The sequence below is a fragment of the Gordionus sp. m RMFG-2023 genome, chromosome 5 (assembly GCF_954871325.1).
Source record: "Gordionus sp. m RMFG-2023 chromosome 5, tfGorSpeb1-WG-v2, whole genome shotgun sequence".
In the NCBI taxonomy this organism is placed as follows: domain Eukaryota; kingdom Metazoa; phylum Nematomorpha; class Gordioida; order Chordodea; family Parachordodidae; genus Gordionus; species Gordionus sp. m RMFG-2023.
Window position 1 is genome coordinate 22,703,462 of NC_088779.1, and position 72,089 is coordinate 22,775,550.

Sequence of the window (72,089 nt, forward strand, 5' to 3'; positions counted from 1 at the left end):
AACTTTAAAAGATGTGATAAAACGTTAATTTTTTTTTTTTTATTGGAATAAACTTTTTATTAAGAACTTTATAATATTTAATACATTGAACGTTAAAAGTTAAATATATATATGTAATTTAAAAAAAAATAAATATATATTAAAAATGTCATGTAAACTATTTATATAAAATCTATATAAAAAACTGTATGATAAAAAAATAAATAATTAGTATAGTAAATTGTATGTTGGGTGGGAGGAGGTCAAGAAAGAGAGCCATGGATGGCAATGCAGTTAGATCTGCATATATCAATAGATATGCGCTGTCTGAGATAGAAGCCTTTCTGAGGGTCACCAGTGATGGCGCGGATTTTTTTACCGAGGGTTTTGAAGAAGGTTAGGGCATGATTGTCAAAAGACCCGGTTGTGTCGGATACGATTGGTATGAGATTGCAATTTGTTAGGGAAGTGTATTTATTAATTTTCGAGTTTTCAGCTCGCATGAATGAGTTCTTATTAAAGGAGGGAGCAAATCGGTCGATGCAGGTATAGTCCCATGCTAATGGAATTCCATTACTCCATGGTATTAATGTCAGCCCATCTGGACGTATATTATTCTCGGTTGAGAGGCCACAGGGTTCGAGGGTTGCTGGAATTTGAGCTGAGCGTAGAGCACGGAGAATGGTGCCGTTAACTGCACTGTGTCGAGAATGTCTACCTTTAGAGAATTGACAATGAAGAGGATGATGTCCAAAACAATCAACGCGTTGAAAACATAATGTAAATGTGGAGTTGGATAGTATATTACAACCAAGACGGAGACCTATTGCTATGCGTAATTCTTCGTTTGTTAAGAGAAGTCCTAAGTTTGAGCTGGGCAAAGCTTCTAACCATTCATAGCCCGATAGGGAAGGCAAAAGTTGTGGAACTTGCAGTTGTGGGAGAGATAGATGATCAACTGTTAAGGATTCTTCAACTGTAATGGGAGATAATAAATGTGAAAGGATTGATGGGGATCCCTTAGAAGCAGCACTCGATATTAGATATTCAATGGAGTGGCATATTAAGGGAAGATCCCAGTCAAGTTGCTTTGTGATGTGGGGATTGGAGCGGAGAAGGAATTCTCTTTCCAGATTGCTAGGTCGTGGGGAAAGTGGGGGTCTGTGGGTTTATTGTTAAGTGATAGCATAATTAAGCGGGAGCTTGATTCTGAGGCTAAAAAGGCAGCAAGGCTGAGTGACGCTGGTGATCTTAAGCCAAGACCCCCAAATTTCGAGGGTAAGGAAGCCTGCATCCAAGAATTAGGGCTGAATTTTATATTAAGGATGCCTTCTAAAGAGTCTTTGATTGTTGATTCTATTTGGGTGAGAATTTTCGGGTATAAGAAAAGTGGGGCAGAGCGGAAGGCGTGTTGGATTTTTGGGATAAAGTTTTTGAGAAGGAAGAAAGCTTGATGGGAGGGAAGGACTTGAAGGATTTTATGTAAAAGGTGGAAATTACGGAGAAATTTTGTTTTGAAATATTCGATTGCTTTATTGCCGCCTATTGGAGATCCAAGATGTGTGAACCCGGATAAATTAATGGGTGTGAAGTTATGAGGAACGATAAAGGTTTCATCTGGTGAATAAAATTCGCATTTGTTATTATTGAGAGACAACCCTGTAATATTGGTTGTATTATTTATTATAGGCGCTATTTTTAGAAGTTCATCATATGGACCAGCAAGGGTTCCATCATCCAAATACCAAACATTGAAGGTCAAATTTGTTTCACGATTTATCGATTCAATATTCGGCTGGATACCTAAGCAAAAAAAGGCGGGTCCAAGGTTTTTAGATTTATAAAAAAAGGTAAATCTTGATAATTTGATGATGTACTTATGTTATGCTTAATTATCATTTTTATTATGTTAACTTATGTTTTACTTATGTTAAGTTTAACGATGATTATTCTAATTTTTATGTTTTTGTTTTATTCATAATTTTGAAGTATATTATTAAGTTTTATTTTTGTATAAATTGGATGAATATGCAAATGTTCATAAAAAGATTTTAATATATAATGTTTGCTTTTTATATCAAAAATTATTATATTTTTTTTCTTAAAAATAAAGTGCAATTTTAATTAATTAATTATTTAATTTTTGATTAATTATTTAAATATTGTTTAAATTTAAACTAATTCTTTCAGTTAGTACCACGACTTTGAAAAAATCTCATCTCGTTGGCATAAATTTTGTATATTTTTATAGATTCTCCCAAATATGAAAATTATCATATTATTTAAAATAAAATTAGACATTTATAGATTGCAGAGATTAGGGCATATAATAGGGCTTGCTAAGCTCTCGGAAAATAGGTGTATCCAGTTTTACCGACAAAGAGCCATAGATAGCGTCTACATGACAGGATTTTCACTGGATGCAAAACCCCTTCAAAAACCTTTGCCTACCCCCCTAAAAAAATCGCCGCATGTCTCTTTATCATTATTTTTACCTATTTATTTATTATTACTCTTTTCAAAGAATTTATAAAGGATAACTTAAATTAATTTATCTCTACTACCAACTATCGATATTTTGTGAATATAAGGAATTATTTTTTAGATAATAAATTCAATTAAAATCTCCATTATTTATAATGAGTTAATTATTATGGCATTATGAGCTTGCTGAAATATTAAACCTTTTAAATTATATTTAAAAGGATAGTTTATTTGGAAAACATTGTGTATGAATGTTTGCAATATGTAGATTTGGTCGATGAATTGTATTATAATAATACTATAATAAAATTATTAATTTTTACAGCAATAAATTTTGTCTTATTTCATCTCAAAATTTAATAGATAACCCCCCCCCCCCCCCAAAAAAAAAATTATCCTACCTCCATTAGCAGCTTACCCCCTACCCCCTAAAAAAAATAGGATGCAAACTGTTCTTACCCCTCCCGTTCATGTAGACGCTGGCCATAGATGAGAAATTTGTGAAATGAAAAATAAAATAATATTTTCTTTTAAATAAAGTTAACCAATATTAATAAAATCTCAATATGAAATTGAGATAAAATTAAAATAATATTAAAATATTTAATAAAAATATATATTAAAATGATTATAATATTTGAACCTCTTAAAAATATATCCTGATTTCTACATTTAAACCTTTATAAATATATCACGATTTTTACATATGATCTTTTATAAATATATCGTGATTTCTAAATAAAATCTTTTATAAAATATATCCAGAATCTTACTAACTTATTTCATTTCATTTTATTTTATAATCAAATTTATATTATTTTATAATATTATATAAACTTTATAATTTTGACATGTTTGTAATATAATGTAAAATTAATCTTTTTTTTATATCTTATATAAAATTATATAGTTTTCATCTTGGCCTGCCACTATGTCTTTTTATCAAATTTAAAAGAACTAATTGCAAAGCTTAACCTAATAAGTAAAGCCTAACTCTCGTCTAGAAATCGAATACATAATCGCTCTAATCCAAACGGCTGAAATACCATTGCAGGTTAGCCTAATATAATGTTCAAATGTAAATATGCAACTATGATTTTGCTAGTAGCATTGATACTCTTATAATTTAGTTTTTAGTACCAGTATATCTAAATTTCTCATATAGATTTATGACGTCTTTTTAAAATACAATACCAAAATAAGATAATGGTGAGATTAAAAAAGTTACAATAAATTAGTTTTTATCCTCTGGTACTAAATTTGGTCTATTGTTTTTATATTATATCAAATTTTTTATATTTGGAATAGAGAGAAAGGTCTAGCGTCGATCTCATGAGAGTTATAATAGCTTTAAGAAGCACCTGATTTTCCAATTTTTTATATAATTTATATAAAAAATATTATGTAAATGATTGATTAAAAAATAAACAAATGATAAAGAAATTAATTTAATTTAGTTGTATCATGTCTATTGACAAGTTATTCTCACGTAACTTCTGACTTGCCAATCTTTTATTTTTAGTAAAACTCGTAGATTCTTATGGACTTGAAGTGAGTTTTTAAATATTTTTATTTGTCTAATATGCTAATAGTGATAAGTTGCTAGAGAATGCCAGGCAAAAATCCTTATTAAAAGCATTAGAAACTCCAGAGGAAAAAAGGGCTAGACGTTTAGCAAAGAAATTAGAAAAGGACAAGAAGAAGAAGGAAAAGTTGGGATGGGATGATGAACATTTATCATATACAAATGTAGATAATCCTTTTGGAGATTCTAATTTGCATAGACCATTTATATGGCGAAAAAAATTTCAAAAAGAAGGTCAGAATTTATTTATAATTATATATATATTTATATATCCTCAAAAATTATAGGCATTGACAATGTTCCAGAATCAAAACTTTTAGAAATAAATAGTAGAAAATTGGAGGAGAATAAATTGGAACTTGAAAAGGTTAAAAAAAGGAGATGGCTCTATGAAAAAGAAAAGGAATCTAGAGACTATGAAGTAGAATTGATACAGAGAGAAAAAGAAGCAGCTCAATTTAAAGAATGGGAAAAACAAGAAGACAAATTTCACTTAGAACAAGCTTTATTAAGGTATAAATATGAAATATAATACCCATTACTTGATTTATGTTAAAATGTTTATAATTTACCAGTTCTTTTTATCACTACAAATTTTTTGAAATTTTTTTTAAAACAAAGTTTTTATATATTTAAAGATCAGAAATACGTATATCTGATAATAGAGCTAAACCTATTGATCTATTAGCTAAATATATCAGCAATACTAGTGAAGATTTAAATTTGGAAATGCATGAACCATATACCTATTTAAATGGTTTGAACTTGTCAGATTTAGAGGACCTTTTAGAAGATATAAAAGTAAATTTAATGTTTTATCTATATCTAAATCTATATAAAGGTGTATATTGAATTAGAACAAGGTCAGAATGTAGATTATTGGAAAGATATAACTGTTATTGTAGAAGATGAATTGGATAAATTAAAACAAATTGTAGCTGCTGAAAAAGATGGTTAGTTCCTATATTAATTTGCTTATATATATAATTTTCAGTGGCATAGCAAGAATATCATATTAAAAAAGAAAAATTTTTTTAAAATTTCTATACCAGACATCATTTTATCCAGTATTAGGGTTAAATTAGCAATTATATTTATCTCAATGATAACCTATTACAGCTTACTTTTGAGAATTAATAAATATTACAATAGATAATCATTAAAATCCCAGTTCTGCATTAGACCAATATTTCAAGTCCAACCAAAGAAAAATAGTTTGACCAATCAGCCTATTTTATTCTTCAAAGATCCAAATATTATCTACTCTGATTTTTCTAATATTGAACTCTTTATATATGTATGATATTTTAATGAAAGTGGAAAAATCCTAAGCACTTAAAGAAAAAATATAAAATTCTGGTGTTATTCTATAAAATAATATTTACAAAAATAATTTAAAATTTGGAAAGGTCCAATCTAAATTAAAATTTAAAATCAAGATTCAATCTGACTGAGTGAGAGAATATTTCTCCAACTAATTCAATTTTGCCAGACTATTCTTTTTTTGCATATTAACAAGAAAAGCAACACATTATTATTAAAGTTATGTTTACAGAACTAGTTTTGGGTTATAAATAGTGCTTTTAAACCATTTTTTTGACAGTTTTCTTGCAACAGAAATAAATCATAAGCTTTTGCCATCCTTGTTTAAAAATTTATGAAAAATATAAAACCACATTGAATTGATAGGACTTTTACACATGCCTTTTTCTAATTAGAATTAGTTTTTGCATATTATTTTTTTGTTATAATATTATATATATTTTAATATATTATCCTATATTTATAAGCAATCAATTTCAGATTGTATATTTTTTATAGGCATATATATATGTGCAGTTCAGGGGCGGACTGGCGACGCTACGGCCTCGTGGGCATTTTTTTTATAGCGGCCTCATTTTTATGGGGGCTTCGCCCCCATACTCCTAATTTTGTTTTGCCTGGCCTTTGGCCGGGGTCCCTTAAATGGCTTCTGAATTATATGATTTTTATAACTTCTTATTTTTGAAAATAGTTACAAACGATGTACATTTAAAAAAAAAAGAATAATGACATGATACTCATATATATTTTATTTCATAAAATTGCACATCTAAGATCATATTTATTGCACATATATTTTATATTAGATATAAAACAATAATGCACTAAAATTAAATCATACATCACATGTTAATTATAAAATAATACATAATACTCAATATATAAAATCAATTAATTTCACATAAAAAATTATTGCAATTATACAATATTGCACAGAAAATAAAATTGCTACCGCCGATCATATTGTAAATAGATATAAATAAGATTTAAATAAAAGAATTAATATAAATTTTTAAGTTAATAAATCTCTCATTAACTTTGAACCTTTGCACAAATAAACAAGAATATCTTTTAGTTCAATCTGCGCTAAAAGTTCCCGTTCAACTGACATCATTAAAAATGCTTCTAATTTTTCTTGTCCTATATTTGGTCTCAGCCCATTTTTTATAATTTTTAATTTACTAAATGTTCTCTCACAATTGACTTGCGTAAATGATAAAGTTAAAATGTATTCATATGCTAAAAATAAATTAGTGTAAGCACTTGTATGCATATTGTATCTTTTAATAATTTCGTACACACATATTAAACACTTGTTACATCTATTATCACATTTTGAGTTAATATCATTTTGTAATATTCCATCTTCTTCATATGAATCCTCACTTGCACATACGATATCATTGTCCGTTTCATTTAATTCTTCCACTAAATCTTTGAATACACTGGCAAATGAACACAATTCGTTACGTAATTTAACACTCGATATATTTGCCAATTGTGCCAGTTTTTCTAAGGCCTTTTCAGAAATACCTTTACTATTTATACCCTCAAAATGCATTGGATGCAAATATTGCACATTCAAAATAAGCTCTTTATTTGCAGAAAACCGTTCCGACAAGCTGTTTATAATTTGATCAATTATAGGACGAAATACTTCGACCCTATGAAAGTCAATCGATTCTTGAGGACGTTCATCTTGGCCTTCGTCACTATATATTCTCTTCACTCGTCCTATTCGATTTTTTGACAGAGCAGTTTGTACCCAGATACTCTCTGGGAGCTTTAAATATGAAAGTGTTCCATTTAAATTAGAAGCCATTTTTGTTGTTTTATTTTCAATTGAAGTAATAGTTATAGATGGCACAGAAAACTTGGCATCTTCTATCATTTCCACGCTGATAAAATATCTAAATTCTTAGTTTGAAGATATAATGACAATGGCCTCATTATTTCAAAAATTTCTAAATATATTATAGAAGTATTTATAGTCTTAAATTTACATAAATTATCAATCAAAGACTGTGCTTCTGGTGAGGGTTTTGCCTCAAATGACTTATTATCAATTATAAATTGTAAGACACTTATCGTTATTGGAAGTAGGCTCTCTTTGCCATATATCCATCTAAGGGATTTTTCATGTGGCCACCACCTTGTCTCTCCTATTTTTTGAAGTCTTCTCAACTTATTTTGGTCAGATGAGTTATTCTGTTTCACCCAAGCATCCATCCTTTTATATGATTCCCCAAAAAAAGTTGCTAGTCTGTTCAACAATCCAAATAAATTTTTGCCTTCAACATTATGGCATGAAACACATATACATAGATTTAATATGTGATTATAACACCAAATATACAAACTACTTGGAGCCTCTTGTCTAATAAGAGCTAGCAACCCAACTAATTCACCCCGCATATTTGCCGCACCATCAAATAATTCTCCAATTATATTTCTCATTTGAATTCCATGTTTTAAAAATCATTCACTCAAGATATCAAAAAATCCTTTTCCAGAAGAGTTTGTAACTTTTGTAAGTGAAAAAGCCTTTCTGTTATTTTGCCATTATATATATACCGTAGGCAAATAGTTGCTTGATCATAAACACTAATGTCTTGAGTACTATCCATTTGCAAACTAAAACGTTTGTTACCAATCTCCTTTTTTATTAAATTCCTGATCTGATCAAGAACAACATCTATAACTTTGTTAACAGTTGTTTTCGACAACAAGGTTATGAGAGAACCTCTTCCCTTTGATTTTTCAGAGAGTTTAAACTTTTCTTTTCTACGTTTGCTCTTTAAAATAGCCTTCTCTAAATGATCTCTTAATATTTGATCATTTTTTGATATAATACGAATCATTTCCAGGAAATTCCCATGATTCAAATTTTCATTTACAAAGTGGCTAAGTGTTTCAGTAACATTTGATCCTCTATAGGGTAAGTTTTGTTTGCCTAAAAACTTTATTATTTCAAATATTTGTTTTATTATGTGGACATTGCTATAAATTTGTCGATTTTTTTTATTTAATATTTTAATACTAATTGAATTATCAAATGACTTATTTTTTGATGATCTGAGGTAGGCCTCGACAGCACTAATATGTACTTTTGTTTCATGTATTTTAATTACTGAATGCATATGACGAAAATTTGTTGAGCCTGTTGTAAAAGTGTTTTCACATACTGCAAATGCCAGGCAGATTGAGCAGTACACAGCTTTGGCTTTATTGCACATTAGTTCTATTGTAATCCATTTTCTAGGTATTTTTTCATTCATTACCATTAGATAATATAATTTATCATATTTACTATTTATTGGTTGTATAGGATGTTGCATTAAGAATGCAAGTTTTTGTGGTATAGTAGCTGTTAATTGCAGCTTTAAATTTTCATGTTTATGCATATCCAATTCTGATAATCCACTTTGTGAAATATCTAAAGGCAGTATTGATGTAGTTGCTTCTGACAAGTGTGAGGATAATAAAGATGGAATTGCTGTAATTGTAGATAATGTATTTTCAGGGTGTGTGAATGATTTATCTGCTGTAATGGTTGGTAATATAGTTATAGGTGGGCGTGGCAATGATTGAACTGATGCAATAATAAAAGAAGATGTTGCAGATAATGTAGTTGTTTCAGGTAGATGTGAATGGGAGGTTTTCCTTGTTTCACAATAATAAAATCACGATTTTTCACAATAATTCAAAACAAATCTTTATTGATTAAAAATCTACCACCAGATCCACGTAATCAGGACAACACAATTTTACATACATTTCAAAAAATAGCTAAATAAATATTAAATTAGATTTGTTTGCAAATGATTAGTAAATTGTTGCAATCCAAATATTAGGTGAGATTTTAACAATCTGTGTTCGTTGAGTTAAGCTTAGTTAGTAATAATATAATAAAATAACAATAAATTAATATTATAAGAAACTTTAGAAAATCAAATTGATCAAAAATTTATTTATTAAAATTATTATTATACCTGGGTTTTATTTGATTTCCTTTCTTTAATTAAGAACAATACAATAACAAAAGTTTGCTATATTATTTCTACAATAAATTAATGTATAAAAATATAATATAATAAATTAATTAAAACTTAATTTACCCTCTACTCGTAGTCAAGCTCAAAAGGAAGCGATTCACTTCATTCGAAAAAAACAGCACGCGATAATGATGTATAGCGTCAAGCGATGTTATTAATATTTTATGCATTCAAATATAGTAAATTACATGATAATTCTCAAGGAATGCGATATTAAAAATAAATAAATGATAAGAGAAAATATTATGGACATAATAATATTATTTTTTTTCTAATCGGCCTCTTTTTTTATATTTTCCTCCGATCGGCCTCAAAATCGACATTTTCTCGCGGCCTCGTGGGCAAAATGCCCACCGGGTCTTATGGCCAGTCCGCCCCTGGTGCATTTATTATCTTGCGTGGTAGGAACAATTTTAGTTAAAGTTGTCGAATGAGACTTGAATGTTAACTTTTAATTTATGAGTAAATTGTTTTATGTTGTTATAGATGTTCCAGCATATGACTAATCTAATGGGACTCATCCAATATGTGTTGAACTTGGTTATGGTACAGTCGTGATTTAAGATCATTAATATTTTAACTCTACCCTAAAAATAAAATTTTATAAATTGACATTTTAAATATTCTTTAGTTATTACACTTATAACACAAATGTATTTTGTAATTTCAGCATCTTGTTTCCTCTTCTAAAGTGTTATCACCAGAAACATCCTATTTCAATTCTATATATTTTTTTATAATCATGTTCATTATCATATTTGTAATTTCTTTATTTTCAGCATCATTAAAGTCTTTTAAAACTTTACTATAATATTATGAAATCAAATTTTAGACCCCTTATTACCTGGGGCCTGTAGTAGTAGAGGTTAAAATTTCATATTTGGGAGGTAAATATTTTTAAACTTGAACACTTCTTTTTAAAATATTTGGTCTGTACAAGATTTTTATTGTTAATTTTTTGGGGCCAACTCAAAATTCTTAAAAAATTTTTATGAATAGTTTTGAAAATTGTTTTTAAAGAGACATTGTAAAATATTGACCTTAATAAAATTGGTTAATCTATTATATGATTTTCCAACTGACTAATTCAACTTGGCCTGGACTTTTAATTTTTAAATATTTAGGCTAGACTTGGATTTTGTACCATTTTTTTGGCTAGGTTCTGGGTCTATACGTCTCTAATTTTTATAAAAGAAAATAAATTCCTAAATTTACCAAAATTAATTTAAAAATTTTTTTTTTTAATTTTGCTAGTTATAAATTATTTAATGTCTGTCTCGTTTATTTACAGAATATTATTCTCACAGGAGAGAAGGAATTAACAAATGTGTTAGAGATGATGTACTCAAGATATTTAAAGGGAAAACGTATACTCAACTAGAGTTGTTGGCAAACCAAATTACTGAAAAAATTCAGGTATTTCTATAAATTTTTTTTGATGTCTTTGATTGCCAAATTAGAATAATTAAAACTAACTAAGGAAAATGCATCGTTTTTTTAATAATAATTATAATGTGGAAAGAAATTTTTTTTTACCATCACTTCATTTTATTAAACACCAGACTCAAGAAAACATTGATATAGGATATTGGGAATCTTTACTGAAACAGCTAAAAGCTTACATGGCAAAAGCTAGGTTGAGAGAAAAACACCAAGATTTACTCCGACAAAAATTGTATCAGTTTAAAAAGGAGCAGGGTGTTCTTACCACTCAAGAAAATAACTTGTTCCCTATCCCGTTGGAAGAATTGGCGCAATCTAAAATGGAAGGAGATGTAATCAATGATGAAAATAGCCAAATACATCTCGATACAAGTTCTAATATATTGGTGGAAACAGAGACATTAGGTGAGCGAATTGGAGATGAAAAGGAACAAAATGAAGAGAGGTATATATATATATATATATATAGATTTTTATTTGCTAAAAAAGTCTTTAGATCAAATATAGTTTTATGTCTGGGGAGGGGGTTTAAAAACAGGGGTAAAAAAGGAAGCTAGTGATCGAAGACGTTTGGTCAGCCTAGAAATAATATATATATTTTTTGAAAATTTTTCAGGCTGATTGATGATGTATTGTTTTTTTTAATGGAAGTTTTGGCTCGGAGTTTAGAAATTTGGGATGAGTGGAGCAGGTCGTAAATTGGATTCCCGTAGGGACCACTTTTTTTCTGTTACCACCAACCTTTTTGACTGAGTGAAAATTAGTATTAAAAAGGTCATTGGATATGAGGTTGAGGTACATTGGTCGTTGTTTAGTCAATTGCTATCTAATGACCAATCGTCTTTGATCACCAACCTTAAAAGGTAAAAAGAAATTAGGGATAAATGTAAGTACACAAGGAAAATGAGTAAAGGACAGATTAATAAATAAAAAAAATGTTGAAATTTCTTTAAAAAAATAATTTAGTGAGGAGAATGAAATTGAAGCAAGTTATTTGGCTTACGAAGAGGGCAGATATAGTCCAGAACTTATACCCGAAAAATATATAGAAAAGGGGGTCGTTATTTCCCAGCAAGACGAAGAAATCAAGAGGATAGAATATTCCAGAAAGTGTTATCAACATACGGGATCCTCCAAGGTTAATTTAAGACAAAAAATATAATATAGAAGTTGGGTAATTGCTCTATTTTTAGCAAAATTATATGAAAATATAGCTCAATTTTGAAAAAGCATAAATAAATTAACCCCTATCACAATGCTTGAACTTTTGGCACGCGCCTAAAAATTAAACAGAATTAACTAATTTTCAGCCATCACTCTATAGTAGAGAAGTCTTGATTATTTAAAATATGTTTGGAATTATTATAATAGTTAAAATATAAAGAGTTTATTTATATTGAGTAAAGCGGTGATTACGAACTGATACTTATTTGATTCAATGTGACTTGTAAATTTAGTTTATGGAATTATTTATATTTTTTAGTCCATTTGCTTAAAAATTGCTTCAAAATTTATCCCTTGCTAGATTTTTGATTGCATATGGGTTATTCCATGTCAAATTCACCAAAAAACGAGATTTTCGAACGACCATCCCTAAAAAAAATGAAACTTGGCATGATAGTTATTTATGCTAACTTTGGAGTGCTCAGATCCAAAGATAGAATCAAAATCGAAAATCACGCAATGCATGTTTTCACTGAAAATTTGCTTTTTAAAAAAATAATTTACCCTCGATTGCGCATCATATAAATATATGACATAATTTATAAAAATACATTCACCTTTAACTAGTCTTACTATAACTTAAATAAAATAAAATTCCAAAAAGCGCTCAAAATATTTTCAATTTGTGTGTTTTAAGCACAAAAAATGCGTGTAAAAAGTATAATATTCAAACTTATTATAAAAGAAAGTTGTATAAAATTTTATTACTTGATAAATGATATAATATTATAATTTTATATTAATTTTCATGAAATGATTTAAATCAATCTTTTTTTAGAAGTGAAATATAAAGAAACGCAACATTTGGTGCGAATCATTTGAGTATTCAATTTACATCCAGGTTTTTTGCACCGCGCCTTTATACTATACTTTGGCCAATTAGCTTTGCGGAATAAGACATCTCTGCCCCTTGCTACATTTTTCTTTATATTTGGCACCAATCGACTCTCGTTTTTGTGCAAGGGTTGAAATTTTTATTGCATTTGCAGAAATGGTAGTGAAAAATTGTTTGGTTGTTCATTTTGAGACCACAGACCAAGGTCATACAGAAATCGAGTTATGTGCAACCCATTGAACCCGGGGTTATATGAACTCGGGCGAGTTCAGACTTCTTTCAGAAAATCGATTTCGATTAAGTTCCTTTTATCAAAACTTTCGCTAAATAGAGTTTTAAATTCCTGAACCCTAATTCGACGTGCAGAGTACCCCTACTATTAAAATTAATTTAATAATGACATTTGATCTTCTAATGGGAATTTTAGAGGTACATAATCTTGCCTACAATAACCAAGAATTTAGAAGCATCATATCAAGTATATGAAATACTATACGGTGACACCAATCGCTGCTGGACATGGAATTTTAATTTTCCGCCGTTCCTTTCTTAACCACTCACAATCTTCGACAGGATAACTACCTATGTACGTACTTAGGATTATTATAGACTTATTTAATGCCATTTAGTGATATATAATTTTATACTATTTACTGTTGCCCTCTTCTCAATAAAAGATCCACGCCTCATCTTTTTGAATTCTTTTTCTATTGGAAACTGATGTGTATTTGATTAGCTCTCACTCTTGCAATACACTATATTCACTATTGGGCAAGTACGACTTGAAGTTCTATCCCACAGAGCCAATTAGTGATCTGCATCGGGCCTAATTTTTCAAGCCCGGCCCGGCCCGAAATTTTTTTTAGAGTTTTGCCGCCCAGGCTCGAACCCAAAATTTTTTTTAGAGTTTTGCCGCCCAGGCTCGAACCCAAAATTTTTTTAAAAAAAATTTACCGACCCAGCCCGGCCCGAATTTATTTAAATATAGATATTAATCTTTATAATTACTCAAAATAAAAGACATATGTTATATGTCGTTTATATATCGTTTAGTTTCAATAAATCAAATATTTTTATTTTACATAAAAAATTCAATATAAAATTTATAAATTTAGATATATTTAAAAAAAATTTCCAAAGTCTTGAATTACTAAATTTCCGATAGCTCCAATATCAGGAAATCCTTGAACCTTTTATATTTTACCTAGGTATATAATTATATACTGTTCTTCATCGCTGCATAAAAAGAATGCCCTTTATCTCCATTTTTTTACGGGTTGTATGGCTTTTGCAAGTGGCTTTATAGGGAATTACTTGTTTGTAGACAAATAGCTTGTCTTTCATTAGAATTCCTTTCAAAAAAAAATCGGAAATCTTGAGATGCTTTATTTTATATAAAGGGTCAATTTCTGTTGATTCTGGTGTAGGTGTAGAGTTATCATTAAAATGGAATGAGACTTTTATTTGATTCAATCTTTTTTGACACATAACATTAGCTACTGATGATTGCCTTATATATACTGATCAATAAGTCAAGATCTTGGGAGTTTTATGATAGACATGTAAAAAAGAATTCCGATATTTTTATATTTATCCAGCTCATTTATATTCATATTTAGAGGAGAATTATAAGTTAGATTAATTATATTATAATATCAATAATTTTATCCAGAAATTTAATGTAATAAGAAAGGGTTCATGATCTTTTCTGTGTTATGTTGTTTTCCATTTAGGAATTGTTGTAAGCTAATTGGTTGAAGATAATTTCCATATGATTTTTCTATGATATTTCAGAGTCATATTTGATTGCTCATCATTATCAGAGTCATATAAGGATACATATAAAAACTGACAAAATGCCTATGGAATCAACATCTGTTTGTCTTGAAGCAAGAATTTCCTCATCTGATAAATCACTAAGATTAGAATTAGAATTATTCTCAGGAATACAGTTCCGATTCTGAAAAGGGAATATCGAAAAAGCGCAAAAGTATACATTTATTTAATAAAACGATAAGAGGCAATTGCCAAAAGTCGCACTACCTTTCAGAAGAATAAAAATTACAAAAAAATGAGATTTTAGTTTTTATTCAATATCTAAAATATAAAACACATTAATATAAACATAAAATATAAATATACAATTTCATATATAATATTAATTGAATATTATTTATGATCAAATATAATTATGTTTATTTATATATATATCAAAATTAGCAATATTATGGTAAATATATTTTATTATTGATAAATTCATTTTTTCTTAATATTGAATTATATTTTATTATTACTGTCACAATGAAAGATTTTGTTTGTGAGAACAAAACCTAAATATAAAAAGAAATATATACTAAAATTATAGTTGAATCATTTATTAAATAATAATCAATATAATTAAATACAAAGTGAAAAACATAATCAAAATAAAAGAAAATTAAAATTAATTAAAAGAAAAGAAAAGAAAAGAAAAAAATAAAAAAGTAAATTTAAGTTAAAAATAATAATCTTATGATCATCCTTTTTCGCATCATAATTTCTCCATTATATATCCTTTTTCTTTAATCAACATTTGCATAGTCTCAATTTGTATCGAGATTTAATTTTTTTTTCTTGAGTAGATTTGAATATCTTTCGGCTTCGTAATTTTGTTTAAAAGTAATTTGCCTGTCTGTTGTTTTTCTTAATCTAGTAAATTTGAATATTACCACAATTACAACAATTACCTTCCAAATACACTACTTCAAAAAGTAAAATTAGGAAAATCGAATTCATGGCTTATAATATAAAATTAATCTCATTGCTTTTTACTATTCCATAGTAAGAGTAGTTATTGATATAGTCTCATATTCACATGTAAGCATATGAACAATATGTGATATACTCATAAATCCCCGAGGTAACATTTTAATTTGGGTTCTCCTTTACATATATCTACTCTTTACAAATAAACATAAAAGATTGGAAAATCATAGATTACGTTATAAATCGTATGTAATTTCGTAAAGAAGAGAAGAGATTTTTAATCTCATGGTAGGAGTCGTCATTAATATTGTATCATATTCACAAATGAGCATTTAATTTATAATGTAATATGCGCATAAATCTCTGAGGTAACATTTTAATTTGGATTCTCCTATATGGGTAGTTATTAATAAAAATACTTTTATAAATTAAACAAACGATTGAGAAATTTTAGAATAATTTATAAATCATGTTATTTAATATAAAAAAGAATCCTAATTAAAGTGTTACCTCCGGGATTTAAGCGAATATTACATTATTATTTATATGAATATTTGTGAATATGAGCAATAAAAATCACTATTCCTACTATGGAATTAAAAATAAGACGTTTATCACCGTTATTCATATTTTTTATATTTCTACTAGTAATAGAAATAGTTCTGATGAAATGGTTCGGTTGCACTTATTTTATTTTTATTTTAATCTTTACAAACAAATATATTTATTGTTTTTTTTTACTTGAAATTCTTCTTTTTTTTTAAAAAACACACTCCAATTTTTTCTTTTTTAATAACTAAATTTCTCCAAAACAACAAAAAAAAAATTAACAACCAATTTTCTTCCAAAAACCAACAACGAAAAAATTTTCCAAAACCCGATAACTAACTTTTTATTATTTTTTTTTCTTTATATTCACTACACAAAATTTAAAAAAATAATAATAAATAACAATAATAATAATAATATGCCATCAAAATCTAATAATAATCTATTCGCGAAATAATATAATATCGAAATTAAAAGAATAATAATAACAATAATAATAATAATATTCCGTCAAAGTCTAATAATAATCTATTCGCGAAATAATATAATATCTAAATTGAATGAATAATAATAACAATCATATATTAAATTATACTAATCCTATTTTAAAATAACCAACTATAATAACTCCTTCTCAATGACCAGCCCCACATCACACCTCTCCCTCTACATGAAACCAGAGTCGCCGTCATCCTCATCCTCCGACAGGATGAACTCCAACAGGTGCTCCAGCTCCCAGTCCTCCATGGTCATTCCATTTCTTTCTCCTACTCCGATCTCTCCCAGCCGCATGAGCTCCTCCCACGCCATGGCTTCATCGGGATCTTGTACGGTTTCCACCACCGCTCCCCTCATCTGCTCCAGCGCCAGTTGTTCCTGTTCTCCGTTAACCTCCCGCCCCTTTGCACTCTCCTCTTCTCCGACGTCAGATCTTCGGTCGCGCGTCGTTTGCACACTTGCCACCCGTTGCTCCTCCATCCTCGACTCCACCTGCTCCTCCAAACTCCCATACGGTTCTTCCCTTTGACCCGCTGTATTTTCCCCCGCGAGTTCAGATCTCCTCATCTGTACTCTTCTCGACGTCCGTGTTCTTCTCGATCTCCTTCCGCTACGCGCACACTGAGCTCGTAGAAGCCCTGGCTCTCCGCAATTGTAGCACCGTCTCAGATCCATCCACCGAACATTCCTTATGTCGTTCCCCGATCTCGTTCTTTGCCCCCTCCATGCCTTCTGCTCCCTCCACGGGAATCGCATTCTTTCATTTCTCCAGTGTTGTCGTTCCCTCCACTGAACAAATCCCTGTAATCCCGCGCATCTGGGAATTATAATTAGATGTACTTCGTAATCCTCAAATATCCAACTCCGTCTCATGCTACAATTGCGGAGGGCCAGGGTACCTACGAGCTCAGTCTGCGCGTAGCGGAAGGAGATTGAGAAGAACACGGACGTCGAGAAGAGTACGGATGAGGAGATCCGAACTCGCGGGGGAAAATACAGCGGGTCAAAGGGAAGAACCGTATGGGAGTTTGGAGGAGCAGGTGGAGTCGAGGATGGAGGAGCAACGGGTGGCAAGTGTGCAAACGACGCGCGACCGAAGATCTGACGTCGGTGAAGAGGAGAGTGCAAAGGGGCGGGAGGTTAACGGAGAACAGGAACAACTGGCGCTGGAGCAGATGAGGGGAGCGGTGGTGGAAACCGTACAAGATCCCGATGAAGCCATGGCGTGGGAGGAGCTCATGCGGCTGGGAGAGATCGGAGTAGGAGAAAGAAATATAATTGAATACAAATTGTTGCTATATTTAATATCAAGAGCATTGATTAGTAAAATTTGTTAAATTATTAACTGTAATATATTCTCTAACTGTCAAATATGTCTGTAAAAGTGGAATTTTACCTAGTATTTTATAACTAATTCTATATAATAGAGTAATTCAACTATATGTCTACTTACTTTTTATAAATAAATTTCTTATAATTGTTTGGAATAAATTATTACCATAGTAATTGTTTAATTCCCCCCCCCCCCCCCCTTATGAAAATCCTGGCTACGCCTATGGAGTGGGGTCACATAAAAACCCCAGGTTAAAAACTTAGCACTCTTCCATAGAATCTTGGATAAACTATCAGAATGTTTGCCATCCACGTTACAAAGTTCAGTCGGCTCGAAGGTTAGGAATTCCAGCATAGGCACGAGAGTGTCAAATAAATAAAAAGAATTTACAAATTATTTTAATGCTGAATAGATTATTTAAAATTTTTATTTTACATTGTATAGAAGAAAATATAAATTTGAGAATTTAATATTAGGGATGTGTAAGCCAACATTTTCATAATTATGCCGATTTTATCTACAATTCTTATTAAAACTCAGCGAATTAAATGATTAATTATTGACCAAAGTCGAATTACAAAAATGCTGAAAAGTTAAAATCTTTCATAAAAAAAATATATATAAGTACAACTGTTTCAAATTATCATTTCATTTTTTGTTATACTTTTATATTTGATCATGGATGTGAACCCTTACTTAGACTTAGGCAAAAAAAGGATCTACGGTCAGGAATTAAATCTTAAAAAAAGGTTCAGGGTTTGGAGTACATAAAGAAATATTGACTTAAAATAACACCATTTTTTCCCCCATTTATTAATTTTTTATACTCCATATAAAATACATATACATCTTACATAATTTACATAAAAAAAGGTTCAGGGTTTGGAGTACATAAAGAAATATTGACTTAAAATAACACCATTTTTCCCCCATTTATTAATTTTTTATACTCCATATAAAATACATATACATCTTACATAATTTACAAGTAAAAGATTTGAAAATTGATTTATAAATTTCTATGTTTTATTTAATTGCAGTCTTAATATCATTTATATTAAATTATTATTACCTACACTACAAAACATAGGCCTGTCCAAGATTTTGTTAAGGGGGGGGGGGTATTAGGTGATTTTTTTCCCATAAATTTTATTACAGATCCTTAAGTCAACTTATTGTCGAAAAAGGTTCAGGGTTTGGAGTACATAAAGAAATATTGACTTAAAATAACACCATTTTTTCCCCCATTTATTAATTTTTTATACTCCATATAAAATACATATACATCTTACATAATTTACAAGTAAAAGATTTGAAAATTGATTTATAAATTTCTATGTTTTATTTAATTGCAGTCTTAATATCATTTATATTAAATTATTATTACCTACACTCCAAAACATAGGCCTGTCCAAGATTTTGTTAAGGGGGGGGGGGTATTAGGTGATTTTTTTCCCATAAATTTTATTACAGATCCTTAAGTCAACTTATTGTCGGACTTTGGCTGTGATATATTGTATACATTTTTTAGAGGTGAGGAGTATGTAGGAAGAAATTTTTCATAAGCTTAAAATGATTTACAGAACAGGCAAATTTGCGATTCCCCCTTCTCTTTGGTTACGCGACTGCTATATCCCAAGAACTTATTGATATAAAACATGATAAGCAACGTATTCATAAGCATATTGATAAGTTATCATTTTTAATAAAATATTATTACCTACACACAACAAAATTCACTATATTTCGCTTTCTAAAACTGATATAAATTGACAAGATATTGCCTTTAAAATGGAAGTATAAAAAAAATTTTGATAAACGAGAAGGAATAAATGAATCCTCGAAAAAAAGTTAAATTTATTTTTCTTTTGGCGCCTAGAACCCTTGAACTCAAGTTTATGATGTCTCTTAGAAGGAATGGAAAACTGTCGACGAAACGCTTGTATTGGTACTCCTTGGAGTTTTTACGTTATCTCTGAAATCCTATAAGAAAAGGACATAGATTACTATATAAGGAATGGTCATTGGATAAAAAATAAAATAGGGCGAATTTTAAAGGGGTTCAAAGATAAAAAGAATATAATATTTGATGAAAACGAAAAAAAATCGATAAGATATCTCATATTTTGCGATTCATATTAATTACTCTTGAATTCCTTCGAGTTTAATATTATATTTTTCACTGAATATCGCGAACTAATTACTATTTTAATTCCAATAATTAATAAGCCCTTCGTTTCTTTGCTTACAAAAAATGGAAGATTAGAACTTTTAGCTTTATTCACTGATATAATTTTATATCTAATCATTTTTATCCGAATCTTTTGGAGAAAGCTAAATAAACTTGATTTTATCTACATATTTGAACAGATTAATTAGTGTCTTGCATCTAAAGACCGCAAAAAATGGTCATAGGATGCCCTTTTTAGTATTAAACGGGTTTGTTATTGAGTTGTATAAGCATAATGTTCTGTAAATTTCTTTTGGTTAATTGTGATGGATGAAAAAAACCAATATACTTATTAGCCTTAAGCTCCCCAAATGAGAAGCCGGGGTGTTGTTTGTAATTATATCTATCTAAATTCATTTTCATTAAAAGCATTTGTATCTAGATATATTTTAAGTCATATCTATCAATTATTCGATATAATTTTATTTTATGTTTGTTTTAAAATAATATTACAAATATTAAATTTACTTAAATAGAGTTTATTCTTTTTTAAAAATAAGCAATGCAAATTTTATTTTAAGTTAATGAACGGTAATTAAATTGATAACTTTTGATATATCATAAATTTTAGACGATTAATTTGATTATTTATATCCAGTTACATTTTTTTAAGGGTGTATAAATATCTAAAACCTTGTCATATAACTGTATCTAGTTATATTTTAAAAATTATTTGTTTTACAATATTAAAATTAATAAAATAAAGTATTCAATTGAGGACCTGATGATAAAGCAAGTTTGTGAAGGTATAGCCCTAGCTGATGAAGAAGAATGTGAAGATGAGGAGGCTTCAGAAACCAGGTTATATATAGTATTATCTTGTTCTTAGATATTTTAAAACCAGAGATTATTGTTCAAAATTAAAAATCTTCAAAGATTCGATTTAATGAGTGAAATTTAAACCATTTATTTCAAAAGAAAATTTCGTTATCATTTCAATAAAATTTTCATTTTTTTTATCTTCAAAGATTTTTGCTTATTTTGGGCCAGATCTTCAGATTTTTTACTCTGGTTAAGATATATTTGTATTTTTATAGGTAGTGTAAGTAGGGTATTGAAATATTGGAAATCACACCTATATAACTTAATATTTTTTGATCCCCCTGAACCGTACACAAAATTTGGTCGAAAGAGAATTTTAAGGATTAAATTATATTCTATCACATTACCACACATAACAATTTATTTATAGAATTATATTATAATTAATCTCCAAGGTTTTGTAAAAACTGAACCTAATCTTTATAATACTTTAAAACCTTAACCCGAATCTTTATATGATCCGAACCCATATATCAAAAGGTTTGACACTCCGAGTGGAAGCACCTAATATTTAATTATTGTTTCCAATAGTTTATTTGTAATTTTATAAAATTCACTATATTTAATTTTGAATAATTTATTTTGCATTATTCATATTTAATTCTACATCCTTTTATATCTAAAAAATATGTTACCATATCAAAGTAGCAGATATATATAATTATTTATCTTCTTTCTCCAATTATAGATACAAAACCTCAGATTTCAGCACACAAATCCCTCTCCCACCAAAAGACTATTTATGGCGTGACAAATACAAACCCCGTAAACCAAGATTTTTCAACAGGGTTCACACTGGCTTCGAATGGAACAAATACAACCAAACCCATTACGATTTCGATAACCCTCCGCCCAAAATAGTTCAGGGCTATAAATTTAATATTTTCTATCCCGATCTCATTGATAAAGGAGTCACCCCCAAATACTCCGTGAATCCTTGTTACGAGGAAGGACAAGATAAGCGATCCGGTAATTGTCTTACTATCTTATGCATGGTTTGAAGGGTTAGGAAAATTAAAATATTAGTTGGACTTTTTGGTGAATATTTTTTTCAAAAAAATATAATCTATTTTTGTATTTGTTTCACAGACTCTTAGTTTTTAAAAATAAGCATCTAAGAAAGTTTTTAATTCAATAAAAAGTATTTTTTAATTGAAAGAAATGATTTAAAAAGATCTACATTTTAATTTGTGAATAATTTATTTTTTAAATTTCGCTAAATGTTTAAAACATGAAGTCTCAAATGAAAGTTAGATTTTCTTATGATTAGTAACTTAAAACAATTTTTTTTAAAAAAAAAATCCAAAGTCTATATAAATATCTAAATTTTCCCATTGGGCCGCCATTCCACGTCAAATCGATCACGATTTGGTCGACCCCTTTTAAAATTGTTAAAAATTTCTGGAATTATTTAGATAGTTAAGAAAATGAGAAAGCCGTTTATTTTAGCTCGCTAGCATATCTGGTTCCCGAGATATAGGGGTTCAAAAGTGCAAAAAAGAGGCACTTTGGAATCTGTAAAATTTTTAAGATGCTTATATCTCAAAAACTATTTATAATAAAAAAATGTATAATATATCATATTGTAGATAAAAAAAAATCTCTAAGGGTTATCAAAAAAAAAATTGGCGCCAATTTGAGTCTTTAACTTCCGGTTTACCTATCTTGATTCACCTGTATTTTTAAGCAAAAAAGGGAGTTTGTTTTCGAAATTTTTTTTTTGCTTTTTATTTAGACACCTTTTATAAATATATATACGAGTTTATTCATGTTTTTTTTATAACTGATTAAATTAACTCTGCATTTATTGCTAAAATAAAATTGAAAGCAAAAAGGCTTAGGACTGCAATTGGCGTGTTTTAATCCAAAAGCCAACCTGCCCATTGGTTTTAAATTTTTTCGCCCACCCTTTGCAGAGCTTCAATTTACAATCATGCTAGAAATCCCTCGAATAACTAAAAATTATGCCCATTTCAAATGTCATATTAATGTAATGTATTATTTTAATATTTTTTAAACAAGCTCCTACACCCGATTTCGCTGTACTACGTTTTTCTGCCGGTCCGCCATACGAAGATATAGCCTTCAAAATTGTTAACAGAGAATGGGAGTGTTCTTATAAAAGAGGTTTTAGGTGTCAATTTTATAACAACATCTTTCAGTTATGGTTTCATTTTAAAAGATATAGGTATCGACGATAATCGAGAGATTAATCCGCGATGTTTGGCAGAATTATAAATACAAAAACACATTTACACTTCAAACGAAAATATAAAAAAAATGTCCGTTCTATTTTTTTCACAACCTTTATTACCGCATAAATATATTTATTTTATATAACATACATTCATTTTTATATTACATATAAAAGAGCGTGTATATTTTATTTATTTATTGATCACATTTCGCTAAATTATACATATCCTAAATAAAAAATTATGTGGAGCAAAAACATATGATACAATCATTACATTTTCATAGCAATCATATTTTAAGTGAGTATATTGTAATAAATTATAAAAAAATACACCAGTAGGTTTCATATATTAATTAATAATTATCTATATTTTTTTTGACAAGAAGGTAGTTTGCTGTTTTATAACAAGACAATCATTATTTGAGTGCGTTTTTATTTTTTTTAAAAGGTAAATATTTGACACAATTCTTTAAGTTTGGAATGTATATGTCGTAGTTATAGTTCATCGGAAACATGTATGTCTTTATGTTCTTTAAATGGTATAAATATAAAATAATTTGTAATTGATTATCTTTACATCTTATTGTATTCAATTTGAGAATAGCCACGAATCGCTTTCGCTAATTCTCTTTTCACTTCTGTGTCATCTCTGGGTATAGCCAAAACATCGCCAGGTCTTTGTTGGCGCTGTTAAGGCTACATCCAGAATGATATCCTCAAAATCTTAAGTCATAATTTTAGTCAACCCTATAATTGGGAATTAATTCGTTGATATAAATATATTCAGCTAAACAAAAATTAAAGTATGTAGTGTATATTTATCAATCAACTTATGTCATCTTTAAACGTGAGATCCTCTTCTTCTGGTTCAAGAGACGGTTCTAGTTTAAACTTTTTCCCAGGTTTTTCTTTTTTTTTAGTTTTGCTTTTTTTGGTTGACGATTGTTTGGCACCCTTTTTTTTGTTGTTAATTTCGGCACCATCTGATTTATCTATATTTTCAGGAAGGTGTTAAATGTTAAAATAAGAGAGATTTTATAGTAACAGAAAAATAGAATGATTGATTAAAAAAAATATACCTTGGCTACCTGGCTCTCCGTTTGATTGTTTAGTGTCACCACCATCACCTATTAATATTTTTTTATACACAGGAAAATGTATATACATGTATGATAATAGAATCCAGGCATACAGAGGGCCCCCTTTTATATGAAATATAATGGGGGAGGGGGGTGCCCCAAGGAGAGAATTGATATTAGAGATCCCAATATTTTTTTTAAAAATTCGGGCTGGATCGTGTGGGGTCGGACCTTGGAAATTTTTTATAATATATCAATTTTATATTGAATTTTTTATGTTAAATAAAAATATTTGATTTTATTTATAGAAACTAGATGCCATATAACATGTCTTTTATTTTGATTAATTTTAGAAATTATAAATATATTCGGGCCGGCAAAACTCTTTTATAAAAAATTTTGGGGGGCTGGGTTTAAAAAATTAGGCCCGATGGAGATCACTAATTGATATGCCTTTAGTAAAGAAATATTGCTGCAAAGGCAAAATATTTTCTTTATAACATTAACATTTTTCTTATTTTTTTTGCTCAATAAATTTTATATTTGTTAAAAAAAGTATTTTAATTAATAAAACCTTATAAATTTTATTAAAAATAAGAATATAATGAGGTTTACCTTCTTTTTTTTGTTGCTTAAGTATGCCATCTTTTAGATTTAAATCTTCGCTAAATTTTTTGGCTTGATTTAGGGCTTCAGCTCTCCCCTTTTTTCTAAGGTAATTTACTTCTCTTTCTAATTCCCTAGTTCTATCTTCGATTTCTTCACTTTTTATGCTCGGGTCCTTGTAGAGCTCCAATTTATTTATCTGAGCGATGGTATCGTTGAACCATTCCTAAGTTTAAAAAAAGATTATTTCATAACCAAATTTAATTATTAAATAACTAGATTCCAGAACCACATGAAACCAAAGTAAACTGTTATAGGTAAATATGAGGGAAAGAACCAAATCGTTATAAATATTTTGAACAGGTACATAAAGATTTTTAAAATTATGTATATTTATTTTAAATTATTGGCATATATGTAGTTATGTTACTTAAATTCGTTATTTCTTATATTTCATTTTTTGTTTAAGTTTTTTTTTATTTTTAAATACTAATATTAATGTTTCTTAAGTATTTATCTTATAATTCAAAACTTAAAAAACCGGAACGAATCGATATAAATTTTTCAATAACTGGTTTAAAACTAAAGCGTACGAAAAAGAACCGGAATGAAACTGAACCGATATAATTATAGGTTCGACACCCTGCTGCATTCTTAATTTGATAAAAAAAATATTTTATATGTTCACTAATTACAATTATTATAACATAAAAATAAGTATTTATTTTGTTGTTTCATGTGATAAGATATAATTATCCAACTCAGACCTGAGACACATTATTTTTCAAAAAAAATTGATAAAATTATAATACAATTTTTTTAATTATGAAAATAAAACAAACAATTTCGATTAAATGAAGAATCTTTTCTTTCCAAGAAGGCAAGTTAGGTATTGCAACCACAGCTCTCCTTTTACGTTTATTCTTGCCATCACACTGAACTTAAAAATTCATCCAATAAATTAAATATTCCGCCAATTAAATTTTGAACTGAATCCATGATATCCTTTTTAAGATGGCCTGTCTCGGTTCTGTTTTTTTATGCTCTAGACATACTGCAGCTGCCAAAAATTTAATGAAGTGATTTAAAATTTTAATGGTCCATGTTTTTGTTCTAACTTTAATTGAATAATTTGAAATTACCCTTCTAAATTATCGACTCCGCCCATATTTTTATTATATAAAAAGATTCAATATGGACGATGGTCATAAAATAACTTTTGACCATCGCAAACAAAATCAATTATTCTGATTGATAAATATTAGAGGTCTTGTATACACTGGCCTATTATCAAACCATTTGGTGATGCAGTCATCGTCTGACACTACATTAATTGATTTGAGAATGCTACTTCAGTAAGATATTTACTCTTAACGGCCAGTTCCTGACCTTTCTTAAGCATCCTATTAATTGTTAACGATTGAAATACCTATCGAAAAATACAAAAGTGTTAAGTGAAAGCATAAATCTTAAAGCTAATCTACCTCCAATATCGATTTTACCAGAAGCTGGGTATAAAACATATTCAGTTGAACTCTTCATCATATATCATAAAATCCAGAAGAATGCCCTTGAATATTAGTTATATGCATTACAGTTTGATATATTAGTTCCCAAAGATATTTTTGTACGTTGGAATATACTTTAACATTATGGCCCTCTGACATTATCCATGAATTTAGATATAAAATATAAACAATCAACCTTATATATATAAATTAACTGCAGGCGTCTCCAAACCTTTATCAATTTTAATTAAAGTATCCAATATGATACCTCGGGTTTTTATGTTATAGATTTTAATATTGGGAAATAAGTGAATTTTCAACAACAAATTCAGAATCCGATATTTTCCTTTAACGAAGTGTTTGGAGACATATTACATTGATTTATTATATTTTATTTCTAGATTTGACATATCCTTATATGAATTGTCACTCTTGTTTAATCGCACCCGTACACATACATGACAACAAGAACAATGACTAGAGATCGCTTTTTTTAATCTGCGAAATTTATTATCATTTAAAGAAGATGAAATAATAATTGAAAAAAATGAATAATAAATTTTGGAAAATTTTATATCTAATCCAAATTGGATGCTTAGAAAATATCAGGCCATCCATTGAATAAACAAATGATTGGATTTTCTGGACGTGTTTCAATGCGACAATATGTAAAAAATAAACCAACATCAACACGGTTAAAAGTCTTTGTTAACTTTTGATTTTATTATATATGAAGGAAAGGAAAGTTCTACTGAATCTATTCTATCCAACTCCTGATAAAATGGATGTGAGAACGCTTTCACATTATATCCATATTCGTTAAATATTTTAGTAGTTTACAATTAGTAGAGCGACTTAAAAACAGAGCTTTTCAGTAACTGACCCTGTAAAAGTTAATCGATTTCCTAAGAAAGTAGTATTCTCAACTGATCTATATCTGCGTAAGCATGGACGCAGTTCGATGGATGTGTTAGACGGTGACATCTGCATCACTAAGTGGTTTGATAAAATTGCGGGACTTCAGATAGAGATACAGTTGCTGAGGGTCATTGTACGGTATGGGGATCATCCAACTCTTGTGTTCTAGTGAGTGTCTTGACTAACTCAATTTATAGACTCTATTAACGTAAAATAACTTAAAAAAATTTATCAGTTCAAAACGCAATTATTTAATACTAAAATCAAATAAACATTTTATAAAACTTTTATTAATTATTTATAAATATAAAAAAATACAAAATAAAAATATAAGATAATCGTAAGCATAAAATTTAGTCCTCTTTATAGGGAAAATAAAAAGTGCAATTATAAATTAAAATTGGCAAAGTGTAAAAAAAATGTTTTTGAAAGGAGTTTTAGTTTTATCTTATATAATTGGAGATAAAACCAGCCCCCCTATACTTCTCGAAACTCTAATTATACCCCTGGATTTAAGACGATCTCAGGGACCTATCTAATTTATGATTAATTAATATTTTACGAAGAAATCCAAAAGCATTGAAAAACTCACGATTAAAATAAAACACAAAATTTTAATTTTCATGAATTTATACCTAAACAAAAGAGGGAGGTAAAATAATAATTATTAATTTTTATGTATTTAAGCTTAAACAAAAGATTAGTTTAAAATAAAATATGAAAACCCATATCTAATAGATAAGATAGCCTCTAATATATATAGATTTGAACGGATTGATTCCTGTCGATGATGGTCAAAAGAGAAAAAATATTATATATCGTCCATAATGATTCTTAAAATATGGTGAAAATATGCGTGGAGTTTATAATTTAGATAGAATAATTTCAAATTATTTATTAAAAGTGGAACAAAAAATTGGATCATTAAAATAAGTAGTTTTGTCTCACGTCTAAGTGGGATAAAAGATCTTGTTTAATTAATTTTAAAAATCAATATTAATTTTTCTTCTATAAAAATTCATTCCTTTTATTATAGAATTATTATTAATGTTCTTAAAATTTTTTTATAAAAAAACTTTTTGGGTATAAGTAATGTTATACATAACATGTTGCGTCAATGTGTCCCAATTGATAACATTTTTTGATGGCGTTTTTTTTTAATTTTAAAAATATGAATACGCTGGATATGTATTCCAGAATGTATAGAAAACCTACTCCGTTATTATTGTAAATTTTTGTCATGAATATTTAAATTTAATATAATTTATATTAGTTTTTCCATAGATTTTTTTATATAAATTATAAATGGCTCAAAAGTTAATGGCAAAATTTTCTGATATTCACAGATTCCATTAAAATAGTATAAAAAAATGCCCACTAAATATATTTTTTTTGTATAAATTTAAATATTACCTTATCGTGTTGCAACAGGAAACCTAGTATCTTCATAATAATAAGTTATGAATTTGAGGAGTTCATAACCTCAATAAATATTGTTTTTTGTAGAATGTTTTATAAAACTTTCGCATCAATCATGAGAATTATATTTTGTCTGTGTGTAAAATAAAATTTCTGAACGAAAAAAAAAGTTTCAGGGGAAGTGCAATTTAAGTTAATTTGATTTACATATGTAATATTTTTTGTATGATTAAAATATTTAAAAACTATATTATCTTGATATCTCTATAAAATTAATTAATACATTTATTTGTGAAACTGGTAAAAAAAATATAGAGCAAATCAAACATTTATAAGGAATTGGTTATATGGTGTATTATCAGAAATGTTTAATAACGGATTAAATAGGTAACAAACAGCGTTATATTCCGATATAAAAGAGAGAAAGGGATTAGATTTGGATTGAGGAATATCTCCCCGCATAAACAATTGAAATTTAAGTATTAACTTTCTTGGAGTATCTATCAATTAAATAAATTATTATCAATACTCTATAAAGATTTTCTGGCATAAGAAATATTCCCCAATTTAGCAATTAAAACGGGGTTCTACTTCCTCCCCTTAATATTTTTTACTTCTACCTCCATGGGACCATTCCCGTTTCCGTTCATGTGGACACTGCATTCCATAAATAAAAATTACGCTAAAGTATAAGCTTCCGTTTCACCGCTTTTCGCGTTTTAGTATGGGGTCCCAAGAATCTTATAATTTACAATGCTACCCTTTCTCCTCCAAAGTTTGTAAAATAAAATGTTTAAAATAATAATTTACCATAGTGCTATATATCAAATTTTCAAGTTTGGAAATTTCGACGTCCGTAAAAATAGGTATATTAGTAGGAAAGCTTAAATTTTTCGTGACATCCAGGAAGGTTTGCGAATCGTTGAAAGCCCTATACATATGGTCTAAGGCTTTAAAAATTTTTTCGTATTCCTCTATTCTATCGCTAGCAGGTTTTAACAATTTTTTGAGTTCAGTTAGTTTAGATTTAAGAGTCTGGATGAAATTTGAATGAAAAAAAAATGAAAATAAATCATTTCGTATAAATTAGCAAGTAGAATATTCAAAATTCGATATTCTTATAGGGTGCTTAGCCTCGAGTTATTTGATTAGAAAAGAATCTATATACTTTTAGAATGAAAAACTCGACTAATGACTATATTTTATAGATATGATGATTTAAATTTAATTTTTAAACTTTGTAAAGCTACTCAAATAGGTTCGAGGATATAGGCCTTATTCGATAATCATTATCTCAACGTTTTCTCATAATAAACAATATACTAGTCACAAATTATAATATCCTATAAAACATTTCAAAAAAAACCTTTCTATTGGCGCTATAGCCATTCTCTTCATACCAACTATCAACACCTGCCAACTTTTCCAAAATACTTTCGCGTTCGACAGCTGTAGTAAAATTTTTGAAAATCTCATCATTCCCGATTTTGTCTTTCGTATTAAAAAGGAATGACTCAAGCGAGTTTCTAAGCTCGTCTAGATCTTTCCTGTCCGCTTCTTTCTTTTTGTAAATGTTCAATCTTTAAAAATTTAAATAAAGGCGTTAAAAAAATCTTTAAATATAATACAATAAATATTTAATAACAATTTTAAAAACATTGACGAAATTACCGTAGTAACCATTTCTTCACATTAATCGCCTTCATCTTTAAACTTTCTAATACACAAAATAGCTAACTGTAATGCTAAAATCTTAAAGTATTGATTTAAATTTGGCAATGAAATCTCAAAATTTTGTTCGAAGTTTGGCATCAAAGTAATTGGAAATTTATTATTTCAACATGGAACGAAGATCCTTGGAAACAAAACTCAACATAAGAGAAATTTAGTAGTAATTTTCCTTTGCCCTGACTATTTACTAATAAATAAACTGATATATAAATAAATTTATTTATAGAGGATAGAGGTATCTTTTGCATACCCTTAGTTTTAGATGAGTTAAACTTAAAATATTTAATTGTTACTTAAGACGTAATCTTACTTCCTAAAAGATAAAACTTAAAAGGAAAATATGCCAGAAGACAAAGGGAATAGATGCCAGAAAAATAATGTTGGTATCAGGATTCAATATTATATTTAACCTTAATTGACTTGCGTTGGCTTCTAGCTCACTCATTTGAGGAAAATCTAAATCCACAAAATCGTATTCCAATATTTCCGTTAAATGATAAGTTTGATTTTTGGGGATTTCAGTAGAATTCACTTCGAATTCGGGAGTTTGATTATGGAGAGACGAGTTATTTTCGGGAGTCACGGTCTCATTCTTATCTGAGCTATTTTCATCTTGTGTGGTTTTTGAGGTCTTGGATTTTTTAACGTCATTCTTATAATAATCATTTTAAAAAATATACAAAATGGGACATTATAAGGTATAATAATGATCTGTGAAATTGAATATTATATTTGTTTAGTACCATAGTGAAGAAGCCTAATAAGATAATTAAAATTCTAATTCCAATATTTTATCGATTTAAAAAAAGTGATATTTTACGAGACAATAAATAACTAAAGTGAATTTTTAAAAACTTTGCCGCCATCTTTAAAATTAAAGAAAGATTATCCTTTTTTCTAAATTTTCGGAAAGAAAAAATTCGGACCTGATCCCTTAACATAATCCTAACATTTCCTTTATTTATAAATAAACAATTTTTATTTATATTTGAATACCCACATTGTTTATTAGATATATTTTTTATACAGCTGCCGATAATATGTTCATAGCCCAATTTTTTAAGCCCTGGGCGACAAAGCTCCAGAGTTATAAAACCGTAGAGGTATCATTTGCACGGCCAGGTATAGATTGTTTCAAAAAATAATTTTCAGGCCCGGCCCGGATTTTTTTAAAAAATATTATATTTATTTTTAATTCTTATAAATGGCGATTTAAAATATTTGGTTTTAAAATATATGGCCGGCCTGGGTACTTTTTAAAAAAAATCAAGATAAGTCCCAGGTATATGAAATATCCAATCCAATATAGCCAGAATGGGAAAATAATATTTTTGTTAAATGCCCTGTTCAAAACAACAAAAAAATTAAATTCACACACTAGAAACTTTAATGGAAATAAGTAAATAATTTTAAATGTAAAAATCAAAACTTGTCCAAAACATAATTCTAGAATTTTTTTTATAAATTTCAAAAATAACATACGATTTTATTAAAATTTGGTGGTTAAAATTCGATTTTTTTAAAAATGATCTTGGGCAGCCTAAATTGTATAAAAATAAATAAATCCATTACATCTAGATCATCCCCTTTTATGTTACCATTATCAGGTGCTGAATTGTCATTTTCGTGATTCACTTCTTCTGGCTTTAAAATTTCTTCTATAACATCATCTCCCTTGGCCCCAGTGAAGAAATTTTTGATTTTACTACCAATTCCTAGATTTCATATTTTTATATGTGCAAAGAATGAGCGTACTATTGAAATTTATAATTTTAGTTGAAATATTAAGCGTAACAGAAAAATAGTGAGGTCAAGAGGGAGACGGCAAAGTGTGCTACGCTTGCAGTATATTATATTGTGGAAAAGCAATTTAGAGGCGAGTGTTACATGGTCACTAGGTCAAAAAATTATCATTATATAAACCATTAAGTCGTAATCTAGACAAATCTAAAACATGGGTTTGAACCCTGGTGAAACAAGCTATTGCCACAGCTCGAAATCCCTTTTCTCGAACTCATATTAGACTGATTTTTTAAATATTGAAAAAAAATCGCCATAATCCCCCCCCAAGATTTATATAATCATTTAAAATTGAATTTGAACCATTAAATTATGATGTTTTGTTATTTAGCCATTGACATACAGGGTTTTCTTCAAATATAAAAAAAAGGGGAAAAACAGAAAAAATTGGCTTTAAAATAATTTTAACAAAATTTTGAAAATTATAAATAGTATATAAAATTAATTTCTATAGATAAAATAAAACTGTCATTTTTTTTAACAAACTCAATTAGAAAATAATTATGATAATGAAAAATTTCGCAAACTATTAGCAAGCGCTAATATTTTTAAAAAAATTTAAAAAGCTCTCCTCCTATGGTTTTTCGCCTAGCTTGGGTGTGAGCTAAAACCTGTTGTTGGGCCGCAAGATTAGTCTAAAAAATGTTAATTTTTCCTATCATAAAGCTGGACCGATATTTTTTTTTACAGTAGACTAGGCCAGAAAACTTTCATAAAAAATCTTAACAAGCCCTGACAATCTCAAAAATGGCTGTTTAAGCTACATAAATATCTAGTAATAAATTTTAGAGTTTTTCCAAGGGAACGGGGTAAAGACAATAATTTGAATTAATGATGATTGTAAATGTAAAATATTTTTATATATCAAATCAGTTTGAAAAAAATCTTCAAAAAATAATTTTATCTTGAAAGATTTTTTATGCATTAAAATCAGGGATGAGAACCCGGACCCTGAACCCTCCTGGACCCTCGTATTTTGGCTGAACCCGGACCCTTTTAAAAAGTGGAGGGTCCAAGGGTTCAGGGTGCTAAAAATTTTTACTTAAAATTTTTTTTTAAAATTAACGTAATAATATAATTTTTAAAAAATAATATAAAATTTTTATAATTTAATTTTTAAAAAAATAATATAAAATTTTAATAATTTTTTTCGTGGAATCTCCCTAAAAAATAGTCACTTTAAAACTATAATTGATAAAGCAAGAGATGTTGTAAAATATTTAAGAACTCCCACATTTGTTAGAATATTAAAATCCATGAAAAGGTAAATGGCAATTTTAGATTGCACAACACGTTGGTCCTCTATATGTATGATGCTAGAGCGATTATTAAGTTTGAAAGATTTCTGTAATGATTTTATCATAGGAGCATGTGAAATCATTTTGTCAGAAGATGATTGGAATCAAGTAAAAGAGCTTACTAGTGTGCTGGTTCCTTTAAAAATAACAACATTAAGAGTGCAAGCAGAACAATTATGTTTATCGGATTTTTATGGCATATGGTTAAGATGTCGATTAGAGTTAGGGAAATTAACAAGTTCTTTTTCAAATGAAGTATTAGAAAATACGAAAATAAGAGAGCAACAATATTTACAAAATAGTGTTGTATATGCTTCTATATATTTAGACCCACAATATCAGATTTTATTAAGTAGTGAGCAAAAACAAATGGCTATAGGCCATCTTGAAGATTTATGGCATACCCAAAACTCTATTATTTACAACACATTGGTGGTTACAACAATATCTACTGGTTGTAGCGATAACAATGATAATGATATTGATGATCTGGAAATTTTACTATTAGATAGAGAAAAAAAATTAAATTATCAGATAGAAAGGAGTAAAAAATATCTATTGTATCTTTAATAGAAAAGTTCTCGGAAGTTATGAGAATAAATAGAGATGCAAACATTTTAAAATTCTGGGAGGAAAATTCTTCAATATATCCAGAATTATATACCTTTTCTAGAATCATGATGGCTATACCGGGAACACAATTACAATAATTTATGTATTATAAAAATGACTATCTATTTTAGGTAAGCGTAGAACGTGGATTTTCATCGTTGACTAATTTACGTGGAAATCTGAAGGATGATATTTTAGAAGATATCATGATTGTGCGATTGAATAAAATATTTAAAATATAAATTATCTCATTTCGAATTATAAATGTGTATATATTGAAGTATAATAAAAAATGAATGAAAAAAAGTCTTATTTTGAGTCATTATTTTTATGTTTCCTCTGAACCCGGACCCGAACCCGGGTCCTTTTTAAATTTATTACCGGACCCGAACCCAGACCCGGACCCTTTTCTTTGTCGAAGGGTTCACATCCCTGATTTAATTATTAAAAAATTACTTTATAATATTTTTTTGATTCTGGAATTTTTAAGTAATTTTTTAAAAAATTTTTCAAACTCTGATCAAAACAATCTAGAAAAATTGTATAAATTTTAGTTTACCTTGTAAGATTGCTAATTTTTTTAAAAAAATGATGAAAATAAGATTTATCTTTAAAAATAATATTAATTTTGAGGAAAAAAATTATATGTAAATTAGTCTCAGCGATATTAAACTTGATAAAGTAGATTCCTCCGGCTTAACACCAGTTCTTTCAAAATGGATATCCACCTATTTATAATAAAATTAATATATAAAATATATTAAAATAATGTCCATGGAATCTGAACTCATATGGGTGATATCATAGCAGTTAATCAGCTGGTTATTGATATATAACAATAAATATTATATTAATCACTTTATTTAACTATTTTAAAATAATAATACTCTATATAACTTTCATCTAATATCTTGAATCAAATAAATCAAGCCAAGAAGAGATTATATAAAATACATTATATAACCATCTAAATTAAATGAGGGGTTTTTTACCACTTGTAATTGTTCGATAAATGTTTGGCATTTTTTTCGAAAAGATGAAAAACTATGAAGGTAAAGCGTACTAGTTATAATTTAAAAAAAATAATAAAAACTAAATTATTCACAATAATTAGCCTGAGTAATATTTTATAAGTAAAATACTTATATTATTTTTTTTTTTTAAATTTAACTATTCATTTGTTTTATATCTATATATATTCCATATAAATATAGATCCTTAAAAGCGATCCAATTTAAGCATATCAATACTTTCTCCAAAGTCACTAAACAACTATCATCGAGCACAAAATGAGCTTTGACACCTTTGTACTGGATGTCGGGGTCTAATGCGTATTTTTCCATTATGGATTCGACACCTTTGACGGATATTTGGGAAAGATTGAAGGAGGCAAAATTGCTTAATAGATATGAGGGGTAAATAAGAAAAAACACTTTTATTACATATATTCTAAGAGGAAATTTGGATATAAGAAAAAGAGTAGCGACAACAGTGAAAAGAGAAAGAAAGATAGTATAAGTTTGCTTTCATTTTCATAATAATTTCACATATCTGCTTTAAGTTGAGCTCATAGTGAATAAGATTTAACAGCTAAGCGAATTTGTAAAATCTTTTAATGAGATCCATTTTAATTTATTTGCAAATAATTATTATTAATAATAAAGAAATATTGATCTGATTAAAAAGATCTTACAAACTCGAGCAGAGGTGTTGCATCACGTCCACTATGAATTCAGCCTTAGGCCTCATTTATAGTAATCGCGAAAATCGAAATTGCGTCGCTTAAAAAAATACATAATGTTAAATTATCAGTTATTGTCTAGTCAATAATTATGCAATTACCATCGCGATTACTATGAACAATGCCCAAGCCCTTCTATATAGAATTTTATCATTTTCCCAACAAAATTGATTGTTAGTAATATAGTATATGATAAACTGTCATATAAGAGAAAATATAAAATATTGAATTGATTCTCTAAGCAAATCAAATTTATGAGATGAATGGTAAAATTTTTCTCAGTTTAGCCATAATTAAACAAAAAAAAATAATTTAGAGATTTAATTATATTTCTTTTTGCACTTGAATCAAAATTTCTTAGATATAAATCAATTGTGCGAAATAATTAAACCTCTCTAATATTGTGTCGTGTATACTAAGTAGTTATGTTATTAAACTTTATCTGTTCCATATCCATAAAGCCTAGATCACCATAACTAACGTTAAAAGTAAAGTCTCTCGTGTTTCGGTTGAAGGTTATAACCTTTTTCTGAGGACACGGATTAAATCTATTCATCAAAGTTTTAGATACATGTTTGGTTGTCATCATTTTAAGGGGAGGTTGGGGGGATTCAAGAATACGATCATCGACGGTGTTATCGGTGATTTCTTGAGCTGTTTCTTTGTCGAATTCAATCTATGTGAACATAAAGGGGTCAATAAATTTATGTTTAGGGAAAAATTATTGACATATTAATAAACATAGTTCAAATGAAATTTATTTATAAACTTTTATTGGGTAAAGAGTTACATCTTTGATGATAAATCTCTTAGCTTTAAAGCCTTGACTTAGATAGGCAGCTTGATATACAGCACCTAGCATAATATTTAAATTAAAATAACATTTATTAATATTAATATCAAAATTGTCAAAGAATTACGGTATTTTATACACTAAAGTCACAAATTGTAAGGTAATAAGCCCACTCATTCATTATATGAAAATTCACCCCCTCCCCCATTTTAAACAAATTTTTTTTATATTATAAAACTTCTAAACAAATGACGAATTATGTTTATACACGATAATTAAACAGATTCAAACTCGATTATCTGTTAAGCTTTGAATTATAACTGTATAACCCTGCATTCACAGTTAGTGCGAATTCATGGTGCAGTATAAAAAATATGATATAAATATATTAATTTTACATTAATTTTGAATACACTTCACCGCGAATTCGTGCTAACCGTGAATGGGGAGGGGGGGGGGGGGTAAGAAACATAAACGCACACAGCATTCTTATTTATATTTGAAAACAGGATTTACCCATTTTTGGCTTTTATTCTATATTAAAAAAAGGATAATATACGATTCGAGGACTATAAATTACAACCATTTAAATGATAAAATAGATGGAGTAGCGAAAGCATAGTCCCAAAATTAAATTTACTTAACATTCCCATATACAAATAATTATATTTAATTAAAAGCTCCTTTTATACCATTTTTAATCCAGTGAAAAGGATTAAATCACGTCAATTGTGATAGCTTAACACTATAATTAAATACCTATATTTTTTTAGAAACAAGGAAGAAGATTATATCTTGAAGTAATGAACTTTAACAAATTAATATTATAAATAATTTAGAACGCATATTATAATTTACCAAATTTTTATAAAAAGAAGAATATGATCAATAAATAATATAATATCTTACATTCTTTAATGCCAATATCATTTTTTTTTGAATCTCTAGTTTAAAAGGTATTTTTTTATATTTTCAAAACAAATTCTAATTTTTCCAAATAATCAACATCATATTGATGTCATCGAATGGATATTTAACATGATATCCATTTTAATTGATGAATTTTCTTCCAATGAATTATTATAAATCATTATTATTTTTTTTCATCGACCTCTGTAAAGGTAAGATATTATATTATTTATTAATTTTAAATCTCCTTTTTATAAAAATTATTAATAAATTATAATATGTTTTAAATTACTTATATTGTATATTTTAAAATATCATATTCTAAAATATTAAATACCAATTTGTTACAGTAACGAATAGTATAATAAATTATATTTAATTAAAACATAATATATATTTTTTTACAATAGTTCATTTTTTACCTAAAGCTGCAGCTTCGTCAGTGTTTATAGATTTCCCCAACTCGCTTTTAAGATTTATATATATTTTTAAAGAAATTATAAATAGAGAATACTTTAGGCAGCAGCACTATTTTGTCTTTTTAAAATAATATTATAAAATTTAATCTATAACTAACTTTACAAATATTCTTTCAAAATGATAATTACATTTTCCAAGTATATTTTCATAATTTTTTTTTAAAAAAAAATACTAAAATTAAATTTTTTTTCATCTAGACAAATACAGATTTGATTGTAACAAAATAATTCTAACTAACTTATTAGAGTAAGGTTTCAACATTTCTTGAACTTTTGGAATTCGTGTACCAGCTCCAAATAATATGATTTGTTCTACTTCGCTCTAAAAAATACATTATATCATCAATAAGAAAAACTATTGAAAACATTGGCCGAAAATCTCTTTATTTCAGTAAATAATAGCTCTATTCCGACCTTAGGGCACTTTATTTCTAATTTATCTATGTATCTATCCGCTTTATGTTTAAATGTATATTTTTTATATCTAATTATTATTGGGTATGTGTAACTTATTTTTAAGCCATTTTTAGACGATAAACTAATTATTATTCTATCTTAAATGATATTAATAAAAAGCTTTACTTGGTCAACTCCAGATGTTTTAAGAGCTTCTAACAATGGATCTTTAACTCTTTCAAATAGATCTTCGCATAAATCTTCAAATTTTTTTCTAGTAACTTTAATTTTCATGTTTATGTCATTGATCAAATCTTCAACCTGCAAGATAATTTATATTGTACAAAATCAGAAGAAAAAATATATTGATAAGTGTGCCAATCACCGATATCAACTCACCAGATTCTTAATAAAATTATGGAAAAAATTGCCTTATATAGGAAATAGTTAACAGAAAGATATATCAATAAAATAAATATGCATATCAAATAAAATTTTATAATTTAAAAATAATAAATGCGATATACTTTTTAAAAATTTTTTCATAATTCAAATAATTATTCATTCATTATTTTGATATATTGGATCGAGCGCCGATATAAAAATAGGAAAGATCAGGAAAAAATGTTTAATTTTTGAATAATTCAAAACCAAAAAATTCACATTCCCAGTCTTAATAGTAATACCCAGATAGCAAGATTTGGCAGTAATTCTCATCAATCATGCCTACTTTTTTTAATCACATTTTCTCAAAACAAACTCTTTTTATAATAAAATTTCAAATGGTTTTTAAAAAATAGTAATATTTGTTAATATTACATACATTGATCAATATTCAAATAATTAAATCCTAAACTGAACATAAACAGATATTGCTAGACGAAGAATAATTATACAAAAAATCGATGTATTTCCCTTGTAAAATAATGTTTCTATCTACACTTAAAAAATTAGATCCGACTCAAAAAATTTACCATTACAACAACTGATATCTTAAATTTTTTATTCGTCCATTTATAAGTAGAAGACCCATAATAAAAAATGATTACTTATACTAAAAACAATTTTTAATATATTTTAACTTTGACCCATATCTCACACCTTTAATTAATCCTAACCCATACTTCTCTCACATTTAATCTAACTCTTACTTCATTGATAATTACTCAAAAGAATCTTTGATCTATCTCTATATGGTAAATCTATTTTTTTTTAAATCATCAAATATAATAATTAATAACACAGAGGAATATACTGTGTCAATGAGCCCAGCCAAAAGTAAGGCTAAGTAGCCCGAAGATAAGGTTAAATTGAACCGAAGGCTCTCAAAATAGTCCATGGTGGGGGAGGCAAAGTTTTAGATAAACTATTACAGAATAAAAACTCATACCTTTAAAGAAAAATATCTAGCAATCCTGGCCCCAATATGTGCAATTGTATTCATTTTCAAAAAAATTTTTTAAATATAAAAAAATCTCTATTAACTTCAGCAAAATACTCAGTGTTGGCGCTAAGAACTTTCATAGTCCTACCAGCCTCAACAAATATCTTATTCATAGCCTTGTAGTCGGCCGTTACATCTACCGATGGATCATTTTTTTGCTCTTGTTGGTTGAAAGTGGAAGCTAAGAAGTCTCTTAGGCGCATTTGAAATACCTTGCCACCTAATTTGCGGTCAAATCTTTTATTAATTTTTTTATTATTATAAAATTTAGATTTTCTTAAATTAAATAGAAATTGAGTTAGGCCGGTCACAAATTGAACGCGAAATAAAGAATTTGGTCTATTAAAAAACAAAATGTTATGACTAAAAAAATTATACTGTATTCACAGAAAATCGGGCCAATCTAAGAGAATATTAAAGTCAAACTCAAAATCTTACTATTTTGTTGGGTCTTACTTCATTCCTTTACACCAAGATAAACGTCAAAAATTAATTTTATAGATAGATTTTATGATTTTTAAAAAAGTCGCGATACCTACACGACAATTTGGGAGCCAAAATGGCTTCTGCTGTTAGTTCTTTATCAGAATTTACAACTATATAATTTTGGTTGAAATAAAATATTTGGGGAACAAAATTCTACAGATAAGTCCGCGATTCAAATAATGGGATACCTCAGAAAATAATTTATTTTAGAGAATATTGGTTCTTACCAAAATATATTACTATATTTATAATATAAATTCGCGTGATCAGAAACTTTGAGAATTTTACGAGAATTGTTTATATAAGAAAAATATCGAAATCAAACACCAAAGACTTTAGGACAAAGTTGGTAGACCTTCCCAACATATACTTTAAAAAAATAAACAGCTCTGAGGCATATCAGCCAGCCTTGATTAAATTTAAATGTATTAAAATAATCCACAAGAAAAAAAGAGTCAAATTTCATATTCAAATATAAAGAATATCTTTTAAGAGCTAGCTAGGCTTTTTGTAAAAATGAAAATTCAATACCCGAATCCTTTAATAGTGAGTTGTGGGAAAATACTGGCAGAATCGTTTTCTCGCGTTTGAACGTTTTGATAGGCTTGAAATGTTTTTTTAATAATGATGAATAGGCTACACTTTTATTGTTTTGTTTATAAAAGTGTCAAATAAATAATATTCCACCTTATAATTTTTTTTTCGGCAAACCATTATCATCATAATTTTTATGGGAAAGTATTTCGCTAGATATGTTCAGATGGTATTAATCGAATATATATTGTTTAAAATTTATATTAATTATGACAAACGAATCGAGCAGAATTATATAAAAATGGTTCACGACAAATATCCATGATGATCCCCAATGATTTATTAAGTTTTCTCCCAATTAGACGTTTTATTTTAAGTTTTTTTTATTTTTTAAAATTATTATTATATCTAATTCATGCCTTAACAAATTGTTATTCACAATGAAATTACATATACCTCTTCTGATTCTGAAGATGTCAATGATATAAGTAAATTTAGTAGGCAATTAACCAAATATTATCATAACGTTTTTTAAAATAAAATTAAACATTATAGCTGCTCTAGCTTGTTTTATTTCTATACAGACATCCGTTGCCCGTCTATCTAAACAGAATAAGAAAAAGGCTATTTAACAATATTTATATTTCGTATTTTATCATTAACCTGTCAAGATCATTATTTTATTATATTAAAATGTCAAAATCATTATTTTATTATATCAAAGTACAAGTATTTTTTGATATGGGAAATATTCCGGGCGCGAAAGGGTTAAACAAAACATACTAGGGCGTCCTAGACCAAATGAATAGACTGTTATAAACATAAATAAGTTTCAAAAATAGACGAAAAGTATAGTGTGGTTCGAATATGGGTTTCAATATACTTGCTTAAATTATTTGTTTGTTTTGTTTTTTAAAATATTTTTTATGAAGTGGTTAACTAGCTTATAATTTACAAAGCACAAAATATTTAAATTATAATTATTAATGTCGCGGGTTGCTATTAGTGAGGGATATAAATAATATCAACTTTAATTATGTCGCATGATTTGTGAGATATCTATATCATCATGCACTATTTTCCTGAAAAAATTATGTTTGTTATATTTAGAATGAATAATAAAATACTTTAGCAGCATATTTTTATTGTTATAATGGTAATGAACGGGATAAAAATGTCTAAAATTGATTAAATATTATTCGTTCATATTAATATTCGTATGAACGACTTAATATTCAAATACGAATAGTATATTAAAATAAATTGAACAATCGATTCGTAAAATCTCAAGTAGTGTTGTTAAACTACTCAATTTTTAAAGGCTAGCCAAAAAATATTGAGATTTTTCACATGGATGGCAGAAAGGTTTAGATATCTATTGGTGAAATCTCTAGGCTTGCCTTATATAATTTTGGCTAAAAAACATAGAAATGAATACAAGAGCTGTAAATGGGGTAATTTTTTTAATTTTTAAAAAATCATGAGAAAGCCTAAATTAAAGGAGCGCGTAATCATGCATGATTGAGCCAAAAATCGGCAAGTCTACACTTAAAACAGAAGTTCTCGTAACCCCCAAAAACTTTCATGAATTTACGAAAATTACTTTTTAAGTGAAAAATTACATATTTATGGTTTTAATATATATTTATGCAAGGATAAGGGCGAAGAAGAGGTGAGTATAAATATTTCAAAGGTAAGAAAAATTATATCTGTATAAATTTCAAAAAAAGTGGAGGAAAGAGAATGGTTCAATCCGAATATAGGAAATACACATCCCTAGCCTTTGATTCGGAAAACTGTATATTCAAAGACGAGACAAAAGTGTTACTATATTAAAAGAGCGCTAAAAGAGGTCATATATACTAATTACAAATGAAAAAGTAAAAAAAAAGAAGATGTATTGAATGTCCTAGAAAGAGAGATGTAAAATCACAGTTTTAGTGCAATGATTGTAAGAAATGTCTTAATTAACCATAAAAAGTGCAAGGTGAAAATGTAAATTTTTAATGTATTTGTTAATTATATTTAAAGATTAAATCAAGCATTTAACAACTTCTATCAATTGTATAAATAATTTTTTTTTATTCTTTTGACAAAAACCGGCATAAAATAATAATAAATTCCTAAAATTAAAGTCAAAAATTGATGTCTACCTAATAACTGTTACAAATACAAATAATAATTAATTAGATTTTGTCTGGGGTCTATATTTCATTCACCCAGATACTCGTGTGTTTATTTTCCGTCGTTCTTGAGGGATAAAAATCCTTATTCAGCTATAAATAATAAATTTTTATTAATCCATGAATATCTAATTTTTCACTTAAAAAATAATATGAGCATCTGGAGTTACTAGGTCTCCCGCTTATGGTGTTATCTTCCCTTTTCATTTAATTATACATGATTACGTGCTCCGTTATATGTGATTTGCAAAATCAATAAAAAATATAAAATTTTACCTTACCTGCCAAAAATAATGATTGCTTATCTCGTTTATAAATAAATAAATCACCAGAGTTGTTAAACGCTATTTTTAAAAGTAGCGCGCTACCGCTATAGCTATTTGCCAAAAAAAGTAGCGCGCTACCGCTTTCGCTATTTGTCAAAAAAAGTAGCGCGCTATTAGCTACCTTTTTTCAAAAGTAGCTTTAGCTACTTTTAAGCTACTTTTTATAAAAAAATTTTTAGAAACAAATGAAACAAATTTTTTTTATTTTTTTTTTGCTTATAATGTAAATGTATAATAAATAATATATAAAAATAAACATTTATAAATATAAAAATATAGTTAGTTTAGATTATAAAAAAATAAGTAATATAAATAAATATTTATTTTAATTTGTTGCATTTTAATAATAATATCATTTCAATATTATCATCCCCAAGTCTAGAGCGACGATCAGAAAGTATAAGCTTTGCTTTACTAAATAATCTCTCTACACTAGCACTTGAGGGCAAGGAAGCTCTAAAAATATTTAATCAGATCAATTTATAAATATAAATAAGTTTTTACCTTCTGTTATGTGTCCAACTATCTGCCGTGGTACATACATAAGATATATCTGATAACTCTACTATTAGAGCATCTTTCATCACTTTGAAGTTGTCGTCTATTTTATCCACAAGTGTCTGGCGACATAAAACTGTTGTGCCAGGGGATAAAGTTTTAATCATCATAGTAAATGATGGATTATCAACCAAGGACAATGGCTGAACTGTGTCAATTATAAAATCAACAATTACTTTATCAGCCTATTTTTGTGAAATATTGGCATGTTTATCAGTTAATTTGGTTTGGATAGTATTTGTCTTTTTGAATGAAGATTCTCCTATACCAAAATTTTTTATATGTTTCTCTATTTCCTTATAGCAATTGGCTTGAACAGTCTAATAAAATAAATAATATTATAATGTAAAAATAACAATTTACCTTTAGGTGTTTCTTCAGGTTATAGCTACTCGATTGATTTGATGATATATTTTTTTTACATTTTAAGCACAGGAATTTGAATCCAGATTTTGTTTTAATATTTATTTAAAAAATTTTTTCAAATCTAGGGAATGGGAAATCGTTATTAGAGTTATTAAGTACATTTTCTTCCATTGAATCTTCCATGTCTGAATCACTTTCAAGAATTTGGATATCCATGGGCGATGCCATTTTAGATTATTAACACAGATTGAAAATATAAATTAAAAATTGAAAATATATTTAAATTTCCAAATTAAATAATAAATTATAAAAATTATAATTAATTATGATATTATATTTAAATTTTCATGTTTATACTTACATTTATTATATTTTTTAAAAGTAGCGAAGTAGCGCGCTACTTAGCTACTTTTAAAAAAAGTAGCGCGCTAAAAAATTAAATAATTTTAAAAAAAGTAGCAGCTATTAGCTATAGCTACCAAAAAAGATAGCGCGCTAAGTAGCGCGCTACAAGTAGCGAGCTACTTTAACAACTCTGTAAATCACATATTTATTAATATTTCATTTATGTATTAAAATTAGCGTCAATCTTTCAATTATTTTGGCATGAAATCATAAGGCATAAATTGCAAATGTAGGTATATAATAGTTATTCAAATATATCGTTAAGTTAATAATCGATTAAAAAAATTTTTTAAAAAGAAATAGAGGGTGAAGATTAATTTAAAAATTTTTTAATGTGATAAAATAATTAAATATTTATTTTATTTAAATTACCAACTACGGAAGCGTGGGTACCGCAGGCTCCCATATCATAGAACAAAATGTATTGGGGATCGGAAGTAAATTGCTTTTGCCTGAACAACCCATAATTTAGAGCCACTAAAAAATTTTAGGTTTGTTTTTTTTTAAAATTGCGAATATTATACTATAGATTTGGAAAAAATAATGGTTACAATTATGACTATGATAAAAAAATTATATGTAATTAATTACTAAAAATAAAAAACATGCTTAAACATAATTCTAAACCAAAGTTTAAAACATTCAGACTAAATTTTATAAAAATTATTTTTATCATAAAAAAAGTTATTTTTTTAAAATTATAAAAAATGATTGTGAAATTACAAAAAAAAATATTGATAAGTTATATATTTAAGATGATTATGATAATGAAAAATTTATAATGTATTATTAGATTATATTTTATTTACCTTAAGGATTATCAATAGTAATAAAAAAATTAAATAACATTTGTTTTTCCACTAAAAAGAGGTTTTTTTTTTCATCCTAAGGTATTACTATTACTATTTATTAGGATTGAAAAACTAAAACTGCTATTTTTTGAATAATTCAAAAAATAAGGCTGCATTTTTTTTTGTTATTGTCAAACCAAAAAATAATAATTTTTCTCAATCTTTTTTTCTTTCTGAATTAACAAGATTATATATTACGTATATAATGTTGAGTAAACTAACCGGCAGTATTATCGTTCATGACCTGGAACAACTTTAAATCGGCTATTCGAGCAGCCTTGATCAGAGCCCTCCTTTCGGCTTGGTTGAAGTAAGGGGGCACCGTTACAATGTAACCTACTATAGGGTGGTTATTAGCAAAAGACGAAGCGATATCTTTGCAGTATGCCAGCACCATTGCCATCAGTTCCTCGGGTAAAAATGTTTCACTGTCAAAATGAATTTAATTTAAAAAAAATGATAAATATAATTTAACACCTAGCGGATAGATTTTTAAATAAAGGATTCTTTTATAGATAGATTTTTTTCAAAATTTAACTTAAATATTATGAGAATAAATATTTATCCAGTTGGATGACTAAATTCTCCATCGTAAATATATGCCCCCCCCCATATCTGGTTTTAACTGAACAATGGAAGTTTGGTCTTTAGAATCACGATCGTGGCTAGGTTTGATATTTTTAATCGATCTCAGGTTCAGTTCTACCATGAATACACCATATAGCAAAAAATAATAATGATACAAAGATAACTAATATTAGTTTTGCAAATGAATGCGTTCAAAGTGAAGGCTTTGGCGAATAAAGTTTGTTTTTTTATATTAGACAAATTTGGAACAAGAAAGTGTTCTTTTTTTGACAAAGGGTTTCGTTTTTTACGTTCATTCATTTACTCAGCTGTTTCCTTTAACTATTTTTCCCCACCCTTTTCATCTGATATGATATAAAAAGGAGTTTTTAACAAAAATAAAATGTTATAAAATTTAAAAAAAGAGTTATATCTAAAAAAACCATTTATTTTTATAGATAAAATCAAAATCCATTTTTATGTTTATTTTTTTGATAATAATATTTAATTAATAAACTTTCTGCCATATTGTTATTTTTTTTGTGCATTCTGTTTATAAAAGTGTGCGATAATATCTTCTGTCTGTTTTTAGGGTGATTTTGACAGTCCCCATTGCCACAGGCTGACCTCTGATAAATTGGAAATTTTGGTATTTCTAAAGAGAAATCTTCGATATATTAATTTTAAATTATTTCAAATTTCATTGTATATTAGTTTATTAGTTATTATGTAAATAGATTAATGTTATTACATATTATATAAAGAAGTGATTTATCAATAAAAATATTTTATATACTTTTAAAATTGCAATTGAATTGGATATAAACTATAATAACTGATCATTATAATATATTTAAATGACATATGTTATGGTATTAAGTTATAGTTATTATACTAATAAAAAGTAAATTAAAAATTAAAACCATTGGTATCTTTACAGAATACAAAATTAGATGATATCGGATCATCGGCCAATATGTGGTATCGGTATAATATCCCTATTATAGATTGATATATCTATTTTGGACTTGATAACATATTTTTGCCATGAGGCCCTAATTACATTTAATATTTCAATTTTTAATTTCTTCAAAAACAATACATTACAAATAAATTGTGCAAAAACATTGTAATTCTCCAAAAATAAAAGTGAGAGTATAAGTTGCAAGCTGGATTTAAAGTACCAAAATTTTTTTTAATTCTTCTTAGAACATAAAAATGCCAAAATATCTATTTTAAAATTCTTATTCATTATGTAAATTCTAACAAATAAATTTAAACTTAATATTTCCATGATACTTTTCTTATAGAAATAATTGATTATTAAAACATTTATGAACAAAAATAAATACATTTCTGCAAAAAAACACATTTTCTGAAAAATATTAAAGTTTTTTTTTGTATAGGTCGTATTGGGATATGAAATCCATGGTGATTCAGAATCTCTTGATTTTAAATCATTTACCGAGGATGATTTTTAAATTTTAAAATTCTGATTTAACCAAAAATGTATTTGAGCATGTGTAAAGTCTACCCTATTAATTTTAGAAATTTTCGCCATAAAAATTTAGTATATTTATTAAATTATATGAAAATCAATATAAATTATGACAAGTTCAAAGGTTCACGGTAAAATTGTCTGAAATTCATAAGAGGAGTGCCCTATATATGCATACTTTCCCTGTCAAATTGGATTTTTAAAATTTATAAATCTACCTCAGTAATTGATTTAATTGAAATCCTATTAGATACCAATATCCCAATACAACAAGTATAAATAAAATACATTTAAAATTATTTTTAAAAAATAATAAGTGGTATCCTAAGGATACCCACCCCCTCCTTTCCACTTTATCAGGAGGCATAAATTTTTTTAAATAAGATTAGAAGGGAAACATTTTATTGATCTTGCATTCATCTTATTAAATATGTTTAATCAACAAAATTAATAATTTTGCTGCTTTGAAAACATAAAAGCTTATTTTTTTAAAAATTTTAACATTGGTCAATTAAAAAAAAATAAATGTAATATTTGATCAACTTCTGTTTGAAGTTTAAAATTATAACCTGTATAGTAAATTGGAATGATTAAAAATATATTTAATTTTAATATTTGGGGGGTTTCAATCATGATGAGTTTAGCATTAAGCTTAAATATAATATTTTATAAGTGGTTTCCAGTTCATTCATACTATTCTACCTGAAAGAGTTAATACTATTTTAAGAAAGATTATTTTTAAAGAGCTAATTTTAATAGCTTTCAAAAAGTAGCAATGATAATTTGCTCCTTTTAAAGCAGCATTGCTTCCAATCACTTCTTAAAAAATATAGCACTCCATTATAAAATATACTCACAAATTAATAAAAAAAAATATAAAACTTATTTCTTGAGGGTGTTAACTAAATGCAAAAAACTAAAATTTTAATCTTAGTTTGTCCTGATTTTTTATAAAACTTATACATATAAGGAGCTCACATTAATCCACAAAAATATCTATATTCACTTTTTAAGCATGAATGTAAATGCCATTTCATCCCGTGTTGATCCCAGCTCATATTGAGGAAAATAATGTCTATATTCTTCAACTTCTGAATTATACATGTTTTTGCCTAAGAGTTCCAGCAAATAAGAATAAACATGTTTGGGCTGCCTTTGACACTGCAAATATTATAATAAAAATGTATCTAGTTAATATATTTTGGCATTTATATTTATATGATTATTTTTCTTATTTTCAATTAATTTAATCAGATTTTTTAAAAAAATACATTAAAACATAATTTAAATTTATAGATTCTACATAGGTTATAGCAGGATCCCCTATTAAAATTTCTTCATTTTTAATTCCAACTATATTGTTAATTTTTCTTCTTGTATCTCTAAAATACATAATTACAAATTGTAAATGAATTTTTATTTACGGTGTCAGAATAACTTCCATTGGCATGCCAGGCTATATAAAAACTGATTATCTTTTTTTACAAATTAAATAATTACTTTTACTATCCCCATTTTTACCCATTCACAACCAAAATCAATGGAAACCACAGCTACACATTCTTATTTGCATATTAGATAATATATTCATTGGTTTTAAGTTACTTATTTGCGGAACAAGGAATAATAAAGAAAATACTTCCAGTAACATTAAACAATTTCAGAAAATTTTTTATATTTTAAGATTTTATCAATGGTTTTGGTCAATCTGGTTTAAAACGTGTCGCCAAAAAATTGGGTAAAAAAATATTTTCATCAATTTATCTTCCACTAGTGTTTAAATTTTGGCATATGGAGAAATAAAATTATCAATGAGAAATAAGTAAATAATAATATCATATTTAAAAATGTAATAAAGATTTAAAATATCTAAATGATAAATTTTTATATTAGAAATAATTATTACTTCCATAATGGTTTTATCTAGTGTTGTTAAATAGTCGAGTTTTTACGACTCTGAACTCAAATCTGAGTCGCAAAACTTATTTATGAGTCGGCTTCAGAGTCGGCTTGATGAGTCGGCTTCAGAGTCGGCTAGTGTTGTTAAATAGTCGAGTTTTTACGACTTTGAACTCAAGTTGGAGTCGCAAAACTCATTTCAAATTAAGCGGCGAGCCGCATGAGTCGGCTCGATGAGTCGGCTTCAGAGTCCCTCTATATATTATACTCATTAAAGTTGTATACTTAAAGTCGACTCATCGAGCCGACTCATGCGGCTCATTGAGCCACTCAAATTGAAATGAGTTTTGCGACTCAAAACTTGACTAGATTTTAGGCTAAGTCGACTCGACTTAGCCGTTTAACAATACTAGTTTTATCTTTTTCGATTCTCTTTTCTCTTTGTCTTACAACTAACTTCTGGCGCGAACTCCTATAATATGGTTCCCAATAGTGTTGTTAAAAATCCCAATTTGAGTATATTTTTCAAAACGGCCTGGCTAAGATTTTAGCAAAAATAATATTATGAAAGCATCGAGATTCAGCATTTCTGCCAACTTAGGCTTACATATTGTTATTTGGTTATAATATTAATTGGGCCGTTTTTATAATTACTCAAATCGGGCTTTTTAACAACATTAGTTTTCAATATATTCATATTTTTATTTCCGATGATGTAAGAAATATATCTCTAGCTTTAAATTGGTAGGAATTAACGAGCTCTCGCCATATCTACAGAAGCGGGCGAGTAGGGGTAGAGCATTTGTCTCTTTACATATAATACTAAGTGTGAAATTACTAAGGGCTAGTAATATAATAAGTAGATTTAGGTGAATTAATTTTGAATGCCCTGCAAATACTATTTCTGACGAAGTTGATGGTGGATAAAAATCAATCCTGTTAAAAATATATTTAATTTTATTGCGACTTCTCTGCTTCTTTGCTGCCTCATTTATAATCTTTCTCCCTATAAATAATTTTGATATGTCATAGCAGCATATAAGAGAATATACACTGGAAGCAAACCCCCCTCAAAAACTTATGCCTATTTTCCTAGAACATAGCCACCTTCGGCAAATATCCTAAAATTATTAATCACGAGATTTTAATTGTAATGGTAATCCCTTCATCTGTTTTAAAAATAATAACTTATATTATCAATACTCCATTATAAAAATATCAAAAAATTGTGAAAGTAAATGAGATATTTTTTAGAAAATTAGTTAAAATAATAATCTTCACCTCATTTACGATGATTGCATTGTTATAGTATATTGTTTGGCATAGTTTGCCTTTTTGAATTACATTTAAAAATTTGGCTAAAACAATGATATAGTTATATATCATTGGGCTAAAACAATGATATTTGAGGATAAATTTAATTTGAAAAATTATGGCTATGATTATGTGTCATTTATATGGTCGATGTTTAGTGATATATTGTGTATTAAAATATGCCTATTATTAAAGTATTAAGACAATTTTAACAGCAATATATTTGGTTTTATTTCTTCAAAAATTAATTGATAACATCCCAATAAATTTACCATACCCTCCTTTGATGCCTACCATTAACCTCCCCGCTTTAAAATATTTATGCGTAAAATGTTCCTATCCTTTCTCTCCGTTCATAGACATTAACTGTAGTGTTGTTAAAAAGCCCTATTTGGGTCGATTTTTAATAATGGCCCGATAAGACTATGGCTAAAATAATGTTATATAAACATCGAGATTTGGCAAATAGATTTTAATCAATTCTGCCAGCTATAAAATCTATAAGCTAACACATTGTTATTTTGGCTATAATCCTAATCGGTTTATTTTAAATTGGCCCGAGGGCTTTTTAACCACACTAATTAACAGTTGGGGCTGAGAGAATCGGCCGTCTAATTTGATATCAAACATGAGTTATTTAAGAATATCTTAAGTTTCAGAATTTTATTAGGTTTAGTGGCAAAAAATATTGCCAATTTCTGAGTAAGGTAGCATCTACTTTAATACTTGAGAAGCAATTCATTTTTATTAGTCAAACTAGTGTTGTTAATTGGTTGGTTGTGTAAAACCCAGACCTGTGGTTTGGGTCTAAAAATAGACTCTAGCTCTGAGCACGAATTCCGAGAACAGACCCGGGATTCAGACCTATGGTTTAGACCGGGGGATCAGACCCTTTGTTTATTCCAGGAAATCAGATTCATGATAAATAAAACTAAGAAAAGGTAAATCTCATTTACTTATCTTAAATCTATTCTAATTATAAATTAAAGCTTTGTTTATTATTTTAAACTACATTAATCTCATTTTCTAATCATTTAAATATAATTAGGGTGCTTTTAAATGGAGTGGAGTCAATTTCACCTATCCATTTTTACTCTTTCAGATAATATTAAAATTCACATATACAATTATTAATTTTTATTAGCATATAACATTCATCAAAACTTTGTGGGATTAAAGGATATCTATTACAAGCAACTTTACAAAATATCTTAGTTATTATCGACAATTATCTCTTGAATGAACACATTATTTTTTAAAGTTTGTCATAATTATCCACAACAATCAGCATGTGTTTTTTTTTTATATTTTTGAAATTGTTTATTATATTTTTTTACGTCAATTATTAATTATTTATATATTTTTGAATTTAAGTTTATTAATTATTATTTTCAGTGTTGTGATGAATTAATGAAACATGTTGAGGATTAAATTAGAAATAAAACCATACAGATAAAAATATTTTGTTTACAAAAATAATGAAAATAATACATTTACATTTAAAAACTTGAAAGAAAATAAGAAAAACATTAATTTTTAAAAAAATTTAATTTAAATTAAAACTTCCTATAATTATTTTTTAATTTCACAATAATTTTAATTTTAAATTTCTTCAAACCAAATATATTTTAGCCGGCTAAAAAATGGACTAGACCAAGTTTTTTAGCCGAAAACTATCACTCTGGCTTTTCGAGGTAATTCTTAAAAAGAATGAAGTTCAAATTTGGAAGAAAATAATATAAATTAAAGTGCTTTAATGTTAACAGATTTTCTTAGGCAAGCGCCTAAAGATTGGGCGAGTTAGCCTGTATTTAGCCATTACCCAATAATGGCAATTATACAAACTATATAAAAAGCGTGAATTGAAGATTTTATATATTTTGACTTTAGAATAGGCAGGACAAAAAGACACTTGATTATGCCCCCCCCCCCCCATAAATAAAAACTATTCAAAAAACATTCTAAATATCTCATTCAAGCTCAATCTTGCCGAATTTAATAACTAATGTTATCAAATTTACTCATCTAATTTACATTTCTAAAATTAAAAAAAAATCTACGTGTTTAAAAAATAGCGATGAAATTAAACAAATCAGGCTATAAAGTTTGTATCTAATTCTGAACTAGAATGGTATAGCTAGAAGTAATCGCTCTGCTAACAAACATAAAAACTCATTTTAATCCTATTTTTTTGGTTTCTATAAGTCCTAGCGTTTAAAATATTTTTTAACCCGCTGAGTTGCTTGCAGGGCTTTACTAACTAACTCCAGAAAATTCCATTGCATTTTGTTATTTCTATACTGGAAAATAATTTTTATTTGAATTATTTGTAATAACATTATTCATCTTGAATCCCGAGTCTAAACCCCGGGTTGATCCCCGGTCTGTGCTCCGGGTTCGTGTTCAGAGCAGGCCTGAGCCCCAAATTGGGTCGCAAATTTTACGAACAAGCAAATTAACAACACTAAGTCAAACCATACAAAAAATTTAGATTTATAAATAAGCAGATTCGTTTTTGAGTAAAGTTTATATTAATATTTTGCGCATCGAATCTATCATATTTTTTATTCGATTTTGCCAATATTTTAATCAAATCATCAACTACAAATGAGCATTATTCTGTTGAATTGCCCTTAAAATATTATTCACATCCAAAAACCCTTTATAATTTCAAACATATTTTTCCTTTGGGAATAATAGAATTAGAAAATTCACATCCAGTACGAAATTCATTTTTGATATTCTAAAAATTAGAAATGCAAGTTTTGATTTTTTTTTCTAACTTTTGTAAAATTAGTTTTTGTCTTATCCTTTCATCAATTCCTCCACATCAAAATTTCTTGAGCCAAATATTTTTTATAATACAATTGCAATTATTATATTTTAAATTAATTAGGGCTGTAAAGTATCGCCAAAAAAGTAACGTCGTTATCTTCTTCTATAGGTATAAGGTAATGTGTTTCTATTTTTTTGAGTAACTGCAATGCAAACCGTTACTCGTTACTTCAAATTTTTTCTTAAAAAATATTAAAAAAGAAAAACATATTTTATTGTATTATAAAATTACTTTTATTTATTTTTTAATATAAATAATTTAAGCCAAGTTTCATAATTCATATCAACCACCATTCCTTCATTTTTATTTTAAATACTCGTTGTTAAATTTTCAGTCGAATGTTTTAATTAATATTCAATCAAAATTCAAAATGTTAATAATAATATTATTATTCTATTTTATAATTTATTTTAAGAATATCATGTCCATAGTACTTACTTCTTCAGATTTAACCCTTACCTGGCCCCATTTTGAAATATATTTTACACCAATAAAGAAAATTAAGGGTACAAAGTCTACACTTTGTAAATGTAAATTATTTCCCAACGCAAATATTTCAACATCAATGTCCAGCAGATCAAACTTAAAAAAGCATATGAAGGTTAAAAAAAATGAATTAATATATAATTATATAAAATAACCATTAAAATAAGTATTCTTTCATAATATTTTGAAAAACTTGATCATGAAATTAAAATATAAGCAATAGCAATTAATACTATGTATAAGGCTGGGAACCAACATTAAAAACACAAGATTAACAAAATATTGGCATCGCTACAAAATATTATATTGAGGTTAAACAATATCTTCAATTTCTTGTTTTAGTATTGCTATTGGTTTAACTTCAAATTGTTAATAAATTTAAAGAATAAAATAATAATTATAAACTCTGTTTAAATAGATATGTATTTTAAAATAAATATATATATGGAATAAAACTATGAAGCAAAATTGTTTTAGAAAATTGAACCTATATATTTTTCCTGATTCCATTTTAAACGATAATTTTGAATTCTGACAAGATAAGAAATTGTAAAATAATTAGTGTTGTGAACGCGTTCGTGAACGAAGTTCGTTTTTTTTGAAAAAAGGTGATGAACGGCGTTCCTTTTTTTTTGACGAACTTTGAACGTGAACGCGTTCCTTTTCTTTGATGAACGCTTTCAATTTTACGTTCGTTCAATTTTAAAAACACTTTTTACTTTTATTTATTTGAAAAATTAATATTAATCCGCATTTTTTAACAAAAAAGTCTTATATTTTTATTTATTTGAAAAATTAATATTTAATTCAATTTTTTAACAAAAAAGTCTTATATTTTTTAATCAGCTGTTTTTACTTTTTCCTCTTTCATATTGCAATTAACAACGTACCATAACGTGCTACTGCTAGAGAAGATAAGATTAAAGTTTATTAATTTGAATATTTTATATTTTAATTTAATAGATTAGCATTTGCATGGATATAAATATTTCATCATCAGATTCTGAAAATCAAAATTCAATATTAGATGAATTAGAATTACCATGGCCCAAATATCAAAAATATTTCACTGTTTTATAATCAAAAGGTAATTCAATAGTTACCAATTGTAAAATGTGTCCAAAAAGTATTATATCAGTGTCAACATCTTCAAGCTTCAATTTAAAAAGACATCTGAATGTAACATTAATTATTTTATATTATATAATATGTAAAACTATATAGCCAGTTAATAATTTATTTTAATTGTTCTAAGTAAAAATAATTACATAATATTAGTGCTGTAAACATTTTTAAAAAAATCGAACGCGTTCACGTTCACGTTCAAATTCAAAAAAAGGAACGCGTTCAAGTTCATGAACGCGTTCATGCGTTCAAAATTTTATGATAAATTTTTTTTTAAATTTAATTTAATATAAATAAATGCCTTATATTTTTCAACATAATATATTAGCCATGATAAAAAAATAATAGTTTTATTTTGATAATATAATTATTAATACAATATAATAGAGCGATAAAAAAATAAATTTATAAATTTATTTTCTTAAATACTAATATTAAAATGCCTTATTATAATTAACTATATATATATTATGTATTTTAACCACATGTAAGATATAAAGTGACCAAATCAAATGCATTACAGACAATGCTAGAAATTATATAAAAGTTTTCAAGTAAAAAAATAATAATATATTTATTAAAAATTACACAATACATTTGCCTGATTTTCTTTTTATTTATTGAATAATGACATTTTATATTTGGTTCTCCAATGTTTATTATATTTTTTAATGTAATAAAAAAATACACCAGAGATATATCATATGAGCATGATTTTTTTCTCTTTTACTTATATATTATATTAAAAAATAAGCAATATTATTGCTTTCCTTCCCTCGTATATTTTTTTTAAAGTAATAACTATAATATTAATTTTTTTAACTTAGTAAAAAATAATATTAATTTTTTTTAACTTAGTAAAAATAACAGTAAATTTTTAACTAGTAATTTTTTTAACATAAGAAAATATTATTTTTATTTAACGCTTCATCACTGTATTTCTACTACACATAAACTAATGGATAATAATAAATGTGTGTAATCTGTGTATGAATCACTATAAAATAAATGTCTCGAAAGAGGTAAAAAAAAATTCCTTAAGCATTTAAAATTTTACATATAAATTTTAGAAAAAATAAATCCTGGAAATATAGAATGCTTAAAAATAAATTTTGGAAATATAGAATGAATAAAAATATTCATAGGAATTGTTGCTTGTATATAATACAAAATATGCATGAAATTATGAAGCATATTATAAATTAATAATACAAATTGTAATGTTCTTTGGAACTGACCTAATTTTTCAATGATTCATCAGTGCTTAGGGTCAACTCCCTATGTATATTAAGTCTATTTTCAGAGGTAGTATTTCTCAGTAGTGTTGTTAAAAGACTAGATTTGAGCAGATATTTTAAATCTAATTTTATCCCAAAAATATTACCCAAGCCTGGAGATTTTGCTCATAGATGACAGAAAGGTTTGGACCTATTAGCGAAATCTCGATTAGTCAATATTTTTAGAAAAAATTTGAAAGGATTCTGATTCACAGATATGTAAGTGCTGCCTAATTAATCAGGGATCTTTAGGTTTATACAATATTATTTTGGCAAAAATTAATCCAAATCCGGCAGTTTAACAATATTAATTGGAACGATGGCCTTGTCCTTCTGCCAGTCAAGGTCTTCGAATTAGACAAATATTAAATCCAGAGCTCTGCTTTTGAATCAACAATGACATATAATTTATGAAAATCGTCAACTACATTCATAATTTCCTTAAGTTCCATTATAATTCTTTCATCTATTCTCATTATCTCAATCAAATCGATGTCATTTTTTAAAAATATTTTATTTTCGTTTAGCTGTGAAAAGGTTATAAATAATTTTAGTGAAGAGGTATTTAAATAGTAGATTTTAACGATAAAAATTTAAAAACGATATTAACATAAAATAAATTAGTAGCGTAATCTTCTGTGAAAATGACAATTTCTTTCATGGACGGGATGAAAAAATTTGTTACTTGCATATCTTTACTTTAGTGTATAGGATTTGAATAAATAAAAATTAACTTCCTTAAATTTAAAAAATATATATTAATACTGGAATATTTTAACTAGTGATCTGCATCGGGCCCAATTTTTCAAGCCCGGCCCGAAATTTTTTTTATAAAAATTTTGCCGGCCCTACCTGAACCCGTAAATTTTTTTAAAAAAAATTTATCGGCCCGGCCCGAATTTATATAAATATAAAAATTAATTTTTATAATTACTCAAAATAAAAGACATATGTTATATGTCGTTTAGTTTCAATAAATAAAATAAAATATTTTTATTTTATAAAAAATTAAATATAAAATTGATAAATTTAGATATATTTAAAATAATTTCCAAAGTCGGACCCGACCAGGCCCGATTTTTTTCTTAAAATAATAGGCCCGGCCCGAACCCGATTATTTTAAATAAAATTTCAGGCCGGGTACGGGCCAGGCCTAACTTTGCAGATCTCTAATTTTAACGTTAATAATTGGATTGCACTTACACCCCTCCTTCATAGATTTAATAATTGCAAATATTATAGGCATAGAACAAATTATTCATTGCCATCATTTATGAGCATGGAATTCAAAATGCTTTCCATTTTCTTTGTAGATCCATGTTATGAGTTCTCTTTAAATATCATTGAAAAATATAAGGGTTTAAAACAGGGATCCAAACCGAACCAGAACCGATCCGTAAAACCGCAAAAACTGGTATTTTTTATCGAACCTGAACCGAACCTAAACAGCTAAAAAAATTCTAGCCGAACCTGAACCGAACCGATAAAATGCCTCTGAACGGTTTCGAGACTCATGATTTTATGCTTATAAAATAATATGTAAGTTATTATTAGTATAATTGAAAAAATTTCAATTATATTCTAATTATTTTAAAGATTATTATGAATCACGTTTGATTGATAAGTGTCGATAATAATTTTTGCAAACTTTAGTAAATTGTCATTTAACAACATTTTCCTCTAAGCTTATAAATTATAAGGCTTAGAGAAAAATTAAATCCAAAATATTATTATAAATCACATATCAAATTTGATATCATATTGGCAGTGCATGCTACCAGAGTTAGTGTGGACTATGGATATGGAAAGATGTTTTTCAACAATTAAATTTATAAGCTATTTCCTTATAGATGTAATTTGAGTGGGACGAATTTAGAAAATATATTCATTGTGTGGCCTAATAAAAAAAATTTAAGTAAAAAAAGTAAAATATTGTTCATGATAAAATTAATCATTGATATTTATTTTTATATTTATAAATTAAATTTTATTTTATAATGTGCAATTAAAATAAAAGGTAGGTTTTATACATGTATTTTTTTAAATTAATGATAAAATAAAAAAATATTTTCCCTATATATAATTCGAATGTAGGTTTGAATACAAAAGTGTTCAAACCGGTTTTTAGAGGTTCGAACAGAACCGATATTTTGATTTTTTATGAACCGAACCTGAACCTTGAACCGTTATTTTTATCCGAACCTGAACCGAACCGATATTCGTTTCGGTTTGGATCCCTGGTTTAAAATATTAATTTTTCTTATAAAATTTGTGATAAAATTTTTAAAAAATAGTGTTAAATAAAATGATTAAAATAAACAAATATTCCATTATTTCATACGAATTTGAAAACAATCAAAATAAAACTTTTTAGGATTTGAAATAATTTCCAATTTGATAAAATCGAGATGTTTTTCTACGTATATACGATTTTATATAATTCATAATTAGGACATATCCACAAAATTATTTTTACCAGAGAGAAAAGTTGTTATGATATTGTGAGACTTATAATAAAGATTCTGTAACATATGTTATTAGTTATAAGCCCTTCTATATATCAAATTCATTGAGTTACCTTATATTTTATACCAATCTTTATTGGATCAAAGGTATTTTCGCAATTAAAATATTTTATTAAATTTCTTTTTAACATAAAACCTAGTTAAAAAAATATAATTTATAAATTTATAATTATATAATTAAAAATAAAAATCCATAATTGAGTCCTCAAAAAGGAAACCATAATTGTGTCTAAAAATTTCTATTTAAATTTTTTGTCGAATAAAAAGAAATTCTCTGGGTTCATTTGTGAAAATTCGTTTTTTATTACCCAGATTTTTTAGAAACATAAATGTTGAAGGCGAAAAATTCCAGTTCGTAGAGGTCACTACTGGAGTGAGTATGAAGTTTTCAGAATTTTTGTATTTGTTTGTCTTTTTAATTTCTGCCTGTGTTATTAAATTGAAATTTATGTTTGAAGGGAATGATGAAACACATGTGTAATCCCATATAAGTGATTTAACGAGGGCCCAAGGTATGGTTGTCATACCATCAGATCTTAAGCCATCTACTTGAGATAAGTTTGATGGTTCAAGATTGTTCGGAATGTTGGCAGCTGTTAGGCTTCTATTTATTATATGGTTTACTGCTGTGTGGAGTTGGTGTCGCCCACTAAATATACAATTAGGTCATGCCTACCCTTTGAATCGACGGGTGATTTGCATTTGATGCAAGCATGAGGCTGTACGATATAACCTAGACGTAAACCAATGGTTACTCTCAATTGTTCATCTGATAAGAGATTACTAAGGTTACGACTAGAGAGTGATTCTAACCATTCATGACCACCAAGTCTGTCAGATAATTGATTGAGTTGAATGCAATCTAAAGGTGAATTGACTGATATATCTATTTGGTATTTCGAGATTAAAGGTGTGAAAATTTTTTGTGTGTGATGATTGATGGTAAGTCAGTGTTAATGGGTATATTTGCCTTCCATTTGTCAATAGCGTCATCTAATAAACGATCGGTGGGGCATATGAAGCCATAAATCATAGAATTGTTTGATAATCTGGATGATACGAATGATGATAAGGATAAAAGATTGAGTGGAATATAATCTTAATCGCCAAATTTAGAAGGTAGCTGAGCAAATGACCAATTGAATAAGTTCAATTTATGTTAAAAATTTTTCTAGAAATATTTTAAATTTATTCTGAATTTAGTTATAAATTCTATTAATATTTATAATAAAGTATAAATAATTTATAACTAGTTAATGACTCAATAAATCAGGAGCTTTGTTGTATCTAAGTCCCCAGCGCTAAACAATTTAAATATAGGTAGTTATATTTTTGAAATTGATGAGTTTAATTCTCTCCAAATTTTAGAATTGAATTTTGAAACCATAAACTATAATATACATAAGCGTGTAAGGCAATATTGCGGCAGAAAAATAATTCCATTTGCATTTTAGAATGCATATTATTGTAATAGGAAATAATGTTCAAATCTCTCTTGAGAAGAATTTTTTGAATTTGCTTATAATTTATTTTAAAATTGTTATAAGTAAAAATTATTTAAAATAAATAATACAAATATTAAAGCATTAATCACATATATATATCTAATGATATGTTATAATTAAGATATGGAACGGCATGCTATCAGATTTGTAGTAAGTGAATTTTGACAAATGGCAATTTAAAAGAGGATTTTATTTAAATCATTTTTTCCAAAATAAATAAAAAATATAAGTTTGGACATAAGTAAAAATAATATAAAATATTTTAAAATTTATAATTACTTCAAAATATGATTACGTTATATGTTTTAATAACACTCATAGTATTTATATTTGTAGTAATAACTTTTAAATAATGTTTGTAACAACTTTAAAATGAATTACTAGTTAAATTTGAAAAGTTAAATAATTTACTGAAGTATAAAAAAATATATAAATTAATTAAAATAAAATACCAATTTAGTAAATTTTTATATTAAAAATAATAATATAAAAGTAGGGTAGTATTAAATATTTTAAATATATTACTATAATTTTTAAAAATATATAAAATAAAATTCTATCAAAATATATGTAATAATTGATACAGATACTCCTAATATTGTATATCTACAAAATAGACATTTACATATCTAGGTATTCACCTATAAATGTCTTAACTTTGATAATATACCATATACATGTTAAGAAAATATTTCCTATCCTTCTACAAGCGATTATTATAAATAAATATAATCTGTGAAATGTCATTTTTTATTAATAATACAACACACTGTGAAGCGAAAGTTATTATACTAATTTTAATCTATTTTAAATTATTACACGCTAAAAAATTTTTCGTGTTATAGAATATTTATAATAAAAATATAATTACAGCATCCCAAAATGTGGTTAAGAGAGATTATTAGATAGATATAATTGGTAAATTTAAATTTAAAAAAAAACAAACAAATTATAATAATAATTGTAGGATAAGACGATTCCTAATATATATATATTGTTGGTGAATGTATTATAAGCTTGAAAATATATTTATTTTAAAACACAATAAATTCTAAATAATTTTACACGGCAAAATATCAATCTAATCATATTCAATTAAAACACTAATAACAATATAAAAATTTTAGATATAATTTGTAATTATATAATATAAAAAGTAAAAATAAATTTGACATTTTTTTTAATAAAAAAAGTATTATCATTACCCTGTTAAGTTATAAATATTGATAAAATAAATAATTTAATTTATGAGTTTTGACCATGTTTCATATTTTACCCTGTTCAAGATTTTAGAAATAAATTAAATGCACTTTACAGAGATTTCGTGATATATACAATTACAAAACGAATAACTTAAAGAGAAGGGACTATATTATATACATGTACAGATTATTTCCTTCCTCCCAAAAAAAGGCATTTTAAATAAATTTAATTGTGATTGTGACGACTTTGATGCTGATTCCTGTAAGCCAATCTACTAACGTGTATTGGAATGGGCACGACTATTTTATTAATGTTTGTCCTGGGTTTACTGTTAATATTCCCTAAATTATTACCATTCACCTCTTCGTTCGTCCATTTAGATCTCTGTCTCCAGAAGTTTTGCGATATAACATCATTTTGACTCTCATTGGTACCATTAAAATATTCAGGGTTATTACTGGTATCATTATTGAAACCTTGATCATCAATTCCACGGGATTGGGGCATAGAAAGTATCGAATTACGCCCACTAGCCTTAAGTCGCTTCCATTTAGCCCTCCTGTTTTGGAACCAAATTTTTACTTGAGATTCGGTGAGTTTCAAGGAGGAGGCCATTTCAGATCTTTCGTTGAGAGACAAATATTTTTTGGTTCGAAATTCTTTCTCCAGTATATTTAGTTGGTGACTGTTGAAGGCTGTCCTTTTCCTGTTATTACTACCATTGCATTTTCCCCTTTCGGGTTCTGTAAGGTCCATCTCGCTCTCACTCGTTTCGTCTTCGAATGCGGTGGTGTCCGAAGATTTTTTTATATCGTGTTCATGAATGTTATTATGATTACCCTGATCGTTTTGTGTCGTAGATTGTAATTTTTTAAATTCGTTTTTCTCGGGCATCTCGGAAGGCATGATAATATGTCTCTGACTGTCAGCGAAGTTGAATACGTGAGTGTATTGCGATTGTTTAGGTTTACTAATATTATTATTAAGAGTTATGGGAGAAGAGAGGACGATGTTATTATTCGATGATTTCGATTTAAACTTACTCACGTCAAAATATTCCTTTGCGTTTATAATATTATTATTGCACTGGTAAGGAATAGAACTGTCACAGTCACGATTATAATAATTTTCGATGTTCATCGTATGTATTAATATTTTGGGATTTGAGCCATATTGGGATAACAGAGCGCACATCAAATCGATCCTTTATTATTATAAGAAAGCTTTCGTTTGTTATAGATGCTATAAATTTAGGGATAATTAATTAAATAAAATATGAATTTTATATAATATTAATAATTTAGATTGAAAAAAAAACAAAGAAACAAAAAATAACCTTACTATTTGTTACACTTATTACAATGCCAATAACAGATATGTCAAACAAAATTTAAAATATTTGAAAAGGTCTTATTTTATAAAGCCAACATGCCAATTAATTAAAAGACTAAAAATAATTTTATCGTCAAAAAAAATTGTTTTTTTACTTTATATATGTTTAGGCTAGCAAGGGCGAAAGTCTTTTTATTTTTTGTTATAAAATTTTAATATTCAGAAAGAGAAATCGTTTTAAAAATACAGGATCAAATTATATATTTTTTTATAGATTTTATCTTCCTTCTTTTCCTATTGAGAAAGAGATAGAGAGACATCAAATTTTTTATAGTATTTATAATGATTTAAAAGATGTTTTGATGGTTTTATTTAAAAATAATATTCAAAATAAGATTATTATAATATTTATTCTTTATTGTTTATGTTTGTATAATAATTAAATTTGGGGCTTTAATTTTAATGAGAATTTATTACAGGGGCTAGGTCTAAAACTGATCAATTTTAATTATATTTATATATATAATATAATATGTCTATAGTGGAAATTTGCATAACACGTTTTATTAATTTTAATACACAATACAATATACAACGTGTCGATTTATAATGATAGCATTTGATGAATTTTATATCAATAAAATTTATGGAGATTATATTTTAAATATTTTTTAAAAATAAATAGCTAATTTTTTGCCCAAATTCCATATTTCCGATTTGGAATTAGGAGTGGGGGAGGTGTATTATTGCCAGTACAGAAAAAGTAATTTTTAGGAATTGTGTTTTGGAATAAGTTTTAAATCGCTAAAACAAAATGGTGGGAATATAGATAATATTTCCTCCATTTTTATAGATTTTTTTAAAAAATTTCAATTTAAATATTGTCTCTATTAATATTAATTTCAAATTTACTTTAAAATTTTAAGAGATATTAAGTGAGATTTCCAATTTTAGCAATTTTTGTCAATCATTTAAAAAAAATATTAGCATGTAGGAATGACTGAAGGTTAAATTGATGCACCAAATTGTAACTGTCACTGGGAAGGGGGGCTTGATTCCTTTAAAAAATTTGAAGAGTCCCCTCAAAATTTTGAATTTTTTTTTATATCATGTGTAATTTTGATAATGTAAAAAATGGTAATTTTGGATAATGTTAGCCCTAGAAGATATAATTTAAAAAAATTTTTTTTTGAGCTACCTAAAATTGTAAAGGCTAGTGACGCCCTTGCCTAATTTGATCATTTATACTTAAATATAAAAAAGGTATCATTTAAAAAAAGCTAGCTAACGCCTATTAAGATAATGTAGCATGCTATCGCTACAACTATTTTTCAAAAAAGCTCGGTATTTTATGAAACAAATCTTAATATATTTTTTATCTATCTAATCTATGCCCATAACGTGAACATTTCAAATTCAAACATGTAAAAATATATAAAAATGGCATATATGCATTATTTATTTTATTGCATTTTAAGAATAAAATCATCTCCATATTATCTATCACCTTCAAAAAGCGGGGATCAGAAAGTAAGCTTTGCCCTATTACTAAATAATCGTTCATCGGTAACACTTAAAGGCAATGCGGTATTTACTTTTTTAAACTTATATAAGAAAAATTATCAAAAAGGTTAATTTGAGTTTTTTCATAGATTTAGAAAGAGGTCAAAATGATTTATTAGCCAATGTATATTAGTTTGGTATTTTCGTCAACGCTACCATTAGTGTAATTAGTTGCAAGTAAATTAATTTAATAAAAGATCAGAACATATACATTTTATTTAACCTTTGTTAGACAATCTACTACTGATAGATACAATATTAAAGATTCTTTTATTTCTTGAAATTATATAAAATTGTCATCACTTCTCAGCGGTATATCTTGGTACCAAGTGATAATGTAATCAAATTGATAAGTGATAATGATTGATAATAAGGGATTATCGAACTAAAAAATTGTCCTAACTTATCAATTATAACATAAATTATGACTTTGCCAGATAATTGAAAAACAACTAGTTCTGATGTTGTAAGATTAATTAATATAGTTTGAATTAATTATGATTTTTTGGATGTAGACTCTTCTAATATACCAAAATCATCAAGATATTTTTCATAATCTCTAAAATTTTAGATGTGGGAATTCTAAACTTAAAACAGTAAATAATAATTTTATTAAAATTTATGAATAATATTTTATATTTTTTTTTAGGTTGGAGCTACTTGATTTATTGAACGATATTGTCCGCTATTTCATGCATCCAAATTTAAATCCTATATTAATTATTATTTTTTATTGTTCTAAATATTTTGGAAAAAATTTTCTAGTAAAATTTATTGATTACTATATATCTCAATATTTTGTTCCATTTGTCTATCAATGGCGACATTTTTTATTTAATATTTACTTGAAAAATTAGACTAATAAAGTAATTTTGAATTATAAATTTCAAAATTAAATTTAAATTATAATATTCATTATATATTCATTGTACAAAATGTTCCTGCTCGTAACCTACATATAATAATATAAAATTAAGAAGAATGGGGAAAAAATGATTCAGGGAAACATGAGTCAAATCCCATAAAGAATGAACCTTTGATTGAGTCAGTTTTGAGTATCTCAAATTTTAATCATTTTTTTATAAATATTATTTGGTATATATATATATATATATATTATTGGGATATGGAATCTCTCTATTTTAAAGCAACCGGAAATGCATTATATAAAATAAAATTTATAAGTCATTAATTATTTTAAAATTGATGTGTAAATTGCTCATCTATATCTCAAAAAGCAATCCCAGACCCTAATAATCATTTAAATTTTATCTTTAAGATAGATAAGAGTTTTATTACAAATGTTTTATTTTATTTTTTTGCCCTTTGTTTTTATTTACTTCTCTTAAGTAAGATAAATTATTTAAGTTAGTTTAAAAAAAAACCTTTAATCATTTTATTTTTGAAGAATTCTTTAATTTAAAGCCATTGCTCGAAATAATTCCAAAGCTACTAACCCGGTTTCTCCTGTATAATTCAAAAAAAAATTTTGTTTGTTACATTATTCGAGTTTAGTCAACGTATTTTTATAAGTGTTACCCTCATTTAATATTATCGCAAATAATGATATCAAATGTAATAATAATTTTATATAACAATCCTAGATGTAAAATATATACACCTAAAGCTGCGTTTCATGGGATAAACATGAAATGGTCCTGAATTGTTTGCTGGACTGTTATATCTAAATGTATTATAGCTTCAACCTACAAAAATTATGAATCCAATATTTGCATTATTTGTATTTTCTAATCAATTAATCTTGTTATTCTATCAGTAAAATACAAATTGAATCGAATAATTGTCTTAGATTGCTACATTTTTAACATATAATCAACATTAAAATCTGCGATAGAAAGAAAACTCTTAAATCAATTATTTTATTTATCTAATAAAAGACGATATAAATTTTAATTTTTATCTCATTTTTTTTCGTGTATATATACTATGAAACTTTGATAATTTGACAAAAGATATGACAACGTAAATTAAATATAAATTAGATTAAAATATCATTATAAAAATGTTTCTTTTTTATATTTTTTTTTTGATATAAAAATACCCTTTGCTATTTTCTTTAAAATTATTTTTTTATTAATTACTTATACTAATCATCAAAAAATTTGATATCGTTGGATTTTTCAAAAAATAAGAGTTTTTAATTTTTACAAAGTAAAATATTTCGAGTAATTCGATATAACCTTATACATAGTAAAGAATATCGGAAATATCTTTCTTTCTTTCTTTCTTTCTTTCTTTCTTTCTTTCTTTCTTTCTTTCTTTCTTTCTTTCTTTCTTTCTTTCTTTCTTTTCTTTCTTTCTTTTTCTTTCTTTCTTTCTTTTTCTTTCTTTCATAATCCTCTACAAATAAATATTCGTTGAATCCATCAAATTATATAATGAATATATATCATTTCAATATATTAAAAAAGTTGCACTTGTAAATATTATGCTGTACCACGTACTATAAATATATTTTTATTTTCGTCATGATTAATACAAAATTATGCATATAAATTTTCCCATTTTTTATTTATTTCAAGTTATGAGATATGAAAAGGGAAATGAAATCTCCTTTCCTAATTTCTGCTTATTTTAAACAGTTGTATTATTCAAAATTTAATGAAATTATTCTCTAACTAATCCATTTTTATAATCGGTATCTTTCTTTAAGTAACCCTTACAAATTTATTATTTTTAAATTCCATTAAAAATAATTAAATGACAAGAAAAGAATTTGTAATAAAGAGTAGCGTTTGACTTCATTGGAAGGTTTATCTTCCATATATAAGACTAAATTAATTATTATTTTAAAATCAGAATAGTCATAATCCTTATGAAATGAAATAAATACGAATGATCTAAACTATTGGTATTGAGTAAAGTCAATTATAAATTCCAGGCAAATACGTCAATTCATCTTGATTGGCATAAAAGATTAAGATAATCGATGGATTACTCTATTCCTTTCTTTAACTAATCCATTCCTCAAAAAATATTTTATATAAAAATTTGAGGCGACCGTTAAAGAGCTCCAGCGTGGGATAAAAAAAATTATTTTTTAAAGAAATGACTTAGAATAGAAAAATTAAATTAAAAGATCTACCAAGGATGCCATGTCAAAAAAAGTATAGTAATTGAAACTATGTGTGAATAAATAAATATAACACGAATAATTTCAAAAATTTCAATCGAAAAATAAAGAGTCCATTTATTATACAAATAATTTTTCATGGCCCCTACATAATCGCTCAGAAAAAAATCATGCTCAGAAATGATATAAATGCTCAGATTATTTCTTAATATTCAGATAAAAGATTTAATTGCCCAGGAAAAACATTGATTGCTCAGTTATAAAAATGAAGCAGTCAGAAAATCTTTTTAGGATTTTAAAAAAAATATATATCTGAGAAATTCAGTTAAAAATTCTGAGCTTTAAGTATTTTTAAATTCTGAGCAATTATGGAAAAATATTTTGAGTTATTTTATTAATTTAAACCTATTCTTTATTCAAAGAATAAAATTTTATTTTATAGGGTTTAATACTGGGATTCAAATTGAACCTATAAACGCTTAAACAAGTATTAGGGGTTAATTTAACTTTTATAGCAAGAACCCTCCTTTGTAATTTGAGGAAGCTTTTAGTAATTTTTTTATTTTATCTTTGGTTATTTTGTGGATTATTTGCATTAAGTTTCAAGAGATATTATAAAAAAATCAAGTATTTTATAGGTCATAATTGTTTATAAAATTATCAAAATTATATTTTATTTTTATTAATAATTTAGCCAAATTGAATTTTCTATAAAGTTATATTTTAAGCTATTTTTTTAAAACTTTTCAATAAGTATCAATAAGAAATATAAATGACATCCTTATCCATAAGACGCTAGATCCTTGAAAATCTTATGATATGATTTAACCAATGTTGTATATATATACATATTATTAGATTGTGGTTCACTAAAACCAGAGTTGTTAAAGAAGCTCGATACTGTAGCGCGCTATCTTTTTTTGGTAGTTATAGTTAATAGCGGGCTCCATTTTTTGAAAGTAGCTTTTTAAAAATATAAAGTAATAATAAACATTAAAATTTAATTATAATATCATAATTAATTAAAATTTATTATTTAATTCTAAAATTGAAATTTATATTTTCAATTTGTAATTTATATTTTCCATTTGTATTCTAAACCTAAATTATCTAGTCTAAATTATCTAAAATTTCATCGCAATTAAATATCCAAATGGATGTAAGTGAGTCAGACAATTTTGATATTAATGAAATAGAAGGTGCCCTGGTAGAAAATGTTCTTGATAAAAATAATACAAATTTTCCATTTCCAAAATTTAAAAAATATTTTCAAATTAATTTAAAAACAAAAGGTAGTTACAAATTTATTTGCTCGAACTGTAAAAAAAAATATATCCTTAAATAAATCCAGCAGCTATAACCACAAAAATCACCTGGTATTTTTATTTTGTAAAAATGTTCATGCCAACAGTTTAAAAGAGATAGAAAAACATCTTATTTTGGTATAGGGGAGACTACATCCAAAAAGACCAATTCAATTCAAGCTAAATTGATTAATACTATTGCATACCAAAATTTCTCAGAAACTAGCTAATAAAGCTATTATCGATTTTGTAATTGATACAGAGTCCAGTATACAAGGGGAAAGTCATTTAGATTTCGGATCTTACAAAGCTATTAAACTCATGGAACATGCAATGAAATATTTAAGAGGGTATTAGAGAAGCGGATAATGGAACAAATTAAAATTGATGAAATGGGTTTGGCTTTACATCGAAGAAAGGAACGTCAGATGCAATTTTTGTGGTGAGACAAATATAGGAGAAGATGGGCATTGAGATAATAAGGTGTGGAAGAATAGGTTCCGTTAGATGATAGAGATAGTGAAAAATTTGAAGTGAAGGTATAGTACTTCATCAAGGATCCGTGCTGAGTTCATTATTATATATAGTAATGGTTGTGGTGGCTAAAGAAATGCGTGAAGGACTTCCATGGGAGCTAGCAGATGACCTTGTATTAATGCAAACGTGAGGAAGAATATAGGGATAAAATTAGTAGATGTAAGATGGCAATTGAAGCAAAGGGCTTGAAAATAAATGAAGCAAAGACAAAGGTGATGATTGGTGGAGATAATCTGAAGATGGAGGAATCAGACAACTGTCCTTGTGGCATATGCTGGAAAGGAGTTACTAGAAACAATTTAATGCACAGGCGTCAGAAATAGGTGCATAAAAGATGTAGCGGATCTTTATTTGCCGAACGTGCATAAAAGGGGTACATAATATTGATAACGTAGAAAATGGTGGATGGTATATTGGTAAAGGGTTAACCCTCAGAAAAGTGGATAATTTTTGTTATTTGGATGATATCGCAGATGGTAGTGTAGATTCTGCTGTTGTTGCAAGGGTCAGAGAATCATGGAAGTTTAGAGAGATGTAATCCATTCTAACAAATAAGGTTTCTCTAAGAGGAAAGTTTACGTAAACTGTGTGAGGAGTTGTTTAGTTTATGGCGGAGAAACATGGGCAATGAAAGCGACCCACGAAGCAAATTAGAAAGAACAGAATTGAGTATGATTAGATGGATGTGTGGGGATTAACTGAGAGAGAGAAAAACTAGAAAGGAATTCCGAGCAAGATTGGATATAGAAATGATTGGAGTGGTAATGTGAAGAAATTGACTAAAATGATTTGGGCATGTGGAACCTAAGACAAAAGATAACTGGATAAAGAGATGCACCTTGATAGAAGTAGGAGGATCAAGACCTATGGAAAGATGACGTGGATAAATGTGATAGCGGCGGATATGAGAAAAGTGAATCTTACAAAATGGAAAAGAAAAATCAGAGGGAAAACTGGCCAACGGGTAAACCTATCGCTATACAGAGAAGAAGAATATACTATGCAATTACATTATAAGCAAAAAATAAAATAACTTATTTCTAAAAATTTTTTATAAAAAGTAGCCAAATTTACTTTTAACAAATAGTAACTAATAGCATGTTACTTTTTTGATAAGTAGCGATATCGGTAGCGCGCTCCATTTTTGAAAAATAGAGATAGCTGTAGCGCGCTACTTTTAAAAGTAGGGTTTAACAATTCTGGCTAATGCTCTGTCCCATTTTTGTAGTATGCACACCGACTAATTGTCATATCGATCTATATATTAATACATATATTAAAGCCATTTAATCAATATGCAAACCACAAGATGGTAATATAGCTATAAATGTACACTTTTAAAGAATTTAAAGCGTGATCGCCAATCTACATACATCACACTATTGGGTCGGTCAACCCCATGGTTGGGGTTTGTTAAGGAAAATTAACATATTTATAAAAATAATTATATATTATATTAATAAATTGTGATATCTCAATAACTGAACTATAATCATTAAAAATATTGCCAGATCCAGTTTCCCTTGTTTTAAAATATGATTGTCAATTAAATTGGATTGTTTAAATATCAGTTTAGATATTTTTCAATTGATTCATCATAAAGGATTTATTTATTATTTTCAATTATTTTTTTCCAACAGAGTTTATAATCGAAACTAGAACCCCAGGAAGTTTTAAAAATATTTTATCGGCATTATGTTAGAGACAATATGTTTATTTTTTTTCGGTCAATATATTACTTTTCAACTTAAGATAATTTTTTGGGCGTATTAATTTTAGAAATTAGATTTTACCGGATTTCAGCATGTTTAGAATATCTAATATAAATTCCAGGCATTAATATCGCCAACTTTTTAGTCATTTAAAAGTTGTAATAGAAATTAAAAATTTATTGAAGGTTTTTTTTAAAAAAAAATTATGATTACATCTTGGAAAAATTTTTATGAATGAAAATTAATTTTTACTTATATCTAAAAAAATTTGGAGTTTTTAGGTAAAAATTTGATCAATATTTTTTTTTACTCTGGGGAAAACTAATAAATTATATTAAGTTCAAAAGTTCATGGAAAATTTTTAATTTTATAATAAACCTCAGAGCAGAGTTCCTATACATGCTAGAAATATTTTTCCGGCAAATTTATATTTTTTGAAATGATATTTAGAATTGAGAAATAAAATGGATCTACATATAGACCAATGACTAATGTAGGCTAATGGGGCTAATAAAAGTTAGATATTGGCGAAGGACCAATTTTGGCTATAGTTTTTAGTATAAAAATA

The 72,089-nt window shown here is 27.0% G+C and overlaps 3 protein-coding genes across 3 annotated transcripts; 1 reads left to right on the top strand and 2 right to left on the bottom strand.

Annotated features, from left to right (window-relative positions):
• Positions 1-3,963: 3,963 nt before the first annotated feature.
• Positions 3,964-23,497, top strand: LOC135930439 (splicing factor Cactin-like). The gene is made up of 11 exons (XM_065467235.1): positions 3,964-4,014; positions 4,056-4,282; positions 4,336-4,561; positions 4,687-4,849; positions 4,890-5,001; positions 10,718-10,842; positions 10,989-11,314; positions 11,836-12,007; positions 20,990-21,084; positions 21,794-22,074; positions 23,128-23,497. Exons 1-11 carry the CDS (start codon positions 4,004-4,006, stop codon positions 23,304-23,306), a joined length of 1,917 nt encoding a protein of 638 aa, XP_065323307.1. The 5' UTR covers positions 3,964-4,003; the 3' UTR covers positions 23,307-23,497.
• Positions 23,498-23,527: 30 nt separating this feature from the next.
• LOC135930438 (hypoxia up-regulated protein 1-like) lies at positions 23,528-49,551 on the bottom strand. Its single transcript, XM_065467234.1, has 25 exons — positions 49,415-49,551; positions 49,310-49,371; positions 49,234-49,265; positions 49,113-49,191; positions 48,816-48,970; positions 45,967-46,172; positions 45,266-45,370; positions 41,053-41,125; positions 40,077-40,272; positions 38,778-38,912; positions 38,435-38,517; positions 38,139-38,182; positions 36,784-36,869; positions 36,452-36,690; positions 35,524-35,671; positions 34,947-35,001; positions 32,136-32,278; positions 30,974-31,215; positions 30,199-30,412; positions 29,643-29,867; positions 24,997-25,213; positions 24,382-24,429; positions 24,133-24,294; positions 23,793-23,832; positions 23,528-23,712 (listed from the first exon to the last, which is right to left on the bottom strand). Exons 1-24 carry the CDS (start codon positions 49,458-49,460, stop codon positions 23,798-23,800), a joined length of 3,030 nt encoding a protein of 1,009 aa, XP_065323306.1. The 5' UTR covers positions 49,461-49,551; the 3' UTR covers positions 23,528-23,712; positions 23,793-23,797.
• A 12,421-nt stretch (positions 49,552-61,972) lies between these two features.
• Positions 61,973-63,291, bottom strand: LOC135929335 (homeobox protein Hox-B7a-like). The gene has a single exon (XM_065465870.1). It carries the CDS (start codon positions 63,171-63,173, stop codon positions 62,205-62,207), a length of 969 nt encoding a protein of 322 aa, XP_065321942.1. The 5' UTR covers positions 63,174-63,291; the 3' UTR covers positions 61,973-62,204.
• Between the last annotated feature and the right edge of the window lie 8,798 nt (positions 63,292-72,089).

What these genes read in the sequence shown, in the direction of transcription:
- LOC135930438 (XM_065467234.1), bottom strand. Translation starts at nt 49,460, where the DNA reads ATGTTACTGGAAGTATTTTCTTTATTATTCCTTGTTCCGCAAATAA. An exon ending in AAACATCTGGAGTTGACCAA is followed by an intron (nt 38,518 to 38,777) that starts GTAAAGCTTTTT and finishes TGTATTTTTTAG; the next exon opens with AGCGAAGTAGAACAAATCAT. An exon ending in TGACGAAGCTGCAGCTTTAG is followed by an intron (nt 36,870 to 38,138) that starts GTAAAAAATGAA and finishes ATATTATGCTAG; the next exon opens with GTGCTGTATATCAAGCTGCC.
- LOC135929335 (XM_065465870.1), bottom strand. Translation starts at nt 63,173, where the DNA reads ATGTGCGCTCTGTTATCCCAATATGGCTCAAATCCCAAAATATTAATA.
- LOC135930439 (XM_065467235.1), top strand. An exon ending in TTAGAACAAGCTTTATTAAG is followed by an intron (nt 4,562 to 4,686) that starts GTATAAATATGA and finishes ATATATTTAAAG; the next exon opens with ATCAGAAATACGTATATCTG. An exon ending in TGTAGCTGCTGAAAAAGATG is followed by an intron (nt 5,002 to 10,717) that starts GTTAGTTCCTAT and finishes GTTTATTTACAG; the next exon opens with AATATTATTCTCACAGGAGA.